Here is a 72,089-nt window from a genome sequence, read left to right as displayed (position 1 = left end):
TTATGATGGTGATTTTCTTTCTTATACTAACGGAGCTTACGAGTTTTCTGTTAAGTTTTGTGTTGTGAAGTTTTCAAGTTTTGGGTAAAGATTCGATGGACTATGGAATAAGGAGTGGAAAGAGCCTAAGCTTGGGGATTACCAAGGAACCCCAAGGTAATATTTAAGGACAACCAAGATCCTAAGCTTGGGGATGCCCCATTAGGCATCCCCTCTTTCGTCTTCGTTCATCGGTAACTTTACTTGGAGCTATATTTTTATTTACCACATGATATGTGTTTTGCTTGGAGCGTCATTTTATTTTCTTTTGTTTTGCTTGCTGTTTGAATAAAATTCCAAGATCTGAAATTATTAAATGTTAGAGAGTGTTCACATAGTTGCATAATTATTCGACTACTCATTGATCTTCACTTATATCTTTCGGAGTAGTTTGTCATTTGCTCTAGTGCTTCACTTATATCCTTTTAGAGCACGGTGGTGGTTTTATTTTATAGAAATTAATGAACTCTCATGCTTCACTTATATCATTTTGAGAGTCTTTAGAACAGCATGGTAGTTTGCTTTGGTTATGAAACTAGTCCTAATATGATGGGCATCCAAGAGGGATATAATAAAAACTTTCATATAGAGTGCATTGAATACTATGAGAAGTTTGATACTTGACGATTGTTTTGAGATATGGAGATGGTGATATTAGAGTCATGCTAGTTGAGTAGTTGTGAATTTGAGAGATACTTGTGTTGAAGTTTGTGATTCCCGTAGCATGCACGTATGGTGAACCGTTATGTGATGAAGTCGGAGCATGATTTATTTATTGATTGTCTTCCTTATGAGTGGCGGTCGGGGACGAGCGATGGTGTTTTCGTACCAATCTATCCCCCTAGGAGCATGCGCATAGTACTTTGTTTCTATAACTAATAGATTTTTGCAATAAGTATGTGAGTTCTTTATGACTAATGTTGAGTCCATGGATTATACGCACTCTCACCCTTCCACCATTGCTAGCCTCTCTAATACCGCGCACCTTTCGCCGGTATCATACACCCACCATATACCTTCCTCAAAACAGCCACCATACCTACCTATTATGGCATTTCCATAGCCATTCCGAGATATATTGCCATACAACTTTCCACGGTTCCGCTATTATGACATGCTTCATCATTGTCATATTGCTTTGCATGATCATGTAGTTGACCTCGTATTTGTGGCAAAGCCACCGTTCATAATTCTTCCATACATGTCACTCTTGAGTCATTGCACATCCCGATACACCGTCGGAGGCATTCTTATAGAGTCATATTTTGTTCTAAGAATCGAGTTGTAATTCTTGAGTTGTAAGTAAATAAAAGTGTGATGATCATCATTATTAGAGCATTGTCCCAGTGATGAGAGGATGATGGAGACTATGATTCCCCCACAAGTCGGGATGAGACTCCATACGAAAAAAAAGAGGCCAAAGAAGCCCAAATAAAAAAAAGAGGCCATAAAAAAAGAGAAGGCCCAAATAAAAAAATGAGAGAAAAATAGAGAAGGGGCAATGCTACTATCCTTTTACCACACTTGTGCTTCAAAGTAGCACCATGATCTTCATGATAGAGTCTCCTATGTTTACACTTTCTTATACTAATGGGAATCTTTCATTCTGGAACTTGGCTTGTATATTCCAATGATGGGCTTCCTCAAAATGCCCTAGGCCTTCGTGAGCAAGCGAGTTGGATGCACACCCACTTGTTTCTTTTGTTGAGCTTTCATACATTTATAGCTGTAGTGCATCCATTGCATGGAAATCCCTACTCACTCACATTGATATCTATTGATGGGCATCTCCATAGCCCGCTGATATGCCTAGTTGATGTGAGACTATCTTCTCCTTTTTGTCTTCTCCACAACCACCATTCTATTCCACCTATAGTGCTATGTCCATGGCTCACGCTCATGTATTGCGTCAAGATTGAAAAAGTTTGAGAACATCAAAAGTATGAAACAATTGCTTGGCTTGTCATCGGGGTTGTGCATGATTTAAATATTTTTTGTGGTGAAGATGGAGCATAGCCAGACTATATGATTTTGTAGGGATAGCTTTCTTTGGCCATGTTATTTTGAGAAGACATGATTGCTTAGTTAGTATGCTTGAAGTATTATTGTTTTTATGTCAATATTAAACTTTTGTCTTGAATCTTATGGATCTGAATATTCTTGCTACAATAAAAGAGAAATACATGGATAAATATGTTAGGTAGCATTCCACATAAAAAAATTTGTATTTATCATTTACCTGCTTGAGGACGAGCAGGAATTAAGCTTGGGGATGCTGATACGTCTCCAACGTATCTATAATTTTTCATTGTTCCATGCTATTATATTATCAACCTTGGATGTTTTATATGCATTTATGTGCTATTTTATATGATTTTTGGGACTAACCTATTAACCTAGAGCCGAGTGCCAGTTTCTATTTTTTCCTTGTTTTAGAGTATCGCAGAAAAGGAAAATCAAACGGAGTCCAATTGACCTGAAACTTCACGGAACTTATTTTTGGAAGGAAAGCAACCCGGGAGACTTGGAGTCCATGTCAAGGAAGCTTCAAGGAAGCCACGAGGTAGGGGGCGCGCCCTCCACCCTCGTGGGCCCCTCATGGCTCCCCTAACGTACTTCTTCCACATATATATCTCCATATACCCTAAAACGACCGGGGAGCACAATAGATCGGGAGTTCCGCCGCCAGAAGCCTTCGTAGCCACCGAAAACCAATCTAGACCCGTTCTGGCACCCTGTCGGAGGGGGAATCCCTCTCCGGTGGCCATCTTCATCATCCCGGTGCTCTTCATGACGAGGAGGGAGTAGTTCTCCCTCGGGGCTGAGGGTATGTAGCAGTAGCTATGTGTTTGATCTTTCTCTCTCTCTCTCTCGTGTTCTTGATTTGGCACGATCTTGATGTATCGCGAGCTTTGCTATTATAGTTGGATTTATGTTTCTTCCCCCCCCCCACTCTCTTGTAATGGATTGAGTTTCCCCTTTGAAGTTATCTTATCGGATTGAGTCTTTGAAGATTTGAGAACACTTGATGTATGTCTTGCCGTGCATATCTGTGGTGACAATGGGATATCACGTGATTCACTTGATGTATGTTTTGGTGATCAACTTGCGGGTTCCGCCCATGAACCTATGCATAGGGTTTGGCACACGTTTTCGTCGTGATTCTCCAGTAGAAACTTTGGGGCACTCTTTGAGGTTCTATGTGTTGGTTGAATAGATGAATCTGAGATTGTGTGATGCATATCGTATAATCATACTCGCGGATACTTGAGGTGACATTGGAGTATCTAGGTGACATTAGGGTTTTGGTTGATTTGTGTCTTAAGGTGTTATTCTAGTACGAACTCTAGGGCTGTTTGTGACACTTATAGGAATAGCCCAACGGATTGATTAGAAAGAATAACTTTGAGGTGGTTCTGTATCCTGCCATAATCTCTTCGTTTGTTCTCCGCTATTAGTGACTTTGGAGTGACTCTTTGTTGCGTGTTGAGGGATAGTTATGTGATCCAATTATGTTATTATTATTGAGAGGACTTGCGCTAGTGAAAGTATGAACCCTATGCCTTGTTTCAATGCATTGCAATACCGTTTACGCTCACATTTATCATTAGTTACCTTGCTGTTTTTATATTTTAAGATTACAAAAACTTTTATCTACCATCCATATACCACTTGTATCACCATCTCTTCGCCGAACTAGTGCACCTATACATTTTACCATTGTATTGCGTGTGTTGGGACACAAAGAGACTCTTTGTTATTTGGTTGCAGGGTTGCTTGAGAGAGACCATCTTCATCCTACGCCTCCTATGGATTGACAAATCTTAGGTCATCCACTTGAGGGAAATTTTCTACTGTCCTACAAACCTCTGCACTTGGAGGCCCAACAACGTCTACAAGAAGAAGGTTGTGTAGTAGACATCAGGTTCCACCCTCGGCACTCGATGGTAACTCTGCAGAGTCGAGCAACAAAAGGGGCGTGATGTGATGTGAGGTGTCGGGCTCTGGTCATCGACTATGTTGATCGAGACGTCGATGATGAAGCAGGGGCAACAAGGACAAGGTGGGGGTCACTAATGGATCACTAACCAACCTATACTAAGAAGTTTAGGATAAGCAGGTAGGTAACAATAAGCAGGTTACAAAAGCAGGCTATGCATCAGAATAGGAGCTATCAATTACAGTAGCAAAATCTAATGCAAGCATGAGAGAATGGAATGGGCGATATTGGGATGAGCAAAGGGGGGGGGCTTGCCTGGAAGCTCTGCTAAAAAGGAAGAAGTGTCGTCGGAGACGTAGTCGATCACAGGGGCAGCATCGGTCCCGGGGTCTACCGGAGAGAAGAGGGGGAAGAAACAATAAATATAAAGCAAACATAGCATCACAAAGCATAACATAGCAATATGACGTGCCGGGTTTAACCTAATGTATGGCTACACGATACAGATGAAGGGGGAATTCAACCGGGAATGTTTTCCCGGTTCCGGACCTGTGTCAGACACATGACCGGAGGGGGAATGTTCCATGATCAGATAGTTAGAGGCATCTGACAGGAAAACGGACCGCGTATTCGGATTCATTGGATTTTTCTGAGCAACTTCCATGTAGAAAACATTTTCATCCGAGTTACGGTTTAATTTCTATTCAATTTCAAAGTTTTATTAAAATTCTAAAATTAATACTAATTCAAAAATAAAGATTAAATTGCTACGTGCACACACAAAGTGTACACAGCAAAGCATCATAGAAGCTGACTGTGGGCCCCGTTGACTGCCCAGTCAGCAGTCAACGTTGACCCGTTGACTGGTCAACCAGTGAATAATTTTTATGGGTCCTGCGTGTCATTGTCTGTGGTTAACTAGACTTTAATTAAATTAGATTAGCTAATAGTGGGGGCCACTGTCATTTTCTAGTAGTTAAACTAATTAGTAATTAGCCCCTAAGATAAAAGGCACCGCCGGCCGGCGGTGGCTGTGCATACATACGCACACCACACGGGCTTGGACATTGCCACGGCCATGGCCACTAGTAGCAACTAGCATCGGCTGGAACAACAACTAGCAGCGGCAGTAGTGGGCGGCTTCAGCAAAAAGCAGCAGCCGATAGCGAGCAGCACACGCATGCGGGCAGCAGCGAGCGGGGACATGATACGTCTCCAATGTATCTATAATTTTTGATTGCTCCATGCTATATTATCTACTGTTTTGCACATTATTGGGCTTTATTATCCACTTTTATATTATTTTTGGGACTAACCTATTAACCGGAGGCCCAGCCCAGAATTGCTGTTTTTTTGCCTATTTTAGGGTTTCGAAGAAACGGAATATCAACCAAAGTCCAAACGGAATGAAACCTTCGGGAACGTGATTTTCTCAACGAACAAGACCCAGGAAACTTGGACCCTACGTCAAGACACAAAAGAGGAGGACACGAGGTAGGGGGCGCGCCTACCCCCCCCCCCCCCCGCCCCCCCCCCCCCCCCCCCCAGGCGCGCCCTCCACCCTCGTGGGCCCCTGTTGCTCCACCGACATACTCCTTCCTCCTATATATACCTACGTACCCCCAAACGATCAGATACGGAGCCAAAACCCTAATTCCACCGCCGTAACTTTCTGTATCCATGAGATCCCATCTTGGGGCCTGTTCCGGAGCTCTGCCGGAGGGGGCATCAATCACGAAGGGCTTCTACATCAACACCATAGCCCCTCCGATGAAGTGTGAGTAGTTCACCTCAGACCTACGGGTCCGTAGTTAGTAGATAGATGGCTTCTTCTCTCTTTTTGGATCTCAATACGATGTTCTCCTCCTCTCTTGTGGAGAACTATTCGATGTAATCTTCTTTTTTGCTGTGTGTTTGTTGAGACCGATGAATTGTGGGTTTATGATCAAGTCTATCTATGAACAATATTTGAATCTTCTCTGAATTCTTTTATGTATGATTGGTTATCTTTGCAAGTCTCTTTGAATTATCAGTTTGGTTTGGCCTACTAGATTGGTCTTTCTTGCAATGGAAGAAGTGCTTAGCTTTGGGTTCAATCTTGCGGTGTCCTTTCCCAGTGACAGTAGGGGCAGCAAGGCACGTATTGTATTGTTGCCATCGAGGATAACAAGATTGGGTTTTCATCATATTGCATGAGTTTATCCCTCTACATCATGTCATCTTGCTTAAGGCGTTGCTCTGTTTTCATTAACTTAATACTCTAGATGCATGCTGGATAGCGGTCAATGAGTGGAGTAATAGTAGTAGATGCAGGCAGGAGTCGGTCTACTTGTCTCGGACGTGATGCCTATATACATGATCATACCTAGATATTCTCATAACTATGCTCAATTCTGTCAATTGCTCAACAGTAATTTGTTCACCCACCATGGAATACTTATGCTCTCGAGAGAAGCCACTAGTGAAACCTATGGCCCCCGGGTCTATCTTCATCATATTAATCTCCCAATACTTAGTTATTTCCTTTTCTTTTACTTTGCTTTTATTTTACTTTGCATCTTTATCATAAAAATACCAAAAATATTATCTTATCTTATCTATCAGATCTCACTCTCGTAAGTGGCCGTGTAGGGATTGACAACCCCTTATCGCGTTGGTTGCGAGGATTTATTTATTTTGTGCAGGTACGAGGGACTGGCATGTAGCCTCCTACTGGATTGATACCTTGGTTCTCAAAAACTGAGGGAAATACTTACGCTACTTTGATGCATCATCCCTTCCTCTTCGGGGAAAACCAACGCAGTGCTCAAGAGGTAGCAAGAAGCATTTCTGGCGCCGTTGTCGGGGAAGTCTACGCAAAAGTCAATATACCAAGTATCCATCACATACCCTTATCTCCCGCATTACATTATTTGCCATTTGCCTCTCGTTTTCCTCTCCCCCACTTCACCCTTGCCATTTTATTCGCCCTCTCTCTATCCTCCCTCTCTTTATCTATTTGCCTCTTTTTGCCCGCTCGCTTTTTGTTTGCTTGTGTGTTAGTTCGTTTGCTTGTCATTATGGCTAGTCCCTTATCTTCTCCGTTGTCTCCCGAGAATGAAATTCTAAATTTTAAGCAAAGGGAGGGGGAAATCTAAAATACACTTGGTATAGAATTTGCAATGCTCAAAATAGATCTACCAGGAAGCAATCTACTTCTGTTCTTCTTCACAATTTTTATGTAGGCGTTACTCCTTGGCAAAGATATGTCCTTGATACTATTACTGGAGGGAACTTCTTGGGTAGCCATACTTTTGATTCTTATAATGCTATGATAGATTTGTTTGGCTCACCCCCTCTTTTGGTTAATGGAACTGTATTAACTTTGGAGCATGTAATGCAAAGACTTGAAATTATTGAAAACAAGGTTGCTACCGTAGAGATAATTGAAAATTTGGATAAAAAGATCCACAACTGAATCTCTCAATATGGATCTAAAGTAGGAGTCACTTTGAAAAATATTAAAGAGAAGGAACCCATAGTTAATGAGAAAATAAATCACGATTCCACTAGAATCAATAAACTTGAGGATATTATTACCAACTTGGGAACCGCTTTTTCTTCCGTATAGAATACTCCAAGTCCTCCCACTAAAATTGCCAAGTTTATGTATGTTCCTAAAAATAAGGGTGAATCCTCTAGTAAGGAAACTGCGGATCTCAAATCTATAAGTATTCATCCCGATCTTTTTGCTATCATTAAGGAACCATTTGTTACAAATGATTTTTTCGATCTTGTGCCTAAAAATTTGATAATCAATAAAAATAAAGAAATTCCTAAAGATGGTAGATGCCTCATTGAATAATTGCCAACCAAAGATGGCAATACCTAGATCTATCCTTGTTTGTTATGCCTAGCTAGGGGCGTTAAACGATAGCGCTTGTTGGGAGGCAACCCAATTTTATTTTTATTCCTTGCTCTTTGCTCCTGTTTAGTAATACATAATTTATCTAGCCTCTTTTTTGGTTGTGTTTTTTGTGTTCAATTAGTGTTTGTGCCAAGTAGAACCGTTGGGAAGACTTGGGGAAAGTCTTGTTACACTTGCTGTAAAAAACAGAAACTTTAGCGCTCACGAGAACTGCTGTCATTTTTATTTGGAAAGTGCTATTTAGTTAATTCTTTTGGAATATGATTAATAGATAAATTTCTCACGTCCAGAAATTTATTTTAGATTTTTTTGGGGTTCCAGATCTTGCGCTAGCTACAGATTACTACAGACTGTTCTGTTTTTGACAGATTCTATTTTTCGTGTGTTGTTTGCCTATTTTGATGAATCTATGGCTAGTAAAATAGTTTACAAACCATAGAGAAGTTGTAATACAGTAGGTTTAACACCAATATAAATAAATAATGAGTTCATTACAGTACCTTGAAGTGGTCTTTTGTTTTCATTCGCTAACGGAGCTCACGAGATTTTCTACTTTGAGTTTTGTGTTGTGAAGTTTTCAAGTTTTGGGTAAAGATTTGATGGATTATGGAACAAGGAGTGGCAAGAGCCTAAGCTTGGGGATGCCCATGGCACCCCCAAGATAATCTAAGGACACCTAAAAGCCAAAGCTTGGGGATGCCCCGGAAGGCATCCCCTCTTTCGTCTACTTCTATCGGTAACTTTACTTGGAGCTATATTTTTATTCGCCACATGATATGTGTTTTGCTTGGAGCGTCTTGTATGATTTGAGTCTTTAATTTTTAGTTTACCACACTCATCCTTGCTGTACACACCTTTTGAGAGAGCCATACATGATTTGGAATTTGCTAGAATACTCTATGTGCTTCGCTTATATCTTTTGAGTTATATAGTTTTGCTCTAGTACTTCACTTATATCTTTTAGATCACGGTGGTGGATTTGTTTTATAGAAACTATTGATCTCTCATTCTTCACTTACATTATTTTGAGATTCTTAAATAGCATGGTAATTTGCTTAAAATCCTAATATGCTAGGTATTCAAGATTAGTAAAATTTTCTTATGAGTGTTTTGAATACTAAGAGAAGTTTGATGCTTGATGATTGTTTTGAGATATGGAGGTAATAATATAAAAGTCGTGCTAGTTGAGTAGTTGTGAAATTGAGAAATGCTTGTGTTGAAGTTTGCAAGTCCCGTAGCATGCACGTATGGTAAACATTATGTAACAAATTTGAAACATGAGGTGTTACTTGATTGTCTTTCTTATGAGTGGCGGTCGGGGACGAGCGATGGTCTTTTCCTACCAATCTATCCCCCTAAGAGCATGCGCGTAGTGCCGAGGTTTTTGATGACTTGTAGATTTTTGCAATAAGTATGTGAGTTCTTTATGACTAGTGTTAAGCCCGTGGATTATACGCACTCTCACCCTTCCATCCTTGCTAGCCTCTTCGGTACCGTGCATTGCCCTTTCTCACATTCAGAGTTGGCACAAACTTCGCCGGTGCATCCAAACCCCGTGATATGATACACTCTTTCACACATAAACCTCCTTATATCTTACTCAAAACAGCCACCATACCTACCTATTAGGGCATTTCCATAGCCATTCCGAGATATATTGCCATGCAACTTTCCACCATTCCGTTTATCATGACACATTCATTATTGTCATATTGCTTAGCATGATCATGTAGTTGACATAGTATTTGTGGCAAAGCCACCGTTCATAATTCTTTCATACATGTCACTCTTGGTCCATTGCATATCCCGGTACACCGCCGGAGGCATTCATATAGAGTCGTCTTTTGTTCTAGTATCGAGTTGTAATCATTGAGTTGTAAATAAATAGAAGTGTGATGATCATCATTTTCTAGAGCATTGTCCCAAGTGACGAAATATAAAAAAAGGGCCATAAAAAAAGAGAAGGCCCAACAAAAGAAAGAGAAAGGCCATAAAAAAAGAGAAGGCTAAAAAAAGAATGAGAGAAAAAGAGAGAAGGGACAATGTTACTATCCTTTGCCACACTTGTGCTTCAAAGTAGCACCATAATCTTCATGATAGAGAGTCTCTTGTAAGAACCTGCACAATAAGGATGATCCTTAAATCAGTTCTGCTAACTGTTTCAAGTCTCAGGGGCTACTGATACATATAAATCGTCAGATTTACTTACCCGTACATCCTTTACATTCTGATCCGTGGCTCTGGCTAGACCATCTTGAGCAGCTCGGAGGTACGCCTCTCCAAAATTGAAGGCATCAAATGCCTATGGTGAGAAACAAGCATCACGGAGTATGGCCCGGCGGCGCCTATGATTCATGGCGCTTTCCACCTCTGAGTTTGTAGCGGATAATCTATCTGCGTCCTCTGTAGGGGGCGCCTGCCCCATATCGGCTTCCGCCTCTATGTCCGGTCCTGGTGCCCAGCTGGTGGAAGCGTGATCAGTAACATCGCCGGACATATTCCGACGGGCGTTTTTTCTCTTAAAGGAACACGGGCGTCATTATTTTTCGAGAAAGACGACAACCACAGAGCGGGGTTTGTTATACCTTTGCACCGGCGTCTCCGTCCTGACCACCTTCCTTTTTGGCCTACCCGGCCTCGGTGCCTCCTGTTTGCGCGTTGCTGCGGGTTCGGCAGGGCGTCCCGAATGCCTTCCCTATAAAAATGCCATGTGTATATGGTGGGTGAAGTGTCTAAAAGGGGATCCTAGTTTTGGATTTGGGATTTTTGGTTTTTCTTACGTGCGATGCAGGGAGCAGTCCGGGATAGTCGGCCGTAATGGCCACCATGGCATCGTCGCAGCTTAACTGATAGAACTGCCGGTCTATCAGCTCCACGAATATAACCGAATCTTCTTCAAGTCCGGAGTCGAGGGCCCGGTCAGGGTCCTCTGGTTGTGGAGAAGGGCTGCTGACCTCCTTTATGGCTTTTCGCAGTTCCTGCTGCAAAGTGGCAAGGTGAATACTTACGACAAAGAATGCGGGAAAAATGGGAGCAGGGAGATATAACTTACCTAGCTTGGAGGATTGTACATGGAGAATCCATCCCGTGGCTTGATGCGGGTGAACTCCTCTTCCTCACCCTTGAACAATTTGGACAGAATTTTCGCTAAAGCGGCAGCATTGTCCGGACCCTTATGCCCGCAGCGGGTGGCGTCATCCGCCCCGTTATAACACCACAAGGGTGCCCACGATATTGAAGTGGTTGCACTCCCTGCATTATGCAAATCGACATAACTTCGATTACTGTCAATCCTGATCGAGCCAGTGCTTTAATTCGGTTCATCAGATAGAGGACTTCTCCATTGTCTTCCACCTGGGGGCTCCGTGGGTGCCAACTTCGGTGTTTCTTCAGAGGAGCATTGTTGAACTCAGGAAGACCCCGCCGAACAGGGTCCGGAAGGGGAACATCCTCCATATAAAACCATACTAAAGGCCAGTCTTCGGGTGACTTCTTCGGAGTACCGGACAGGTATCCGGTATCGGCGATGCGCCATATTTCGGCTCCGCCCACTTGATAAAGTGACCCCCTCTGTGTGCGAGGGACGAGGCAAAATAGCCTTTTCCATAGCTCGAAGTGAGCCTCGCAGCCCAGGAACAACTCGCAGAGAGCTACATAGCCGGCGATGTGTAGGATGGAGGCGGGGGTGAAATTGTGTAATTGGAGGCCGTAGAACTCCAGGAACCCACGGAGGAACGGATGAGTTGGAAATCCGAGTCCGCTTAATAGATAGGGAACAAGGCAGACCCGTTCCCCCATAGAGGGACAGGGAAAGCTCTCCGCTTGCTCCCGCTATTATAGGTGGCAAGCCCGGCTCGAATGGGCACCATGTACGCCGGAGGAAGAAATCCCTTAGTCCGCAGTTCGACTAAACGACTGTGTGGGACTGAACACCTCTCCCAATCACCGGGCTTAGGGCTTAGGGGGCGGGAGGAGGAGCTGCGAAGGTTGGCCATGCTGGAATGGATCTTTCCGGAACGGGCTCTGATGGACTCTCACTGGGGGAGGATGGTATGGATCGGATCTAAGGATCCCCATCCATTTAATAGACAATTTACTTATTTGGCTAGGGGGGAAAATGTAAAAACGCATTGGCGCCTCGTATTCACTCGACGCGTGGGAGAAAGCCCTTATTGGGCACAGAAGCCAAGAGGTCCAAACATTTATGGGACCGGACACTGCTTTACAAACGTTCGAAATATGGAGAAGAACCCACCTTGCAATGCCGAAGACAATACTGCGCGCCGGACTCATCGTCATTGAAGCATGGTTCCGGGGCTACTAAGGGAGTCCTGGATTAGGGGGTATCCGAACAGCCGGATTATATCCTTTGGCCGGACTGTTGGACTATGAAGATACAAGATTGAAGACTTCATCTCGTGTCCGGATGGGACTCTACTTGGCGTGGAAGGCAAGCTAGACAATACGGATGTATATATCTCCTCCTTTGTAACCGACCTTGGGTAACCCTAGCCCCCTCTGGTGTCTATATAAACCAGAGGGTTTTAGTCCGTAGGACTACAACAATCATACCATAGGCTAGCTTCTAGGGTTTAGCCTCTCCGATCTCGTGGTAGATCAACTCTTGTAATACCTATATCATCAAGAATAAATCAAGCAGGACGTAGGGTTTTACCTCCATCAAGAGGGCCCGAACCTGGGTAAAACATCGTGTTCCCTGCCTCCTATTACCATCCGCCTTAGACGCACAGTTCGGGACCCCCTACCCGAGATTTGCCGGTTTTGACACCAAGGTCGGGGAGGTCGGAGACACAGTGAAGGAAATGAATTCGTCGATGGCGTCGCGGTGGCCGAAGGTTGAAGACGACATCGATGTCGACGACAAAGAGCTCCCAGGCTCGAGCCGAAGGGCGGGGCCGATGTGGACAACGACGGTCCCCTAGGTGTCTCACGGCGATGAGGGTTGGCCAGTGGTCTTGGCAACGACGAGCCAGCGGCGACGATAGCATTCGGTTGAGGCCGGACGCGGGCGGGGAGGAGAGCAACGGCACAGGGGGGAGGGGGAGAAGCGGGCGGCATTAGGGCGAGCGGGGAGGGCTCGGCGCAGCTATATAGGGCAGGGGAGCCGGGGATGCTCGACGCGTGTGGCGCCGGCCATGGAGATGGTGCCACGGCTGCCCTGGCTGCTCCTGTAGCTGGTAGGAGAGGATTGGGGGTGAGTTGGGACAAAACTATTACCTTAAGGCCCAGAGGCATAGTGATAGGTTTTCTTTTTTTTATTTACTTTACTGTTTGCCTTTGCTCCTATTTTGCATTATTTTGAGCTACTAAATGATTTTTGTAAAAGAAGAAACTTGACACATAATTACTTGGCAATATACTGAGTTGGCTCAAAAAGGCTGAGGCTGGTTGGAATCCATTTAAATTTAGTTTAAATAGAAAAGGGTTAAATGTTGTTGTTTTGACACTGTTTTAAAAAGGTTAGGGGCAATTTAATACTTCAAATAATACTGGTTTCTACATGGCAATTACTTAGTAATTATTTTCAACCTAACCAACAATTTTTTTAATGTTTAAAGAAACAATAAATTTGACTTCAGAATTTAATTGGAATTTGACTTCAGAGTTGATCAAGTCATAGCTAGCTCAGTAAAGCATGGTGACATGGCATCATTAACAGGGGATTAGTGTAGCATGACAATGGGCGTGTTACACTCCGGTTAATAGGTTAGTCCCAAAAATAATATAAAAGTGTATAAATAAGCCCATTAAACATCCAAAACAGAATATATGATAGCATGGAACAATCAAAAATTATAGATACGTTGGAGACGTATCAACCATCCCCAAGCTTAATTCCTGCTCGTCCTCGAGTAGGTAAATGATAAAAACAGAATTTTTTATGTGGAACGCTTCCTAAAATATTTCTCAATGTAATTTTCTTTATTGTGGCATGAATGTTCAGATCCGAAAGATTCAAGATAAAAGTTTAATATTGACATAAAAATAATAATACTTCAAGCATACTAACTAAGCAATCATGTCTTCTCAAAATAACATGGCCAAAGAAAGTTCATCCCTACAAAATCATATAGTTTGTTCTTGCTCCATTTTCATCACACAAGAATGCTCTCATCATGAACAACCCCGATGACAAGCCAAGCAATTGTTTCATACTTTAGTAATCTCAAACCTTTTTCAACTTTCACGCAATACATGAGCGTGAGCCATGGATATAGCACTATAGGTGGAATAGAATATAATGAAGGGGGTTATGTGAAGAAGACAAAAAAGGAGAAAGTCTCACAGCGACGCGACTAATCAATGGGCTAGGGATATGCACATCAATTGATGTCAATGCAAGGAGTAGGGATTGCCATGCAACGGATGCACTAGAGCTATAAATATATGAAAGCTCAACAAAAGATACTAAGTGGGTGTGCATCCAAATTGCTTGCTCATGAAGACCTAGGGCACTTGACACTACAAGAATTATGTTGATCCATGACAGTCTCATTCCGTCATGGACCAGCGTAAATCCGTCATGAAGGGGTGTCCTTGGCAGATTAGAAATCCATCATGTATATCAAATCATAATTGGACCATGTGCATTCCATGACGGTTCTTGGCCGTCATTGATGGCACTTAACTGACGTTGTCATAACGGTGTTAGCTTGACTACCACATCATCAGCTGACATGGATCTGACGTGGTGGCCCGGGGAATAAGAAGCCCAATTAGACTTTTGGCCCACTAAATTGTAGCTTGGCCCAAGATGGACAACCCATGTAGTAATCAGACCATTTGAAATTTCAGCCCATTAAATATCAAGTTGGTCCAAGGCCCACTAATTTCATTCATGGCTCATGATGTTATCGGCGCAATTAGGATTTTAACCTACTAAATTTAATAGAGACTAATTGCCCACTAATTTTGGTTCTTAACATTTTAGCTCATGAGGAGGCCCATTGTTGGAATATATAATCCAAGGTCTATAATGAAAAATTCCCATTAGTATATGAAAATGACAAAACAAGAGACTATCTATCATAAAGATCATGGTGCTACTTTGAAGCACAAGTGTGGAAAAAGGATAGTAGCATTGCCCCTTTTTTGGGCCTTCTCTTTTTTATTTATTTGGCCCTTTTTGGGACAATGCTCTATTAATGATGATCATCACGCTTCTATTTATTTACAACTCAATGATTACAACTCGATACTAGAACTAGATATGACTCTATATGAATGCCTTCGGCGGTGTACCGGGATGTGCAATGACTCATGAGTGACATGTATGAAAGAATTATGAACGGTGGCTTTGCCAAAAATACGATGTCCACTACATGATCATGCAAGGCAATATGACAATGATGATGCGTGTCATAATAAACGGAACGGTGGAAATTTGCATGGAAATATATCTCGGAATGGCTATGGAAATGCCATAAGAGGTAGGTATGGTGGCTATTTTGAGGAAGATATAAAGAGGTTTATGTGTGATAGAGTGTATCGTATCACGGGGTTTGGATGCACTGGTGAAGTTTGCACCAACTCTCAAGGTGAGAAAGGGCAATGCACGGTACCGAAGAGGCTAGCAATGATGGAAGGGTGAGAGTGCGTATAATCCCTGGACTCAACATTAGTCATAAAGAACTCACATACTTATTGCAAAATCTACAAGTCATCAAAAGCCAAGTATTACATGCATGCTCCTAGGGGATAGATTGGTAGGAAAAGACCATCGCTCGTTGATACGTCTCCGTCGTATCTAATTTTCCAAACACTTTTGCCCTTGTTTTGGACTCTAACTTGCATGATTTGAATGGAACTAACCCGGAGTGACGTTGTTTTCAGCAGAATTACCATGGTGTTATTTATGTGCAGAAACAAACGTTCTCGGAATGACCTGAAACTTCACGGAGTAACCTTTTGGAAAATATGAAAAATACCTGCAAAAATTGAAGGCCAGGGGGCCCACCACCTGTCCACGAGGGTGGGGGCGCGCCTGCCCCCCTAGGGCGCGCCCCCTACCTAGTGGGCCCCCTGATGCCTCTCCGACTCCAACTCCAACTCCATATATTGTGTTTCGGGGAGAAAAAAAATAGAGAGAAGAATTCATCGCGTTTTACGATACGGAGCCGCCGACAAGCCCTAAAACCTCTCGGGAGGGCTGATCTGGAGTTCGTTCGGGGCTCCAGAGAGGGGAATCCGTCACCATCGTCATCATCAACCATCCTCCATCACCAATTTCATGATGCTCACCGCCGTGCGTGAGTAATTCCATCGTAGGCTTTCTGGACGGTGATGGGTTGGATGGGATCTATCATGTAATCAAGTTAGTTTTGTTAGGGTTCGATCCCTAGTATCCACTATGTTCTGAGATTGATGTTGCTATGACTTTGCTATGCTTAATGCTTGTCACTAGGGCCCGAGTGCCATGATTTCAGATCTGAACCTATTATGTTTTCATCAATATATGAGAGTTCTTGATCCTATTTTGCAAGTCTATAGTCACCTATTATGTGTTATGATCCGTTAACCCCGAAGTGACAATAATCGGAATACTTACCGGTGATGACCGTAGTTTGAGGAGTTCATGTATTCACTATGTGTTAATGATTTGTTCCGATTCTCTATTAAAAGAAGGCCTTAATATCCCTTAGTTTCCGTAAGGACCCCGCTGCCACTGGAGGGTAGGACAAAAGATGTCATGCAAGTTCTTTTCCATAAGCACGTATGACTATGTTCGGAATACATGCCTACACTATATCAATGAACTGGAGCTAGTTCTGTGTCACCCTATGTTATGACTGTTACATGATGAACCGCATCCGGCATAATTCTCCATCACTAATCCATTTCCTACGAGCTTTCCATATATTGTTCTTCGCTTATTTACTTTTCCGTTGCTATTGCTATCATCACTACAAAATACCAAAAACATCACTTTTACTACTGTTACCTTTTGCTACCGTTACCACTACTATCATATTACTTTGCTACTAAATACTTTGCTACAGATACTAAGTTTCTAGGTGTGGTTGAATTGACAACTCAGCTGCTAATACTTGAGAATATTCTTTGGATCCCCTTGTGTCGAATCAATAAATTTGGGTTGAATACTCTAGCCTCGAAAACTGTTGCGATCCCCTATACTTGTGGGTTATCAAGACCATTTTCTGGCGCCGTTGTCGGGGAGCATAGCTCTATTCTTTGAGTCACTTGGGATTTATATCTGCTTATCATTATGAAGAACTTGAAAGATCCGAGAACCAAGATGTATCCCTCAACTACGAGGGGAGGTAAGGAACTGCCATCTAGCTCTGTACTTGATTCACCTTCTGTCTTGAGTAAGCTTGCGATGCCTAAAACTGATTCTGCTATTCGTTCTGATATGTCGCATGTTATTGATGATGCCACTTCTGTTATGCATGATACTTATGATGAAACTACTTCTATGCTTGATACTACTGTGCCACTTGGTGATTTTCTCGATGAACAACTTGCTAGGGCTAGAGAGATTGAAAATATTGAATCTGATAATACTGATGAAAGTGATGATGAAGAATCACTTGTTATTCTTAAGGGTTATGTTTTTGATCAAGAAGCTTCTTTAGCTATATTAGCTTGCAAAGATAGAAACGAACTTAAGAGGTTATTAGCTAAATGGAATAAGTAATCTCTAAATGCTAGAATGAAACTTGACCCTGCTTTTTCTACTTCACCTATTTGTGTTACCGATAAGGATTATGAATTCTCTGTTGATCCTGATATAATTACTTTGGTTGAATCTGATCCTTTCCATGGCTATGAATCTGAAACTGTTGTGGCACATCTTACTAAATTAAATGATATAGCCACCCTGTTCACTAAAGATGAGAGAACTCTTACTTTTATATCCTTAAAATATTTCCGTTCTCATTAAAGGGTGATGCTAAGATATGGTTTAATTCTCTTGATCCTGGTTGTGTGCGTAGTCCCCAGGATATGATTTATTACTTCTCTGCTAAATATTTCCCTGCTCATAAGAAACAAGTTGCTTTAAGGGATATATATAATTTTGTGCAAATTGAAGAAGAGAGTCTCCCACAAGCTTGGGGGAGGCTTCTCCAATTACTTAATACTTTGCCCGATCATCCTCTTAAGTAAAATGAAATATTTGATATATTTTATAATGGACTAACCGATGCTTCCAGAGATTACCTGGATAGTTGTGCTGGTTCTGTTTTCAGGGAAAGAACACCGGATGAAGCTAAAATTCTATTGAATAATATGTTGTCAAATGAAAATAATTGGACACCTCCGGAGCCAATTCCTGAGCCTATTCCTAAACCAACTCCGAAGAAGATGGGTATTCTATTTCTCAGTCCTGAAGATATGCAAGAGGCAAAGAAATCTATGAAAGAAAAAGGTATTAAAGCCGAAGATGTTAAGAATTTACCTCCTATTGAAGAAATACACAGTCTTAATTTACCGCCTGTTGAAGAAACATATGATCTTAATCCTTTACCTATTGAAGAAACTCATGGTCTTGATAACCCGACACAGGTAGTAAAGGTAAATTCTCTCTATAGATATGATAAAGCTGTAATCCCATTTACTAAGTTTGCTAGCCCATGCTTAGATGAGTTTGATAGATTTATGGCTAAGCAAGAAGACTTTAATGCTTAATTTGGTAGACAATTGAAATACAATTCAAATATGCTTGAACACTTGGGTGATTATATGGCTAATGTCAAAGGTGAACTTAAAATTATTAGTAAACATGCTTCTATGGTTACCACTCAAGTAGAACAAGTACTTAAAGCTCAAAATGATTTGCTCAATGAATTGAATAGTAAAGATAATGATCATGATGTTAGAGTTATGACTAGAGGTGGTAAAATGACTCAGGAACCTTTATATCCTAAAGGCCACCCTAAGAGAGTTGAGCAAGATTCTCAGAGAAATAATATAGATGCACCTAGTGCTTCTAAAAGGAAGAAAAAGAACAATGATAGGACTTTGCATGCTTCTAGTGAACTTGTTACTGAAACACCGGAGAATCCAAATGATATTTCTATTTCTGATGCTGAAACACAATCTGGTAATGAACCTGAAACTAGTGATAATGCTAATAATAATATTCATGATGATGCTCAACCTAGCAATGATAATGATATAGAAATTGAACCTGCTGTTGATCTTGATAACCCACAATCAAAGAATCAACGTTATGATAAGAAAGACTTTGTTGCTAGGAAACATGGTAAAGAAAGAGAACCATGGGTTCAGAAACCCATGCCTTTTCCTCCCAAACCATCCAAGAAAAAGGATGATGAGGATTTTGAGCGCTTTGCTGAAATGATTAGACCTATCTTTTTACGTATGCGATTAACTGATATGCTCAAAATGAATCCTTATGCTAAGTATATGAAAGATATTGTTACAAATAAAAGAAAGATACCAGAAGCTGAAATTTCCACCATGCTTGCTAATTATACTTTTAAGGGTGGAATACCAAAGAAACTTGGAGATCCAGGTGTACCCACTATACCATGCTCTATTAAAAGAAACTATGTTAAAACTGCTTTATGTGATCTAGGAGCCGGTGTTAGTGTTATGCCTCTCTCTTTATATCGTAGACTTGATTTGAATAAGTTGACACCTACTGAAATATCTTTGCAAATGGCCGATAAATCAACTGCTATACCTGTCGGTATTTGTGATGATGTGCCTGTTGTAGTTGCAAACGTTACTATTATAACGGACTTTGTTATTCTTGATATTCCCGAGGACGATAGTATGTCTATTATTCTAAGACCCTTTTTGCATACTGCAGGGGCTGTTATTGATTGCACTAAAGGCAATGTCACTTTTCATGTTAATGGTAATGAGCATACGGTACACTTTCCGAGGAAACAACCTCAAGTTCACAGTATCAATTCTATTGGAAAAATTCCATCGATTATATTTGGAGGTTTTGAATTTTCTCTTCCTACTGTCAAGAAGAAATATGATATTCTTATTATTGGGGATGTGCATATCCCCGTTGAGGTAACATAGTTTTATTCGAAATTTCCTCGGTTCCATGTTATTCGGAATGAGTTCGTTAACAAGACTTGATCAACCTTGTTAGTGGATTCCTTTTGATGATCATGAGATGGATGAAACTAGGCACAACCTGTTGTACCCCACTTTTACTTTCTGTTATTTATATTAAATAAAATAAAATAAATATTTTTCTCTCTGTTATCTGATTATCCGTGCAATATAAAAATACCCTGAAAATAAAAGTTCTCCAAATGACCTGAAATTTAAATATGATTTTTTCTAGAATATTTGAGAATATTTGGCACTGGAAACACAGCAGGGGAGTCAACCACCTGCCCACGAGGGTCCACGGTGGCTCTCCTCCACTTATTCATGCACCCACACACTTCTTCTTCCTCCCACAAACACAAATATCCAGCTCAAGCACGAGTTCTAGCTCATCTTGCTGCCATTTCCGATCTCCTTGCTCAAAGCACCTCTCACAAAACTGCTTGGGGAGATTGTTCCTTGGTTTGTGACTCCTCCATTGGCCCAATTAGTTTTTGTTCTAGTGCTTTATTCATTGCAAATTTTTGCTGCTTAGGTGACCCTGTTCTTGAGCTTGCATGTCAAATTTATATGGTCAAAAGTAGTTTTGATGCATGATATAGGCTCTAGGCACTTGTAGGAGTAGTTGCTATCAATATTATTGAGTTTGGTTTACTTTTATTTTGAAGTTACTAAAAATTTCAGAATTTTTCCGAAAATAATAAGGAGACTTTTGAGGGGCTCATCGAGCCAAAGCTCGAAGGAAAAGGCACCGAAGCCTAAGTATAATCTACCTCGCACCACGGAGGTTCGGGCGTGTGAATGGCCTTCCGATGATTTCTTGAGAGCAGCCGGGATTTATGAAGATTTTCATGAATTGGCTAAGAATGCAGGCCTCACCGCTTTCCTCCACGACCAATGCGATCAGTATCTCTTACTGACAAATATCTTTGTGCAAAACTTTCATTTCCATTCTAGGAGCTCACCACCTATGCTGGAGTTTTATTTATATGATGAGCATAAGGAGATGTCACTTTATGATTTTTGTCGGGTTTGTTTAGTCCCTTTTGAGGGCAAGACAGAAGAACCACATCGCGATGATGTGGAGGGGTTTATTGATACTATCACTGTAGGGGAAACAAGGAAGGTTTACGATGCACGAATCACTAGCATACATTTCCCTGTTTTACGCTACTTTGCATTATTTGCTAGTCGTTGTTTAATTGGTCGCGGGAACTGTGGAAACCTTAGTATCCCTAATATTATTATTTTGCTCCACGGTTTATACGGTGATAATTCTGTTAGTATGGGCGGCATTATTGCTAAACGGTTAAGTCTAAACCGTACCAAGGGCCCCATCTTTGGAGGCATCTATGCTTCATGCCTAGCTGCACATTTTAACATACCTATTAGGCATTATGAGAAGGAAGAAAAAGTGCTGCCTCGTGTTTATCTAGATTATAAAAGTATGGTGGCACATGATTTTATTGTTAAGAATAGGGAAGGAGAGCTTAAATACCAATTGTTCTTTAATAAATATCATCCTGAGACTATTACCCTGCCTGCTCCTTCTTTGTTTCATTTATCTGCAGGCCAGTACCTTGTTTGGTTAAAGGCTATTCACGCCTACTGGAACCCTGCACCAGCCATGGAGCCAGAGCCGGAACCACAAGTTGATCCTTCATGACAGTCTAATTACCAGTGGGATCCGGAGATGATTGTCAGCCAGTGGCAATCGGAGTCTTCCTCTTCTTCATCCCAGTATGACCCCAACTATTATTATGGGTATCCGCCAGGCTAGCCGTGGCCATAGACCAACTTAGGCCAAAAGGCTAAGCTTGGGGGAGTACGTATTTCCCACAGACATTACATTTATGCTCACACACTCATTGCTAGATGTCGGTGCTCATACTTTTTCATTGTATCATCCATGCTAGTTTAATTTTCCTTTTTATGCCTTCTTCTTGTGTGTTTAATAAACCTTAAGAAAAACCAAAAAAATCAGTTGTAGCTTTTAATTAGTTTACCTTCCATGCTTGTAGTAGTAATTAAAAAGAAAACCCAAAAAGATTTCCTGTTCTCCTTTTGCTTGTTGGGAGCTCTCCCGTGTAAATAGTTTTATTTCTTTTCTTTGGGGTGATAGGAGAAGACCATGATTAAATTGTTGAACTGGCTCTTGTATGCATACTTGTTGATCTGACAAAAGAGCCCATATTACCTTGTCTTCTCCTGTTTATTGAATGCTTGCAGATTCCAGCTTAGTCCAATGCATGTGCACTATTATTATTATTCACATCGTTCGGTCGTGCAAGTGAAAGGCAATTATGATGATATATGATGGACTGACTGAGATGAGAAAAGTTGGTATGAACTCGACCCCTTTTGTTTTTGTAAATATGATCAGTTCATCGTTCTTGATTCAGCCTATTATGAATAAACATGTTTGCAATGACAACTAGAGATCATAGTTTCTTGTGCCATGCTTGATTATCTAGGAACTTATAATGGTTTACCTTGCGTGCCAACCACCTGCCCACTAGGGTGGGGGTGCGCCTGCCCCCCTAGGGCACGCCCCCTACCTCGTGGGCCCCCTGATGCCTCTCCGACTCCAACTCCAACTCCATATATTGTGTTTTGGGGATAAAAAATTCAGAGAGAAGAATTCATCGCGTTTTACGATACGGAGCCGCCGCCAAGCCCTAAAATCTCTCGGGAGGGCTAATCTAGAGTCTGTTCGGGGCTCCGGAGAGGGGAATCCGTCGCCATCGTCATCATCAACCATCCTCCATCACCAATTTCATGATGCTCACCGTCGTGCGTGAGTAATTCCATCGTAGGCTTGCTGGACGGTGATGGGTTGGATGGGATCTATCATGTAATCGAGTTAGTTTTGTTAGGGTTTGATCCCTAGTATCCACTATGTTCTGAGATTGATGTTGCTATGACTTTGCTATGCTTAATGCTTGTCACTAGGGCCCGAGTGCCATGATTTCAGATCTGAACCTATTATGTTTTCATCAATATATGAGAGTTCTTGATCCTATCTTGCAAGTCTATAGTCACCTATTATGTGTTATGATCTGTTAACCCCGAAGTGACAATAATCGGGATACTTACCGGTGATGACTGTAGTTTGAGGAGTTCATGTATTCACTATGTGTTAATGATTTGTTCCGGTTCTCTATTAAAAGAAGGCCTTAATATTCCTTAGTTTCCGTAAGGACCCCGCTGCCACGGGAGGGTAGGACAAAAGATGTCATGCAAGTTCTTTTCCATAAGCATGTATGACTATGTTCGGAATACATGCCTACTTATATCAATGAACTGGAGCTAGTTCTGTGTCCCCCTACGTTATGACTGTTACATGATGAACTGCATCCGGCATAATTCTCCATCACCGATCCATTGCCTACGAGCTTTCCATATATTGTTCTTCGCTTATTTACTTTTCTTTTGCTATTGCTATCATCACTACAAAATACCAACATCACTTTTACTACTGTTACCTTTTGCTACCGTTACCACTACTATCATATTACTTTGCTACTAAATACTTTGTTGCAGATACTAAGTTTCCAGGTGTGGTTGAATTGACAACTCAGCTGCTAATACTTGAGAATATTCTTTGGCTCCCCTTGTGTCGAATCAATAAATTTGGGTTGTATACTCTACCCTCAAAAACGGTTGTGATCCCCTATACTTGTGGGTTATCACTCGTCCTCGACCGCCACTCATAAGGAAGACATCAAATAACACCTCATGTTTCAAATTTGTTACACAATGTTTACCATACGTGCATGCTACGGGACTTGCAAACTGCAACACAAGTATTTCTCAAATTCACAACTACTCAACCAGCACAACTTCGATATCACTATCTCCATATCTCAAAACAATCATTAAGTATCGAACTTCTCTTAGTATTCAATGCACTTATATGAAAGTTTTTATTATGCCTAAAAGCAAATTGCCATGTTGTTATAAGGGACTCTCAAAATAATATAAGTGAAGCATGAGAGATCAATTATTTCTATAAAAGATATAAGTGAAGCACTAGAGCAAAAACGATATGGCTCAAAAGATATAAGTGAAGCACTAGAGCAAAAACTATATAGCTCAAAAGATGTAAGTGAAGCACATAGAGTATTCTAATAAATTCCGATTCATGTGTGTCTCTCTCAAAAGGTGTGTACAGCAAGGATGATTTTGGTAAACTAAAAAAGCAAAGACTCAAATCATACAAGAGGCTCCAAGCAAAACACATATCATGTGGCGAATAAAAATATAGCTCCAAGTAAAGTTACCGATGAATGAAGACAAAAGAGGGGATGCCTTCCGGGGCATCCCCAAGCTTAGGCTTTTTGGTGTCCTTGGATTTTACCTTGGGGTTCCTTGGGCATCCCCAAGCTTAGGCTCTTGCCACTCCTTGTTCCATAATCCATCAAATATTTACCCAAAACATGAAAACTTCATAACACAAACCTTAACAGAAAATCTCGTGAGCTCCGTTAGCGAAAGAAAAAAAACACCACTTCAAGGTACTGTAATGAACTCATTCTTTATTTATATTGGTGTTAAACCTACTGTATTCCAACTTCTCTATGGTTTATAAACTCTATTACTAGCCATAGATTCATCAAAATAAGCAAACAACACACGAAAAACAGAATCTGTCAAAAACAGAACAGTCTGTAGTAATCTGTAACTAACGCAAACTTATGGAACCCCAAAAATTCTAAAATAAATTTCTGGACGTGAGGAATTTATCTATTAATCATCTGCAAAAATAATTAACTAAATATCACTCTCCAGTATAAAAAATGGCAGCAATTCTCGTGAGCGCTAAAGTTTCTGTTTTTTACAGCAAGATCAAAAAGACTTTCCCCAAGTCTTCCCAACGGTTCTACTTGGCACAAACACTAATTAAACACAAAAAACACAACCAAAACAGAGGCTAGATAAATTATTTATTACTAAACAGGAACAAAAAGCAAGGAATAAAAATAAAATTGGGTTGCCTCCCAACAAGCGCTATCGTTTAACGCCCCTAGCTAGGCATAGAGATTTCAATGATGCTCACATGAAAGACAAGAATTGAAGCACAAAGAGAGCATCATAAAACATGCAACAAGCACATCTAAGTCTAACATACTTCCTATGCATAGGCATCTTATAGGCAAATAATTTATCAAGGCAAGCAAAAACTAGCATATGCAAGGAAGCGGAAAGAAACAATAGCAATCTCAACATAACGAGAGGTAATTTAGTAACATGAAAATTTCTACAACCATATTTCCCTATCTCATAATAATTACATGTAGGATCATAAGCAAATTCAACAAAATAGCTACCACATAAAATATTTTCAACACGATCCACATGCATGCAAAGTTGACACTCTTCCAAAATAGTGGGATTAGCATTAACTAAAGTCATGACCTCTCCAAACCCACTTTTATCAAAAACTTCATAAGATTGAACATTCTCCAAATATGTGGGATCTAAAGTTGACACTCTTCCAAACCCACTTTCAATATTATTTCAAACATTATTATCAATCTCATATTCATCATGGGGCTTAAATAAATTTTCAAGATCAAAAGAAGAATCACCCCAATCATGATCGTTGCAACAAATAGTAGTCATAGCAAAACTAGCATCCCCAAGCTTGAGGTTTTGCATATCACTAACATAATTGACATTAAGAGAATTTATAATAACATCATTGCAATCATGCTTTTCATCAAAGGAACTATCAAGTATGGGTGCAATAGCAACGATCTCATGTTTAACATAAGGAACTATAGCAAATTCATCTTCATAAATATTGGCATCATGGCCACAAGAATAGCAAGCATCATGTTCATGAAGGGATATTTCAATCAAATCATCGGAATCATAATTATCTATAAATTCATGCATATCATTATTTTCTTCCGAAGCAACGGTCATTCTTTCGATAAATTCTTTGACATAGACATTATGAGCATAGTTTTCATAGCAATATTTAAGTATGTCAAAATTTTCAGATTCGTAGAGAGTAATACCATACTTTTTAATAAAAGAAGCAACTTCATAAGCACCCTTAAAAGCAACAAATTCTTCAATTTGTTTGATATCATAGTAACTATAAACACCCTTTGCATAAGAAGATAAGATTTCATTATCATTAAACTCACATAGGTAGGGCAGGTGTTTTTTAGGGTTCTTAGAGCAACAAGTAAAATCACAAATTTCACAAAGATTCCAAGCATAACACAGCAATTTGTTTATTTGATCCCATAAGAGTCTCCCCTTTTCAGACAAACGGTGACGCAAAAAATGAGCATGCTCATCTAAAGATTTCCCATCAACTAGGCTAGTTGGGGTTTCAGCACGAGCGCATAAGGATCGAAGATCATCCAAGTAGAACACTTGAAGTGGATCCATATCAATAGATTTTTAGCAAGCAAAGATGCAAGCAAATACATGGAAACACAAAGAAAGATACATACGGGAAGAAGGTGAACAGAAAAAGAGGGCGAATAAAATGGCAAGGGAGAAGTGGGGGAGAGGAAAACGAGAGGCAAATGGCAAATAATGTAATGCGAGGGATAAGAGTTTGTGATGGGTACTTGGTATGTCTTGACTTGGCGTAGATCTCCCCGGCAACGGCGCCAGAAATCCTTCTTGTAACCTCTTGAGCACTGCGTTGGTTTTCCCTTGAAGAGGAAAGGATGATGCAGCAAAGCAGCGTAAGTATTTCCATCAGTTTTTGAGAACCAAGGTATCAATCCAGTAGGAGACCACGCGCGAGTCACCGCGTACCTACATAAACAAATAAGAACCTCGCAGCCAACGCGATAAAGGGGTTGTCAATCCCTTCACGGCCACTTGCAAGAGTGAGATCTGATAGAGATAATGATAATAAGATAAATATTTTTGGTATTTTTATGATATAGATTGAAAGTAAAGATTGCAAAATAAAATAGATTAGAAACTTGTATGATGGAAAATAGATCCAGGGGCCATAGGTTTCACTAGTGGCTTCTCTCAAGATAGCATAAGTATTACGGTGGGTGAACAAATTACTGTCGAGCAACTGATAGAAAAGCGAGAATAATTATGAGAATATCTAGGTATGATCATGTATATAGGCATCATGTCCGTGACAAGTAGACCGACTCCTGCCTGCATCTACTACTATTACTTCACACATCGACCGCTATCCAGCATGCATCTAGAGTATTAAGTTCATAAGAACAGAGTAACGCCTTAAACAAGATGACATGATGTAGAGGGATAAACTCATGCAATATGATATAAACCCCATCTTTTTATCCTCGATGGCAACAATAAAATACGTGTCGTTTCCCTTTCTGTCACCGGGATCGAGCACCGCAAGATTGAACCCAAAGCTAAGCACTTCTCCCATTGCAAGAAAGATCAATCTAGTAGGCCAAACCAAACTGATAATTCGAAGAGACTTGCAAGATAACCAATTATACATAAAAGAATTCAGAGGAGATTCAAATATTGTTCATAGATAAACTTGATCATAAACCCACAATTCATCGGATCTCAACAAACACACCGCAAAAGAAGATTACATCGAATAGATCTCCAAGAGAATCGAGGAGAACTTTGTATTGAGACCCAAAGAGAGAGAAGAAGCCATCTAGCTACTAGCTATGGACCCGAAGGTCTGAGGTAAACTACTCACACATCATCGGAGGGGCCATGGAGTTGATGTAGAGGCCCTCCGTGATCAATGCCCCCTCCGGCGGAGCTCCGGAAAAGGCCCCAATATGGGATCTCCTGGGTACAGAAGGTTGCGGTGGTGGAAATAGGGTTTCATGGTGCTCCTGGATGTTTGTGGGGTATATGAATATATATATATATATATATATATATATATATATATATATATATATATATATATATGAGGAACAAGTACGTCGGTGGAGCAACGAGGGGCTCACGAGGGTGGAGGGCGCGCGGTTGAGGTTTTAGGAAGCCAAGCATTAACGAGAGCTTTGCTAAGCAACTTGGGCTTTGTGCGACCCAAGGAAGAAGATCACAAGCGGGAGTCCCCTCTAGGAAGAGATGCTTTCCAAAGGCCGTACGCTACTGTTGAATGGCCAAATAGGGATTGAAACAGAGCCAGGGGGTAGGCGCGCCCCCTGCCTCGTGGCCTCCTCGTTTATTGCTTGACGTCCACTCCAAGTCCTCTGGATCACGTTTGTTCCAAAAATCACGCTCCCGAAGGTTTCATTCCGTTTGGACTCCGTTTGATATTCTTTTTCTGCGAAACACTAAAATAGGCAAAAAAAACAGCAATTTATGTTGGGCCTCCAGTTAATAGGTTAGTCCAAAAAATTATATAAGTGTATAAATAAGCCCATTAAACATCCAAAACAGAATATATAATAGCATGAAACAATAAAAAATTATAGATACGTTGGAGACATATCAATCACCAACCTGAGGGCTACCTGGCGTAAAAAGCTTGCATTTCTCTTATTAATTTCCGTCACAAGATACAATGCTAGCTGTGTATTGATATCCCCTCTTCTTTTTATCAGTTGATTGATCAGACCAGCCTAATGTTTTGACGAGCAGCTTGTTTTGCTAGCATTTATATAGGGTCAAGGATGCTAATTGATCGAGAATTTTATGGTGGTAATTAAATACCATGCTAATTTTAGGATAGAGTTAGTGAATTGATTTACGCATATCCATGAATAGACATGCATACTTATCACCTCTCTGATTTTATAGCGTGAATTGATTCATTCCCCTTTTCTGGGTCCAGCCTATCTATTCAACTAGATGATTCCCCGCGCGTTGCGGTGGACACCTTTGCTTACCAATTGTTGTTAATAATGTATTTGTTTTACATCGAAACCTTGACTTAGTTTAAAGGACGGATTTAATTACTAAGGGTTAATTTAAGTAGCTGGCTAAATGATGAACTCAACTAAACCCACTAGATAGAAATATTCAAGCCATCCTAAGAGGATAATAAAGTTGTTTTACCTCGTTCTTCTATTTTTTTTCTTGGATTTTATTAGTCAAGGTGTATCTTGATCTTCACTTCTTCTAATGCCTGAAATAAACATAATTAAGGTTATATTAGACAAAAATTGCAGAAGATAACCGAGAGAGAATGATGAATTGTTAATGTGACTGAAAAAAGTCAATAGGATCATCGCTTCTGTAATCTGAATAAACATATTTAAGATTGCTAGCGCAGACCTTGGTTGTAACTTGCAAGAAGCAATGTGGCGTCTGCAACTGCGCACAGAATAGAAAGAAAGTAAGCAAGGTAGGAGCATATAAACATGAGAAAAATAAATACAGCACGATGTGTTTCTTGACGAAACAACGATGGTGATCGTGTACTGACTGGAACCTATCCCGTGAACATAGCGATGAAGTGCACACATCTGCAGGAATCAACCAAGAGTGAAACTAACCAATCCCAAAGCACATAGAGCAAACAACCAGGCAAGCAAGCAACAGCTTCATGTGCATAACATTTCCATTCAGAACTGGCTGGACGGATCTTGATACTCCTTCTTTCTGCTGATTGCTGTTGGTCGCCTCAGCCCTCACGGCCAAAAGCTCGCACCAACACTTGCATGGAGAAGAATGGCGGGCAGAAGAGGAGATGCGACCTGGATCATCTTCGGCTGAATCGAGCGAGAGAGAGGGTCGCAATTATGTACTCCCTTCGTCCAAAAATACTTGCCGCATAACTGGATAAAAATGGATTTATCTAGAACTAAAATACGTCTAGATACATTCATTTCACCGACAAATATTTTCGGATGGATGGAGTACTACGTTGTTTTTCTTTGGACTTTTGTAGGCTGTTTGTGTACGCTAGGGAGCCGGTGGTGGGTCTCTACAGCTGGTAATCGAAGGGTGACGTGTCCATAGTGTATGTTGGTCAATCTGTGGTGGGTCCCTTGTGTAAGCTAGTGATGAAATGCTGATGTGGCTGGTTTATGATGTGGATAGCCTGCATGCTAAAAGAAATATGATAGTGGGGATGAACTATTTAGGTATTATAGATATCCAATCAAGATATGAAGATCCTTCTGATAAAAAAGATCCGGATTTGTGATGTATTGTCAAAAGCTAAGAGTGGCAAAAGTGAGACGTCAAATTCTAGAGTGGCATAAGCAAAATTGGCAAAAACTAGAGTGGCCAAAACAAAAAAATTCCCTTGATTTTCGGATATCCTTGAACAGACATGGATACTTATCACATCACTATTTTATGGTGTGCATTGATTTGTTCCCCTTTTTGGCGTGCATGGTTTATCTATCCAATATCCAGTCAAGATCTGAAGATTTGTTGCATAAAAAAGATTTTGGCCACGTCCTGTCTATCTATCCAATACTTAGTCAAGATCTGATGATTCATGACCAAAAAAGGGAATGAATTAATTGATACAATAAAATCAATGAGGCGATAATTATGCACATTTATTCAAGGATATGCAGCCATCAATCCATTAATTCCAACCTAATATTCAGATGGTATTAATTACCACCATAACACTAAGGATCAATTGTCATGCTTGCTCATATATAAACGCCCGCAGAAGATCAAATCAATCAGTAAAGAGAAGAGAGGATATCAATACACAACTATCATTGTACCTTGTGATGGCGATTAGTAAGAGAAATGCAAGCCTTTTATGCTTCACAGCCCTCATGTTGGTGATGGCCACTTTGATGTTGCCTTGTTATGCTGACCGAAAAGGTTAACATCCTTTTTCTCCTATTGTTTATATACCTAAAACTTTCCCTGCATCTATGTTTGCAGTTGATAGCACGCATCGGTAGTGAACCTTTGAATGAACCCATATTGTATTTAAGATGCTAATTCATATAATATTTTTCTGTAGAATACTGTGGGTGGATTAAAGATGGATGCACCTATCACAAGTGCAAGGATTGGTGCGCTGGACAGGGTTACCCCAAGAGATTTAAGTGTGTGGACGCCGAGAATTGCTGCTGTTTGCTTACCGCCAAGCCCGGGGTGGATGTCGTCCATCGTTATGATTGACCGCCGCCGAATGTTGTTTTCCATTATTAGATATATAACAAAAGGCCCCATGCATTGAAACGGGTCCAAAATAAATAAATTTTAAACAGAAATATGTAGCATCTCCGATCATCATTGCATAACGTGAGTCATCAATGTGCAAATTCATAAATTTGTGAATTGGGCCCAAAAATGAAAGCTTGCAAATTACATTCATTCTCTTATAAACAGAGAAAGACAGAGAGAGATACTTCTCATAGTTCCTTATATTTATATTTATTGTACCCAATAGCGAACTATTTTGCCAATTAGAGAGAGGAGAGGGATGAAAGATGAGGTACCCAAATACGTCATTTTTGGTTTTCCATGTTCATATGACCTACCCTAACACAAACTTAACAAAGATAAATAGCCCAAGGTCTACCCCCTTTCAAAGCGGATCTCAAGGATGGAGCAAGCTAGACCCATGGGTCAAACTTTCATTCAACTAGATAATATCCCGCGCGTTGCTGCGGGATATTATTGTGCCAAATCCTAAAGATTCATAGGTGTATTATCAGAGGACATATTATCAGAAGGAAATGAATTCTGCCACTTCAGTGTGGTATTTGTGAACTCACACAAACCATATTTGTGCAATGTATAAGCAACTATCAGACTTGAATCATAGTTCTATGTTGTTTGAGCCTTGCAAATTACAATAAGCTATTCAAACAAACTAAACAATTGTAGTAAGGGATTCATTCTTCAAACTTTTACCAGCCTAAAAGTGGGGGGCCAAACAGAAATTGTCTCACTCAAACTGGAGGTTCCAACAATAATCAAATGTATGCCTCACAGTCACAGATAATAACATCATGGATCAAAACTGCTTGGCCATGCAATTGCACTTATACAACATGCAGACAATCTGGCTAACTTTAAATACATATATAAACAATGAAATCAAATTAACTAAACTTGATATATTTTACAAAGATAGATACATACCCAAGAGAAAAAAAATACTTCTCTTGCAATGATCTGAATTTAAATAAACTGATTGTGATAACAAAATTCCATACATACAAATCAATTTAATACACACAATTTGTTGCATGGTGGGATTTCACTCCAGATCTTAGGCTATAAGTATATCTACATCAAACAACTGGAACAACAAAAGTACTGTCTTGGCAGACTGTACGTACAAAAAAAGACGCCATGTTTGGCAAGTCTGCATGCAGGCTTCAACCTTTGTTTGAATCAGTTTGAGCTTCACCTATATGTGTTAAAGCGAAGGAGATATAGAGTGGGTGTCTAGGTGATACAAAAGAGAGATGACCGTAGAACATGAATGCAAGAAGAACATTACCATAGATTAGCACGAATAGGGCTGAAGCAAGATCACTGGCTTGCTTTGGTTTTCATCAAACAACTTGCAGAGACAATAGAAAAGAATCAGCACAAACGAAGGTTAGAAAAGTAATAAGTAAAGATCAAAGCTTCTCTCAACAAAATCAACTATTTTAGAGATCATGAATTGTGGTATTATTGTTCGTTCAATCTAAACCTCCGATGGATATTGGTTGAAGATCAACCCGAAATTCCATCAATAATCAAAATTACCATACGACTCGACAAAGTAAAATGGGTCAGGGATTATGGATTTAAGAGAAGCATCGAGGTAAAAGATAGAGGACTGCAGGGAGTAACTGATAGTCCATAAGATAACCAGGGACCATAAAATTATTGACTCATTTTGTTCCAAAATTGCAAATTATGAACTAATGAACGTGTTATCACTGAATGTGGCAAGGTTAAAAAACATATTGAGCAAACAATAGAGCATAAAGATTATCGAGATTTATTTTCAAACTACAATATGCTTCCATTTTCATCGGACCATGTCGATATAGATTCAAAAGTCTGCTTAAAAAACATCTAATGAACTTGTTATCATTGACATTAGCAAAGTTTCAAAAAAGATATTGAGTAAACAGTGGAGTACAAAGATTACCTAGATTTATTTTCAAACTGCAATCTCCTTCCATTTACATAGACCTTGCTGGCATAGATTAAAAATTCTGCATAAAGAAACATCAGAAGGAGAGAGTATCACCATCGGTGCAGTATGAGTGATGCGGCTGAACCCACCCGTGCTGGAGGACGATGGGAAGGCAATAAGGTGAGGCAAAGCACAAACTTCAAAAGGAGATCCATCAGTTTCTTATATGGAGAACGTGGGGGAGAGGAAGTGGAAGAGATTAGGAGATGGAGCGTCAAATGCCAATTATTTGAGGTACATGCAGCATATGTTTTCTTTTGTTTGGAGAAAATCAGATCGTTGGGTGGTTGTACACAACAACGGGGAAGATAATACAGTATGAGACGGTTGGAGCGGCTGGGTTGCATAAGGCGGAAGAAGTGGCGTACAGTTGCTGTGATATTTTTCTTAGAAAAAACAAACAAATACTGAAGAATAGAGCACATGACCTTCAACTTGGAGAAGTCATCGATGTAGTTTGAAATTGTACGTCCTTGTCTGCACGCCCATAACCAATAAAATGAAGCACCGAATAACCATGACAGCTTCCTCCCCAGTTGCAAAAGGTCAGCTTGCGGAGAAAGGCCACCATTACGACAGTAGAAGGTCGCGGCTGGAGGAAGACAAACAATGACTGAAAGTTCAATGGCCCCCTTGTTTGATTAAGCACTTCTCTGAGCATTGGTTGTCACCCTTTATGCGGCCGGCCGCGCGACGGAGGGACCAGAGGGGAGCCACGGCGTGCGCACAGGCGCTGCTCAGGGATGCCTGCTTCAGGACATGGCGGCAGCGAGGAGGCGAGGGGAAGGGGCGGTGGTAGACCGGTGAGCTGATCCTTCCCAATGTTGTTCGCACGTACTGGGGCAGCGAGGGGGATGGCATCACGGATTCATCCTGCTGGATCCCGCAGGAATCGGGGGGCGCGATAGGGATGGCCGCCGCGTCTGATGCCACCGCCGCCGCAAGGAGTAACCGGATAGCCGCCGCGAGGAGGATCTGGAGCTGAGGAACAGGATGACGAAGTGGCTCCTACCACCGGCGAGGGAGGCCGGCGGCGGGAAGAGGAGCAAGAGGGAGTTTCTTCGGGCATGGGCAGTGGGGAATCCTAAAGATTTCGTGTTTTCTTTCGGGGATTTTTTTCTGGCTCAGAGTTGAGGAGGTGGGCTTGAGTGGATTGCATGGTGTGACATGGCTGGATGTGATTGGTTGATGATGTGGCTATGCTGCATGTTGAGGTAAATCAAGTAGTGGGGATGAACTTCTTAAGTTATATAGGATACCACAAGATAGTAACCAAAGTAATAGTGGCAAAGTATCCACTAAAATCCACTATGCACACAAGTAAGAAAGTAACAAGCAATAGCCCAATCTTTGAGTGTTCTCAAAGACAAGCTAAATAAACTGACACGCAATAATGACATCAAAGCGTTCTCAAGGAAGACGGATTTATAAATAGTTGAATCTAATAACTGGTTATCGCTCATAACAAATTATGATAACGCACGTATGTGGGTGGCGCCAAATATTAGCATGCCCCAATACCATGGGAACATACTACACATGATTAAACTCACAACTGCCTACCAGCTGCATTGCAAATAATTAAGGACTAAGTCCTCACCACGGAACAAGATTAAAGGTCGGCATTTATTCCCTATAAGTAATATCCGAGAATCAGGGGACGGTTTCTGTCACTCCTACACCCCATCATCAATTTACACAAGATATAATATCGCCCTCTAAGCCCATATAGGTGAAGTAACCTAGGGTTAGCCTCCTAATTTACCATTAGAGAACTCAAACATAATATAAATAAATCATACAAAGGGATTTGAAGCAATAACTAATCGTTGTCATCAACTAGAAGTCACACGTGCCCTTAAGATCAAACGGATCTACTCACAACGCACCAAACAAGTCATGACCAGGGGCATATGACAGAGGTATGCCTCTGGAAATAATAGAAAAATCACATGAATAAGCAATACACCAACAGTTCATATAGAGAAATAACTTCCCAACATCAATTGAAAGGTAGTTTTACAATCCAAGAGGTGAAAATGGTGTGGATATGGTGATGGAGCAGTGGAGGTGGTGAAGATGGTTGGTGGAGAGGCCCCCCTTGATGCCTTGATGGAGTAGGTGCATAATTCCTTGAGTTTAAGTGGTGGATAAGAACCCTCCGAGGGCAATCGCGAGAGGAATGAACCCTAGAAAAAGTTCCGCCTCGCGGCGGCAACATGTCTGGGTGTTTTCGGCGAATGACACCCCAAGTTTTGGCAGATAAATACATGAAGATAACCCCCGAAGATGGGCTGGAGCGGAGCAACATGGGCTCCGCGCCCCCAAGCAGGAGCACGCCTAGGGTTGGGCGTGCCTTGTGGGCACCGGCCCATGGTGGCTCCGCCGGCCTTCGTCTTCTGGATGGTCGCCCCCTACTTGTCGTCATTAATGCTCCGCCTTTGGATTCTTGTTTCCCGAAACTTTATTTTTGGGTATAATTGGGCTGGATTTCACCGATTTCCGCACTTTCTGGTGTTTTCCATAAAAAACTGTGAAAACCTGCAAATTTACATAAACAGAACTCCAAAAGTAGTCTTCACAGCATAATTGGCATATTTATCCTCAAAATAAGTGATGCAAAATACAAGCATCAACCACTTGTTCAATTTGTTAGCAAACAAGCATAGAGTCGAAAATAAGGGACACTAAAAAAGTTGAAGGTTTAACCTAAGTGGTTAGAAGTTGGATGTTTTAGTTGGATTATGATTAAATATCAAGGTTTTAAATCAACATTTTTCATTCATGGAATACATTAGTTTGGTAGCTCAAGAGAGAGACTGGGACATGATTTTACTCTGAGAATAAACTGCACTCTAGTTACAAGGTAGGAAGCGGGCAGTGGACGTACATGACAAAGGAGTGCGGGTTAATTCGACGAGAGAAAGTATCCTTGTTTGGTCTACTTTTTTTACTGCTAAGACGAGTGTATGTAAACACATCCACGTACGGCTCTACCCTATCCTTGGTATAATCTTCCGATTTTCATTTTTCGTGATTGTTCAGTCCCACATAGAGTCCTGTGAGTGGTTGGTGTATAAATTTGGGCGTCCTAGACTGGGTGATGTATACTAGTAGCTTGCAATGGCTTCTCCCTTGTTCTTGTGCATCCTCCTGGTCGTATTTGGCAGCTACGTTTCCATTTCTGCCGCAGGCGACGGTAAGCAAAGCTTCGTTGTGGTGTCAACCAGATCATTTCAGACACAAGATGTCTGCTCCACATCGACAGGTACGTACCTACAATACAGCGGTACAAGAAATGGCATGGCATAATTTTTTGACGTTAACCGATCTGCATGTTAGGAATGCCGCGGCCAAACGGCGGTGCCGTGCCGGTAGTGCACAGGCACGGACCCTGCGCCAAGTCGCAGTCCACCGACAAGCCATCTTTCACCGAGGCGCTTCACCGAAGCCGCGTCCGCACAGACTACATCATGAGCAGAGCACTGACCATGCAGGAGCAGGAGCAGGAGCAGGACGAGGACAAGGTGAGCATCCCGGCGCACCTGGGAACCTCCATAGACTCGCAGGAGTACGTGGTCACGTTGGGCCTGGGCACGCCGGCCGTGGAGCAGGTCGTCCTCCTGGACACCGGCAGCGACCTGTCGTGGGTGCAGTGCGCGCCATGCAACTCCATCGGGTGCTACCGGCAGAAGGATCCCTTGTTTGACCCGCGCAAGTCGTCCACGTACGCTCCCATCCCCTGCGGCTCCGACGTGTGCAACAGACTCCAGTCCGACCACTTCGACGATGGCTGCACCAACGACGGCACCCAATGCGGGTTTCGAGTCGAGTACGGAGACGGATCAAAGATGAAAGGCGTGTACAGCAACGAGGCGCTGACGCTGGCGCCCGGCGTCGTCATCAATGACTTCCATTTCGGCTGCGGATACAAGCAGGGTGGCCCGAACGACAAGTACGATGGCCTGCTCGGCCTCGGCGGCGCGCCCGAGTCGCTCCCGGTTCAGACCTCCGCGGTCTACGGCGGCGCCTTCTCGTACTGCCTCCCGCCTGTGAGCAGCGGCACCGGGTTCCTCGCCCTCGGCGCGCCCACCAACACCTCGGCCTTCTCATTCACGCCCATAACCCCCTTGATGAACTACGATACCTTCTACACGGTGAAGCTCACCGGTATCAACGTCGGTGGGAAGCAGCTCCGCATCCCACAGAAGGTGTTCGAGGGGGGCATGATCGTAGACTGTGGCAATATCATCACACACGCCCTACGCCAAACTGGAGTCCGCGTTCCGGGCAGCCATGGCAGCTTACCCGCTCCTCCCAAGCGACGAGGGCGATATATGCTACAACTTCACCGGATACACCAACGTCACCGTGTCCAAGGTCGCTCTCACCTTCAGCGGCGGCGTCACCGTCGACCTCGATGTCCCCAACGGGGTTTTGCTGGCTACGTGCCAGTCGACTGATTCGTTTTTAGGGTCAGTCACTTTTTTTTATACGCAGGATTCATTTTGGGTGGCAACGTTTGGCCTGGGACGAGATTTGCCTGCTCCGTCGGCGTATGTGGCTTGATTTTTGGAACAAAATAAGATCCGGCCTCACCTTCTTAAAATCAGGGGAGGAGATGATTAGATTAGGAAAAAAAGAGGAAAAAGACAACCGTAAGATGAAATGGGAGCACCGATGGAAGCATGAAGAGGGAGTAGGCAAGCCGGATCCCTTGGCCTGGCTGAGGTACATGCATGCAAGCGTTGAAGCAATTGTTCGCATGTCATGCATGGATGATGGTGGGTCTCACTAACATGCATGCATTCGAACTTTTCGATGGAGACGAGTACATGCATTACACATAAGTGCGCACAACATGTTTTTATAAGTTTTCAGAAATTATATATGATATAAAAAATAACAAAATAAATATAATTAATTTTTCTAAGCAATAATATATTAGTAGCACTGGTATTGCCCATTAAGAATAAAGATAGTGAAAAAAAAACTTGCACACAACATTATATTCGAATCACACTTTTGGTAATACACAAAGAATAAACATATAATAGTGCAATTTTCACAATCTAGTACTCACTTCGTTCCTAAATATAAGTCTTTTAAGAGATTTCAATATGGAGTATATACGGAACAAAATGAGTGGATCTACACTCCAAAATATGTCTATATACATCGGTATGTACTTCATATTGAAATCTCTAAGAAGACTTATATTTAGGAGCAGAGGATAATTTACACACATATTGTATAGTGCTTGCATTTATACTTACACACGGAAAAATAAAAAAAGAAGTTGTTTAAGAAACAATGATTTAGTGGCATTAGTATTTCCTTTTAAGAAGAAGAAAATTAAAAAGGACAAAATTCGCACACAGTTTATAAATAAATTGCATTTTTTTATAATATGCAAGAATAAACATGTAATAGTGGAATGATATCGGTATTGCACTTAAAGAAAGAAGATGGAATAAAAAATAAAATAATGAAGTTTTCTATGGAAGAATGAAACCCTTCAAGAAGAAAGAAAATGAAAAAAACAAAAAAAAATCAAAACAATGAAGTTTTCTAGGGAATAACGAGCCTCTTTAAGAAAAAAAAAGAGAAAAAAATTGCACACAAGTTTGCACTGAAATTGCACTTTTAGTAATATACAAAAAGGAACATATAATATTGCAATTTCACACTCTACTATAATTTCCACACATGTTGTATAGTACTTGCGTGTCTACTTACTTAAAACACAAAAGTAAAAAATAACATTTTCTAAAAAAGAATGAGGTAGAGGCATTGGTATCAACCTCTAAGAAGAAAAGGAATGAAAAATAAATCATGCTCAAATTTGCACATAGTTTACACATAAATTGCACGTTTTATATATATGCAGGAACAAACATATAATAGTAGAATTCACATTAAAAAGTAAGTTTCAAAGCATGAATCAATTAGTGTTATTGGTATTACCCTTAAATAAGAAATAAAGTGACATAAAACTTAAAGCAAAAATTTCCTTACAATTAGTACAAAAATTGCACTTTTTATAATATGTAAGAAGAAACATATAGCAGTGAAATTTGCATACTCTACAAAAACAAAAAACAAAAGCAAACACGTAAAAAAAGAAGAAGCAAGAACAAGCAAAAAAGGCATGCACGCACAAAAAAATTGGCATGCATTTCATCCATCCATGTAGGTGCAACAGTCACGAAGTGGAGACATGCATGAATGCGGGCTGCAGCATGCACCGAGCAAGGAAAGGCAGGAAATCGACTGAATAAACAACAGCGTCAGTCAAATCCATGAAGACCTCTTACACACGTATCATAAAGCACATTAAATCAACGGCAACAAATTCAATTGACGCAAAATAAAAAACTCAGTCGCCTAACGTATAGCTAAAGTGGTCTGGCCTTCACCGAGTCCGGCCCAGATGATTCTGTCGGGATCATCGGCAATGTTCAAATGAGAACGTTGGAGATGTTGTACGACGTTAGCGGTGGTAGACTCGGATTCCGGCCAGTTGCCTGTTGACTCCTCATCAAGCTAGACGCACCTCAACCAGGAGCTAGCTAGCTACTCCTTTCGTCCCGTAATATAAAAAGCATTTGACGCTCTCTATTATCAAAAAATATTTTATATTACGGAACGAGGGGAGTAGCTTAAAAAAATAAGTTTGATCGGTTTGCTGTTAACTGCTCGACTGCTCCACGGTGCATGGCCCGTCCCATCATCCCATCACTGTTATTTTTCAGTTTTTGTTCGATTCTACACCGTCATAGTTATTTATATTAAGAGGATACGCTTTTTAATTCTGCAACTAAGCAAGTATATCATATGCAATACTTTGAATCAACCTTAGTGATACATCTAAACAATGGTACAATCCTATAATAACTATGTTAATGCAAGTACTGTCTCATATCCAAATTACCTTAATGGTATAACTAATTGTGCAATCCTATACTATGTTAATGCAAGTATATATATCATATGCAAATTACCTCGAAACAGGCTTTCGCCCCGCTATATATAAAGAAACAACCGAACAAAGTTCGTAGCTGAACGATACACAATGATGAGGAGTTCCTCTTACAAAACTAAACCCAGAATGTACGGATCACGCAGAACGCAAAGGGAATGTGCTACCAAAACATAACACAGGAATCTCCGAGAACAACACTACGCCCCTAGTAGGGACAACAGCGCAAGATACAATGTGTGTATGTTCAGCCTTCAGCCCGAAGCTCCCCTCCCGGCTTATATAGAGTGCGCTAGGAGGGGGTACATAATGGACCGATGTTAATGTTGTTTCCGATGGCCAAGACAGGCTAGTCCACTGGCGGGGATGGATAAGAAACCCGGGGGAAGGGAGAACCCCGCCCGCTAGGCGGCGAGCGTGCCTCCGATCTGGGTGGCAAACTCAACAATGCGGTCTTGCTCGCTCACTACTCCGTGTCCCGGACGCTCCACCACGGAGCAGCACAAGGGCAAACTCAACAACCGGGTCGCCGCCTAAGTTCTCGAGCGCACGCGCTATACATGTCTATGTGTTTGCCAGGAACAACCACAAAAACAAAAAAGAAAAAGGAAATGGGGATGCAGGCGGCACAGAAGTCGTAAGTCCATGATGCGGCTAAGTTCGACTATAAACAAATGTACACGTACTACATTATGAAACGGAGGGAGCATAGAGAAACAACTTCATACCATCAATTGAGTTATACTTCTACTCCCTCCGTTTCTAAAAATAAGGATTTTTAGATATTTCAGTGTGGACTACATACGGATGTAGTCTGTATTGGATTTATTGAAAATGCTTATCTTCTGTATCTAAATAGGGACATCCCACTAGCTGATTTTCCTGCATCCACATCAAGCCACGTCATCTGAATTGTTTTAGCCGTTTATGCAGTATAGCTCAGTAGTTTGCAGCCATTTGATTAGAAGTTGACGAAATTACAGAGTGCTGCCACCACTAAGTGGAAAATACTGCTTCGTTCCTTTTGTTCCATCCACTGGCGCCGCGTATCCCGTCGTCCTACTCGATTTGTTTAGGTTGGGCCACGCGTCCACATTTTTCTAAACTGGGCTATCGGAGCAATCTTTCGTATTTGGGTTGTACATTGTTGCAGCACCCTCCCCATTTGCGTGTCCAGCTACCCGTGGCTTCGCGGGGGGGGGGGGGGGGGGGGGGGGGGGGGGGGGGGGGGGGGGGGGCTCGCTCAGGAGGCTGTCGGCTGATAACACAACAGCTAACCTCTTCGGAATGGCTACAGGATCAGGAGGAGGAGTTGCGTCAAGCATGTCTACATCATTGGTGGCGAGGGAGAAACCGATGGGAGTGCCTCCTTTGCCTCCGGTGTATGTGTCTCCGAGGAAAGAAGTGAAGAGGCGGAAGAAAGGGGATGGCCAGGGGAGGAAGTTGGACAGTACTGCCGCGGTAGGTTATGAAGCAGAAGAGAATAACATGGTGGAGGGTAACAAGGCAGTCAACGATTATCGGCGGGCTCCCGTGAGGAGTTCCGCCGGAAGCAATGAGTATTATATGTTGGAATTGTCGGAGTGCGGGCAAAGCCTTGACAATTCGCGACCTTCGCGAGATCGTGAAGAGTTTTGCCCTTATTGTTCTATGTATAGTAGAAACTGTTGGGGAACGTAGTAATTTCAAAAAAATTCCTACTCACACGCAAGATCATGGTGATGCATAGCAACGAGAGGGGAGAGTGTTGTCCACGTACTCTCGTAGACCGAAAGCGGAAGCGTTAGCACAACGCGGTTGATGTACTCGTACGTCTTCACGATCCGACCGATCAAGTACCGAACGCACGGCACCTCCGAGTTCAGCACACGTTCAGCCCAATGACGTCCCTCGAACTCTGATCCAGCCGAGTGCTGAGGGAGAGTTTCGTCAGCACGACGGTGTTGTGACGATGATGATGTTCTACCGACGCAGGGCTTCGCCCAAGCACCGCTACAGTATTATCGAGGTGGACTATGGTGGAGGGGGGCGCCGCACACGGCTAAAAGATCAACTGATCAATTGTTGTGTCTCTAGGGTGCCCCCTGCCCCTGTATATAAAGGAGCAAGGGGGTGCGGCCGGCCAGGAGAGAGGGCGCGCCAGAAGGAGTCCTACTCCCACCGGGAGTAGGACTCCCCCCTTTTCTAGTTGGATTAGGACTTGGGAGGGGGAAAGAGAAGGGAGAGAGGAAGGAAGGGGGGCGCCACCCCCCTCTCCTTGTCCTATTCGGACTAGGGGGAGGGGAGCGCGGCCCAGCCCTGGCCGCCTCTCCTCTTCTCCGTAAAGGCCCACTAAGGCCCATTAACCTCCCTGGGGGGTTCCGGTAACCTCCCGATACTCCGGTAAAATCCCGATTTCACCCGGAACACTTCCGATATCCAAACATAGGCTTCCAATATATCGATCTTTACGTCTCGACCATTTCGAGACTCCTCGTCATGTCCGTGATCACATCCGGGACTCCGAACAACCTTCGGTACATCAAAACATATAAACTCATAATATAAGTGTCATCGAAACGTTAAGCGTGCGGACCCTACGGGTTCGAGAACTATGTAGACATGACCGAGACACGTCTCCGGTCAATAACCAATAGCGGAACCTAGACGCTCATATTGGCTCCTACATATTCTACGAAGATCTTTATCGGTCAAACCGCATAACAACATACATTGTTCCCTTTGTCATCGGTATGTTACTTGCCCAAGATTCGATCGTCGGTATCTCAATACCTAGTTCAATCTCGTTACCGGCAAGTCTCTTTACTCGTTCCGTAATACATCATCCCGCAACTAACTCATTAGTTGCAATGCTTGCAAGGCTTATAGTGATGTGCATTACCGAGTGGGCCCAGAGATACCTCTTCGACAATCGGAGTGACAAATCCTAATCTCGAAATACGCCAACCCAACAAGTATCTTCGGAGACACCTGTAGAGCACCTTTATAATCACCCAGTTACGTTGTGACGTTTGGTGGCACACAAAGTGTTCCTCCGGTAAACGGGAGTTGCATAATCTCATAGTCATAGGAATATGTATAAGTCATGAAGAAAGCAATAGCAACAAACTAAACGATCAAGTGCTAAGCTAACGGAATGGGTCAAGTCAATCACATCATTCTCCTAATGATGTGATCTCGTTAATCAAATGAAAAATCATGTCTATGGTTAGGAAACATAACCATCTTTGATCAACAAGCTAGTCAAGTAGAGGCATACTAGTGACACTCTGTTTGTCTATGTATTCACACATGTATTATGTTTCCGGTTAATACAATTATAGCATGAATAATAAACATTTATCATGATATAAGGAAATAAATAATAACTTTATTATTGCCTCTAGGGCATATTTCCTTCAGTCTCCCACTTGCACTAGAGTCAATAATCTAGTTCACATCGTCATATGATTTAATACCAATAGTTCACATCACCATGTGATTAACACCCATAGTTCACATCGACATGTGACCAACACCCAAAGGGTTTACTAGAGTCAATAATCTAGTTCACATCGCTATGTGATTAACACCCAAAGAGTACTAAGGTGTGATCATGTTTTGCTTGTGAGAGAAGTTTAGTCAACGGGTCTGCCACATTCAGATCCGTAAGTATTTTGCAAATTTCTATGTCAACAATGCTCTGCACGGAGCTACTCTATCTAATTGCTCCCACTTTCAATGTGTATCTAGATTGAGATTTAGAGTCATCTGGATCAGTATCAAAATTTGCATCGACGTAACCCTTTACGACGAACCTTTTTGTCACCTCCATAATCGAGAAACATATCCTTATTCCACTAAGGATAATTTTGACCGCTGTCCAGTGATCTACTCCTAGATCACTATTGTACTCCCTTGCCTAAAATAGTGTAGGGTATACAATAGATCCGGTACACAGCATGGCATATTTTATAGAACCTATGGCCAAGGCATAGGGAATGACTTTCATTCTCTTTCTATCTTCTACTGTGGTCGAGCTTTGAGTCTTACTCAGTTTCACACCTTGTAACACAGGCAAGAACTCTTTCTTTGACTGTTCCATTTTTAACTACTTCAAAATCTTGTCAAGGTATGTACTCGTTGAAAAACTTATCAAGCGTCTTGATCTATCTCTATAGATCTTGATGCTCAATATGTAAGCAACTTCACTGAGGTCTTTCTTTGAAAAACTCCTTTCAAACACTCCTTTATGCTTTGCAGAATAATTCTACATTATCTTCGACCAACAATATGTCATTCACATATACTTATCAGAAATATTGTAGTGCTCCCACTCACTTTCTTGTAAATACAGGCTTCACCGCAAGTCTGTATAAAACTATATACTTTGATCAACTTATCAAAGCATATATTTCAACTCCGAGATGCTTGCACCAGTCCATAGATGGATCGCTGGAGCTTGCATATTTTATTAGCACCTTTAAGATTGACAAAACTTTCTTGTTGCATCATATACAACTCTTCTTTAATAAATCCATTAAGGAATGTAGTTTTGTTTATCCATTTGCCAGATTTCATAAAATGTGGCAATTGCTAACATGATTCGGACAGACTTAAGCATAGATACAAGTGAGAAACTCTCATCGTAGTCAACACCTTGAACTTGTCGAAAACCTTTTGCGACAATTCTAGCTTTGTAGATAGTAACACTACTATCAGCGTCCGTCTTCCTCTTGAAGATCCATTTAATCTCAATGGCTCGTCGATCTTTGGGCAAGTCAATCAAAGTCCATACTTTGTTCTTATAAATGGATCTCATCTCAGATTTCATGGCCTCAGGCCATTTCGCAGAATCTGGGATCATCATCGCTTCCCCATAGTTCGTAAGTTCGTCATGGTCAAGTAACATGACCTTCAGAACAGGATTACCGTACAACTCTGGTGCGGATCTCACTCTGGTTGACCTACGAGGTTCGGTAGTAACTTGATCTGAAGTTACATGATCATCATCATTAGCTTCCTCACTAATTGGTGTAGTAGTCACAGGAACAGATTTTTGTGATGAACTACTTTGCAATAAGGGAGCAGGTACAGTTACCTCATCAAGTTCTACTTTCCTCCCACTCACTTCTTTCGAGAGAAACTCTTTCTCTAGAAATACTCCGAATTTAGCAACAAAAGTCTTTCCTTCGGATCTGTGATAGAAGGTGTACCCAACAGTCTCCTTTGGGTATCCTATGAAGACACATTTCTCCGATTTGGGTTTGAGCTTATCAGGTTGAAACTTTTTCACATAAGCATTGCAACCTCAAACTTTAAGAAATGACAGCTTAGGTTTCTTGCCAAACCACAGTTCATACGGTGTCGTCTCAATGGATTTAGATGATGCCCTTTTTAATGTGAATGCAACTATCTCTAATGCATAACCCCAAAACGATAGTGGTAAATTGGTAAGAGACATCATAGATCGCACCATATCTAATAAAGTACGGTTACGACGTTCGGACACACCATTACACTGTGGTGTTCCAGGTGGCGTGAGTAGTGAAACTATTTCACATTGTTTTAACTGAATGCCAAACTTGTAACTCAAATATTTTACTTCTGCGATCATATCGTAGAAACTTTTATTTTTGTTACGATGATTCTCCACTTCACTCTGAAATTCTTTGAACTTTTCAAATGTTTCAGACTTGTGTTTTATCAAGTAGATATACTCATATCTACTCAGATCATCTGTGAAGATCAGAAAATAATGATACCAGCCACGAGCCTCAATATTCATCGGACTACATACATTAGTATGTATGATTTCCAACAAATCTGTTGCTCGCTCCATTGTTCCGGAGAACGGAGTCTTAGTCATCTTGCCCATGAGGCATGGTTCGCAAGCATCAACTGATTCATAATCAAGTGATTCCAAAAGCCCATCAGCATGGATTTTCTTCATGCACTTTAAACCAATATGACCTAAACGGCAGTGCCACAAATAAGTTGCATTATCATTATTAACTTTGCATCTTTTGGCTTCAATATTATGAAAATGTGTATCACCATGATCGAGATCCAATAAACCATTTTCATTGGGTGTATGACCATAGAAGGTTTTATTCATGTAAACAGAACAACAATTATTCTCTAACTTACATGAATAATCGTATTACAATAAACATGATCCAATCATATTCACGCTCAACGCAAACACTAAATAACATTTATTTTAGGTTTAACACTAATCCCGAAAGTATAGGGAGTGTGCGATTATGATCATATCAATCTTGGGACCATTTCCAATACACATCGTCACTTCATCCTTAACTAGTCTCTGTTTATTCTGCAACTCCCGTTTCGAGTTACTATTCTTAGCAACTGAACTAGTATCAAATACTGAGGGGTTGCTATAAACACTAGTAAAGTACACATCAATAACATGTATATCAAATATACCTATGTTCACTTTGCCATCCTTCTTATCCGCCAATTACTTGGGGTGGATCCGCTTCCAGTGACCAGTCCTTTGCAGTAGAAGCACTCAGTTTCAGGCTTAGTTCCAGACTTTTGGGTTTTTTTCGCTTGAGCAGCAACTTGCTTGCCGTTCTTCTTGAAGTTCCCCTTTCTTCCCTTTGTCCCTTTACTTGAAACTAGTGGTTTTGTTTACCATCAACACTTGATGCTTTTCTTGATTTCTACCTTCGTCGATTTCAGCATCACGAAGAGCTTGGGAATTGTTTCCGTTATCCCTTGCATATTATAGTTCATCACAAAGTTCTACTAACTTGGTGATGGTGACTGGAGAATTCTGTCAATCACTATTTTATCTGGAAGATTAACTCCCACTTGATTCAAGCGATTGTAGTACTCAGACAATCTGAGCACATACTCACTGCTTGAGCTATTCTCCTCCATCTTTTAGCTATAGAACTTGTTGGAGACTTCATATCTCTCAACTCGGGTATTTGCTTGAAATATTAACTTCAACTCCTGGAACATCTCATATGGTCCATGACGTTCAAAATGTCTTTGAAGTCCCGATTCTAAGCCGTTTAAGCATGGTGCACTAAACTATCAAGTAGTCATCATATTGAGCTAGCCAAACGTTCATAACATCCGCATCTGCTCCTGCAATAGGTTTGTCACCTAGCGGTGCATCAAGGACATAATTCTTCTGTGCAGCAATGAGGATAAACCTCAGATCACGGATCCAATCCGCATCATTGCTACTAAAATCTTTCAACTTAGTTTTCTCTAGGAACATATCAAAAATAAAACAAGGGAGCTAAACGCGAGCTATTGATCTAAAACATAGATATGCTAATACTACCAGGACTAAGTTCATGATAAATTTAAGTTCAATTAATCATATTACTTAAGAACTCCCACTTAGATAGACATCCCTCTAATCCTCTAAGTGATCACGTGATCCATATCAACTAAACCATGTCCGATCATCACGTGAGATGGAGTAGTTTCAATGGTGAACATCACTATGTTGATCATATCTACTGTATGATTCACACTCGACCTTTCGGTCTCAGTGTTCCGAGGCCATATCTGTTATATGCTAGGCTCGTCAAGTTTAACCTGAGTATTCCGCGTGTGCAACTGTTTTGCACCCGTTGTATTTGAACGTAGAGCCTATCACACCCGATCATCACGTGGTGTCTCAGCACGAAGAACTTTCGCAACGGTGCATACTCAGGGAGAACACTTATACCTTGAAATTTAGTGAGAGATCATCTTATAAAGCTACCACCGAACTAAGCAAAATAAGATGTATAAAAGATAAACATCACATGCAATCATAATATGTGACATGATATGGCCATCATCATCTTGTGCCTTTGATCTCCATCTCCAAAGCATCGTCATGATCTCTATCGTCATCGGCATGACACCATGATCTCCATCATCTTGATCTATATCAATGTGTCGTCACATGGTCGTCTCGCCAACTATTGCTCTTGCAACTATTGCTATCGCATAGGGATAAAGTAAAGCAATTATTTGGCGCTTGCATCTTATGCAATAGAAAGACAACCATAAGGCTTTTGCCAGTTGCCGATAACTTCAATAAAACATGATCATCTCATACAACAACTTACATCTCATCACGTCTTGACCATATCACATCAGAACATGCCCTGCAAAAACAAGTTAGATGTCCTCTACTTTGTTGTTGCAAGTTTTACATGGCTGCTACGGGCTGAGCAAGAACCGTTCTTACCTACGCATCAAAACCACAACGATAGTTCGTCAAGTTAGTGTTGTTTTAACCTTCTCAAGGACCGGGCGTAGCCACACTCGGTTCAACTAAAGTTGGAGAAACCGACACCGGCCAGCCACCTGTGTGCAAAGCACGTCAGTAGAACCAGTCTCGCGTAAGCTTACGTGTAATGTCGGTTCGGGCCGCTTCATCCAACAATACCGCCAAACCAAAGTATGACATGCTGATAAGCAGTATGACTTGTATCTCCCACAACTCAATTGTGTTCTACTCGTGCATATAACATCTACGCATAGAACATGGCTCGGATGCCACTATTGGGGAACGTAGTAATTTCAAAAAAAATCATACGCACACGCAAGATCATGGTGATGCATAGCAACGAGAGGGGAGAGTGTTGTCCACGTACCCTCGTAGACCGAAAGCGGAAGCGTTAATTAGCACAACGCGGTTGATGTAGTCGTACGTCTTCACGATCCGACCGATCAAGTACCGAACGCACGGCACCTCCGAGTTCAGCACACGTTTAGCCCAATGACGTCCCTCGAACTCCGATCCAGCCGAGTGTTGAGGGAGAGTTTTGTCAGCACGACGGCGTGGTGACGATGATGATGTTCTACCGACGCAGGGCTTCACCTAAGCACCGCTACAGTATTATCAAGGTGGACTATGGTGGAGGGGGGCACCGCACACGGTTAAAAGATCAACTGATCAATTGTTGTGTCTCTAGGGTGCCCCCCTGCCCCTGTATATAAAGGAGCAAGGGGGGTGCGGCCGGCCAGGAGAGAGGGCGCGCCAGGAGGAGTCCTACTCCCACCGGGAGTAGGACTCCCCCCTTTCCTAGTTGGATTAGGACTTGGGAGGGGGAAAGAGGAGGGAGAGAGGAAGGAAGGGGGGCGCCGCCCCCCTCTCCTTGTCCTATTCGGACTAGGGGGAGGGGCGCACGGCCCAGCCCTGGCCGCCTCTCCTCTTCTCCGTAAAGGCCCACTAAGGCCCATTAACCTCCCCGGGGGGTTCCGGTAACCTCCCGATACTCTGGTAAAATCCCGATTTCACCCGGAACACTTCCGATATCCAAACATAGGCTTCCAATATATCGATCTTTACGTCTCGACCATTTCAAGAATCCTCGTCATGTCTGTGATCACATTCAGGACTCGGAACAACCTTCGGTACATCAAAACATATAAACTCATAATATAAATGTCATCAAAACGTTAAGTGTGCGGACCCTACGGGTTCAAGAACTATGTAGACATGACCGAGACACGTCTCCAGTCAATAACCAATAACGGAACCTGGATGCTCATATTGGCTCCTACATATTCTACGAAGATCTTTATCGGTCAAATCGCATAACATTATACATTGTTCCCTTTGTCATCGGTATGTTACTTGCCCGAGATTCGATCGTCGGTATCTCAATACCTAGTTCAATCTCGTTACCGGCAAGTATCTTTACTCGTTCCGTAATACATCATCCCGCAACTAACTCATTAGTTGCAATTGCGAGGCTTATAGTGATGTGCATTACCGAGTGGGCCCAGAGATACCTCTTCGACAATCGGAGTGACAAATCCTAATCTCGAAATACGCCAACCCAACAAGTACCTTCGGAGACACCTGTAGAGCACCTTTATAATCACCCAGTTACGTTGTGACGTTTGGTGGCACACAAAGTGTTCCTCCAGTAAACGGGAGTTGCATAATCTCATAGTCATAGGAACATGTATAAGTCATGATGAAAGCAATAGCAACAAACTAAATGATCAAGTGCTAAGCTAACGGAATGGGTCAAGTCAATCACATCATTCTCCTAATGATGTAATCCCGTTAATCAAATGACAACTCATGTCTATAGTTAGGAAACATAACCATCTTTGATCAACGAGCTAGTCAAGTAGAGGCATACTAGTGACACTCTGTTGTCTATGTATTCACACATGTATTATGTTTCTGGTTAATACAATTCTAGCATGAATAATAAACATTTATCATGATATAAGGAAATAAATAATAACTTTATTATTGCCTCTAGGGCATATTTCCTTCAGAAACTCAAATCGATAAAGTTAGAGTAGAAAGTTTAGCTACTTCAGTTGGTTATGATAATGGTTATGCTATCAGCAGTGTAGGTAGAAGTGGAGGAACCGGTTTGTTCTAGAATAATTCAATAAACATTGGCATTTCTGGTTACTCGGATTATCATGTGGATTGTGAGGTGAGGAACCCGGGTTTTGACCCATGGAGACTGAGAGTGGTGTACGGTGAAGCTCAAACAAACCTAAGACACCAGACCTGGGAAACTTTGAAAAAAATATCAAGTTTGAGACCCCTCCCATGGTTGTGCATAGGGGATTTCAATGAAGTCCTACGTCCAGAAGAACATAAGGGGGTTGGAGAGAGAAGCAGTGCTCAGATCCAAGGCTTCAGAGACATGGTCGATACTTGCATGTTTATGGACATGCACTAGTAGAAAAAGGGCCATTTGTCCCGGTTTGTAAGGCCCATTTGTCTCGGTTGGGGAACCGGGACTAAAGGGTCGGTACTAAAGGCCAACACCTTTATTCCCGATGCTTACACCAACCGGGACAGATGGGCCTCCATGTGGCCGTTGCGGCTTGCCCAGACATGGAGCCTTTTGTCCCGGTTGGTAGCACCAATCGGGACCAATAAGCTTTCACGTGTCAGCAGTTCAGGGGCTAGGGCTTTTGTTTTTTTTTCTGAAGGGGGGGGGGGGGGGGGGGGGGGTTGGGGGTTTTGTAGGGTTAGTTTAGGGGTTTCAGATGTTGTGTTAGCTAGCTAATAGAGAGAAGTGTCATCTCTTATCTCCGTGCTTGGTCGACGCTACGTACTATACGTATAGAGAGGACTCGACACGCTATCTAGTAAGCAAATGAAGGGAACCATTAAGTACAGAAGATCGTCATGAACATATATATACTTCACCCGAGGTAATCTTACGATCATTTCATAATTAAATTACATTTCGAATTCAAATAGTTACATTCCTATTGATTCACTACGTAAAATTTGACATAAGAAAATAAAAATATAGATCATAAGACAAGAAAATTTGCAGTTTATGTGTATTTTAGACTATATTTTTATGTTTGTAATTTTACATAACATAAAATATTTTTTACGGCGATTATATATTTTCTTACGGTCTATTTTTGTGTCGGAAATAAGACAAAACTTACGGAACGTAAATTTACGGTGCATTGATGGTAAAATAGAGGGGGGTGAAGAATAACTATGCCTCACCCAGGGTGACGAATAGCGCGACCCTATATATATATATATATATATATATATATATAGGGAAAATCCATCCTACCACCCGGTGGTAGTTACCCCATATGTCTCATATACTACCATCGGGTACTATATATATTACTTTATCATTTTAAATATATTCGTATATTATATCTAAGATATTTCAAAGCAAGTTACATGAAAAAATTGCATATGAGCCCATAGTTTTTGTTATATTTATGAAATACGTACATATTTATACGTAAAAAAGAGTATACTCAAAAGATGGTATATACTACCTAAAAATTAGTATATATACTACCTAATCATTATTATATACTACATACTACACGTACAAGTCTTGGTTTCGACAGATACTACATACAATATACAAAACACTAGTGGTGGTAACTACCACTGCTTGTAGAAAACATTTGTCATATATATATATATATATATATATATATATATATATATATAAAGTCTATTTAAGACCTAGGGTGAAGAATTACTTAATCTTCACCCCGGTCGATCCACCGAACCGCACGTGCACGGCTCAACCAAGCCTCCACCGGTCGCCTCCGTGCGAATGTAAAAAATTATCCCATGCAATGTAATTTTACGTTTAGTTAGCCCGCTCTCCTTTTCACAAAAGAAAAGGCCCACTCCCAGCTTCCCCCGTGACCATTCTAGTGGACGATGGTTGCGCACCGGGCGAGCGACGGTTGACCGTGGTCCGTGGTGTCCTGGTGGACGACGGGTGAGATCGGCGTCGTGATGCTCGACGGCATGGGGAGCGACGCGTGAGCTCGGCATCTCTATGGGGGTGGCCTCGGTTTCCTGCAACGCGGCGAGCCGAGTCGTCGTGCAGCGACGCCAGTAATGCTTGGCGTTAGGGTTTCTTCATGATACAGGGGCATCCCCACCCATCACGAGGGCCCCCTGCGCCTCCCACCTTGTGCTGCCGACGCCACTGCAGGTTCCCCCTCCACCCTTCGCGAGCACGCAGTTGCGTTGCCCCCGTCAACTGCGTCCTCCTTTGAGTGCCCCCTACAATTCTTCCCTGCCCCCAATGTCGATTCCAGTCTGGTGCTTGACTGGAAGCTACTTGGGCTGCAGAGTCGTCTAATCTAATATAGGTTAGTATGCATACAAAGTAGTACTTTTATCTCTAGTTTTGTATTTTTGTTGGTTGTTCCATTTATTGATTGAAATGCCCCTAGCTGCCTGCATAAATTTTCCACTAAGCACGTCTCGTGATGCTCGAATAATGGAAATTTCTCCCAATCCGTGACTTTGTGCCCAATAGATGTCTTTGTGAATTCCAAAATCAAAATTATTTATGTGATTTACATTTTAGTTAGAGATGAATCATGCTTCCAAACCACACGGGTTAGGAACAGTTATAGAATGACATGATATAAACTGCAGATATTGATTTCTTTGTCATTCCCCAATAAGAAAAACAAAGTTATGCTACACCGTTCCATGAGTAATATTCTCTGAGGACAAGACTGCAATCAGTCTAATATATAACATTTGAGAGTATGCATAAAAAATGGCAAATATAACCATCTCAAGCTTTTGAATTCAGCAAATGCACACCAGGATGAGGAGCTTTTACCTGGTCTTGACATGCCAATTTTCCTCAGTTATGATGTAATAAGGCAGCATCTACCAATCAGTTTAATGAAATGAAAGCTTCTGAATTGATATGAAAATGGCTCCCTCTTTAGTGAGATTATACGAGCAAATGCATGAACCAAAATACATCATTGCTATGGGAGCCTATACTATTACAGGGGGAATGTTCAGTACGGATTCCTATAGTACTGTTCGGGGAGTTGATAAGTTAATTCCTGTGGATGTCTACTTGCCGGGCTGCCCACCTAAACCGGAAGCAGTTATAGATGCCCTAACAAAACTTCGTAAGAAGATATCGCGACAAATAGTTGAGAATCAGAGACTTTTAGGATCTTCTTTACATCAGGTAAATCTGTCGGCCCTGTCCGTTTTTTTCTTTAAGTTACGACTCTTTGCTGCTTACTTCTATCAAGCCATAGGGAAAGTCTATGATGAATTTGGAAAACTCATCTAGAATGCTAGATGCCCGGGACCACGTTACTATTGTTTCTTTCTCCTCCTTCATATTGACCTTTTCTATCTTTGCCAATAAATGATGAGCTACAAAAGGATTCGTTTTTTTTCGTGTCACAGCTGATTACTCCTTTTTTCCTTTTTAAAGAGTGGCATTCTATGTCCAATATCTCGATGAAGTACGGAGGTCAGAATAAATAGAATAATGATCAATGGAAAAAAGAAAAAAATCCTTTAGCTGGATAAGGGGCGGATGTAGCCAAGTGGATCAAGGCAGTGGATTGTGAATCCACCATGTGCGGGTTCAATTCCCGTCGTTCGCCCATCACATTATTGCAAATTCCAAAAATGCAATTTTCCATATTCGGAATAGTAGGTTGTGCCAATCACACATAAAAGAGAGTCGTGGTGCAAGGCACATTACATAATTTAAGTAAGGGATAATAATTACTTTTTACAACATCAGTCCAATTGATCATCTAATAATATAACCATCCTGTAATTTACGTGTTTCCCATTGATCATACTTCAGGTGCTTCCCTTTTTAATCGAGCTCTATATCACAGCTCAGATTTCAAAGTAGATTTTCACAGGGTTAAAAATAATGGTACTCTCCCAAAACTAAAAGATGCATTTTATAAGCTTGTACAACCATCAACTTGAGCTCTTCTGAATTTATGATTTGTAACAGATATGCAATCTTTTTGTAACTTCAGGTTGTGTTAAAAAATTTAAAGTCCAGCTTTATGTATTCAATTTTGATTTTGCCTGCAAATTTAGACAAAGCTCTACATTATAATGACGATTCTTGGAAACAAAAATTGGAATTTATATACTGCTCCTGCGTAGTTTTTATTTAGGTAAGTAAAAATTTTGGTATCTAACTGATGCCATCGTTGGTTCATTGTTATTTCCACCTCTGTTTCTTCGAATTGGCTACCTATCCGGCAGTCACAGCTCCTTAATTGTGTGACGGATAGATTTTGACAATTATCTATTAATTAAAGATGACTTTAATATTAGGGTCCAGGTCCAACTCATCCTTTTTGCTAACTTATTTTCCTGTTTGCTGTGCAGAATGTCGAGAGCATCAGATATTTGGAAAGTGTAATTGTAAAATACAGGTGAAATATAGAGTGGTTGTAGAATATTTATTGCATCTTTTATCACTGTTCCACTCTTTATATCTGTTTTATTGCTTCCACAAGTTACTAGAGATAATGGGAAAAATGAATTGTCTGTTGTACAACATATATCATGCACTGAACTTTCTCCAGCAGGAGATCCTCGATAACCTGAAGGTCACCGCCATTCCGGCATGCTATTCCCTTCTTCTTATTTATGGTTGGCAATTCCAAATTTTAATCTTCAGTTCTTCCAGTAGACGAGAGGAGGCTTGTTCTCTGGTTTTCTGCATTTTGTACATATGAACTTACTACTAGTTATTGTAGAATGTCCTCAGTTTGTTTTTGATGATACAAAATGATTTCACTTTCCTGGAACAACCTTTGCAGCCCTATACTCTGCAAAGTATACTCCTCTGACTTGGAAATATATTTTTCTTTGTGTAAAAAAGGATACAATTACATAGTAGCAACTTATTGTGGCACTTCTATTCTTTGGGAGCTCAACTACCATTTTACCTCACCGCAGTTACATCTCTACACCTGTCTTGTTTGAAATCACTCGAACTATTTTTATGTTGGAAATCGATATACTTTCCTTTTACCTGCCATGCTCACCAGAATCAAAGGTTCATGGAGACTTGTTGTTACTCTAGTTCTTCTTTGGTGACCGTCTCCATTCTCCCTTGCAGATGGAGATGGCCACATGAATGGCACCGATGGCCCCAGTTCTTCGCCAGCTCCAGCTTGTCCCGCACTGACATCACAGACGTGAGCCACCAGAACATTGTGTTCTTACTGGTTAACACGATCAAATCCTCTTTTTTTGCCAATTTAAATTAGTTAGCTCGATTTTGTCGATAACGAATTTCATTGGTAGTATATAGTGCAGTGGTTTTGCCATTCTGTCTTATAATTAATTTTCAGGATGTCTGCTATATTTTTGGTGTGTAGATTTTAGGGACATCACTGTAGTTCTAATGTCTTCCATGTAGGTTATCCTGCCACATATGTTCTGTCATTCGGCATATGTGTGTTTCCTCATGCTCGTGCTCATGTTGTAATTGTGACATGTAATCAGTCCATGATCACCGCAAAGGTTGGGCATAACTGCATTATTACGGAGAACATGAAGAATATTAATGTGGGGATCGGAGCTAAAGCTTTCGCGGATAACAAAAATATGAAGTACCTACTCTGTCTATGTTATATTGGTGTAACCTCACATCTTGCCTGAATGTTGGGTAGATACTAATCAACTAAATGTATGTTAGCATTGAGAATGGAGTCAGTCTTATGTCTATTGCCACTGTACCAGCACAACATGCATGTCCCCCTTTTTCTGATCTACTAGAATTCTTCCAAGAAACTTGTTGGGATTAACTGCGGTTTTACCCTATTACCTGCTGTAAAATTACTAGTATATATTCCCATCACATGAAGTTATTGCCCCTATCATGGACAAATGGAAGAAGAAGATCCTTCCAGGTCTGACTGGGAAGCTACGCGTTGAAGAACACTTGTTCAACCAACCAAAACGAGCGAACCTTTTAGATCGCAAGAGGCATTGTGTGTTCAGTAAGAGACATGGCGTAAAATAACAAAAATATCAGGCACATTATGTATTGGGCAGACTTGAAATACAAATTTCAAATATAAGTGGATCCAATTTTTCTTAGGATTCGCCTGCTGACCCATGGACGAAAACTATGTTTCGAGCTTTGCAAATCAAAGCCAGCCATCATTGTAGAAAAGGTTTCCATCGATTTGTAACCAATGCAAGTCTGTAAGTGCATACACGTAACCTAACTTCGTACCTGCATCAACGGCTAGAGGCACGTTATGGAGTCAAAGCAAGCATGGTGACCGATGGACATAAATGGGCAAGGTAAATTTACCTCCACGCCCCTTGTGTTCACTGTGGTGGGCGCTGGTTTGATCTGTCACCTCCACACCATAAATTTACCTTGCAGTGGTTTACTTTCTTACGTACCTTGTGGAGAAGTGCGTGCGCCTGCTTCGCTGCCTGGCATCCGTAATTTTACATTTGAAGCATTGGGTTTCTATGGTCCGTGTAGGATGGGTGGGGTGAGGAATAAGAATTCCTCACCCAGGGTGACAAATAGCGCGACCCTATATATATACAGAGAGAAGTGATCGACCTCTCCTTCTCCGAGAGATTGGTCGAACAACAAGTTTTCGTATATCTATCCGACGCTACTGGCTACATATATACAATATTAATATATCTTACAATATAATTCCCTAATTATATATGAACTCAGCTTTCACATGGTATTCTCCGGCTTTATTGATGACGTGGTCAAGAAAGAATCCTGCTAATTCCTCTTGAATTGCTTTCATGCGATCTTCTGGTAAGAGTTCATCCCGCATCTGCCACGTCCAGCCCAGTTAAAAACCAAAGAAGCAGCCCATGCAGAGTTCTTCTCTCTTGTTTGCCGGTTGATTTTATGGGAGCTCCTAACCGGCGCCTTTAGCGCTGGTTGAGGCAGCTGGCGCTCACACGCCGTAGCTGGTGGGCCGGCCCATGGCAAGCTGTACCACGGGAAAAAGAAATATAGCGCGAAAAAAGCCCGTAAATATTACGCTCCCGTGAGGAATCAACCTCGCGCTGTCAAGTTTTTCTAACACTGTTGGCCAACCACTAAAACAACCATACGTTAGTGAATAAATTCATTGCGAAAGATTCAAGAGTAAGTGCGTTTACGCGATTTATTGCATATATTTTTTGAAAAAAATGAGATTTTTTGAACAAAAATGTGAAAGTTCACAGACTTCAAAAAGTTCATCAATTTTGAAAAATAGTACATCAAAAATGTGAAAGTTCACAGACTTCAAAATGTGAAAGTTCACAGACTTCAATTTTGAAAGTTCACAGACTTCAGACCAAATCACGAGTTAACAAAAAAAGTTCACGGATTAGAAAAAAAATCACCGATTTCAAAAAAGTTCACAAACTTAAAAAAAGTACATCAATTTTGAAAAATAGTTCATCAAAAAATTTAAAAAACGTTCATCAAAATTCAAAAAGTTCATGGATTTTCAAGAAAAATCATCGACTTGAAAAATAGTTAATCGAGTTTGAAAAAAAGTTCATCAAATTTGAAAAACATTCATCAAATTTGAAAATTTTCGTCAAATTTGAGAAAAAGTTCATCGATTTTCAAAAAAGTTCATCGACTTGAAAAAAGTTCATCGAATTTGAAAAAAGTTCATCGACTTGAAAAAAGTTCATCGAGTTTGAAAAAATGTTCATCGATTTTCAAAAAAAGTTCAACAATTCAGAAAAAAGTTCGTCCATTTGAAAAAAAAATCACCGGTTTTCCAAAAAGAGTTCACAAATTCAATTTTTTATTGATTTTCAAAAAAGTTCATTGGTATTCAGAAAAAGTTAAGAAATTCTAAAAAAAAGTTCTCAAATTGCTAGCAAACAATCATCGATTTGAATAGAAGGCATGTATTTTGAAACTTAACGACATTAAGAAAAAGAATAGGAAAAAAAGAAAAGAAAGAAGAAACTGATAGAAAGGGAGAACTTATCGCAAGTGGCGAGGCGAGCCTGGTCGTTACGCCAGTTTATTTGCAGTAGGAGATCGAAGGTTAAGAACAGGCCGGCCCAGTTCGGCAGGGGGGGTGCGCCCGTTTGCATTTAACCCATTAACCGGCGCAGCGGGCGCCGTTTAGGAATTGCCTGATTTTATGTTACAGGGAAAAGAATTCCATCGACCAACGAAAAAAAGAATAGAAAAAAAGTGGAGATGCGAGGAATCGAACCCCGTGCCTCTATTCCGCAATGATTAGCGCTCTACCAATTGAGCTACATCCCCTTTTGATTGAACTGTGTTAATTAGGATAATTAGTTTTAATTGGCCGTGGTTAAGAACTAGTCATATCTGAGCCCGTTCGACGGCCCAAGAGTATCTCTGTGGCATCAAGGACGCTGTTCTGAGCCCTGAAGAAACGAGCCGCAGAAAGTGTTTCATGTTCGCCTTGGAAAGTTTAAAATTACGCACGTCCATTTGACCCGAAACCTCGACCGATCGATCTTCGCCCAATCGATCCAGCACGTACGCAAAAGTGAGTACGTGCACCCCACAGAAACAACATGCATGCATGGACATATATGTATCCTCTTCCCAAGGTTCGTGTTGTAACAACCACACACGCGCCAACCTATCGATCAGTTTTTTTTTTTTTGCGTCCAAACATACTTTTATTATTGCTCAATAATGTTCATAGGCATACATCTCAGATTTGGTGGATTCAGTAGCCATACATGGCGTCCAAAACCCAACCCAAAAATATGTTTGGCAAGGCTATGTGCCTCTAAATTTGTCCCTCTACCTTCGAAAATAAAGGTACACTGATAGAACTGATTCAGGGTGGCGTTTATTTCCTTCACCACCGCAGCATAATTTCCTCCTATTTTTTGGTTGATGTCTCCTACCACACCCTTGTTATCACATGCTATTTCCACATGCGTGAGTCCAAGATCCAGGGCCAGCGCCAGCGCCTCCCGACATGCCAAAGCTTCGAGCATCGCTGGGTCGTTCATCCCCGAGATCTTCATTGCTGAGGAGCCTAAGTAGTGTCCCTGCGAATCCCTGCAGACCGCACTGACGGATCCTTCGACAGTCGCCCTTGACACAGCTCCATCCACTCTAATCTTTGCCACCCCCTGGGGAGGAGGAATCCAAGTTGGGCTTGACCTGCTTGGGGCTGCATGTAGCGGAGCAGCAGTCTGTTTTGGCTTGCACGCCTCCAACTCATGCAAGTATTTCATGATGAAAGCATGTGTGCCTTGGGCACTCTGAAAAATATTCTCGTGCAAAGCTTGCCTTCTTGCATACCAGATGGCCCAAAGAGTGACCAGAACTTGAGTAAATTCATAGGGAGGGATTGTATCCATGGCCGCAAAGACCCAGCGTTTAGCGTCAGGCTCCCTGATGCTGTTAATTGCCTCGACCAAGTCGGGGTTCTGAAGTGCCCACACACATCGAGCGGCATGGCAATGGAGAAGGGAATGTTGCTAGGAGTCCTCGCTGCCGCACAGTCTGCATGTCGTCACCGTAGACATATTACGGTGATGGAGAAGGTCTGAAGTTGGGATTGACTGCTGGGCTAGTCTCCATAGGAAGATTTTTATCTTTGAAGGAACATCTATCTTCCACAACTTCGACCAAGCTTTCTGCTCGCCTTCAGTATTAGATGGATCTGCTCTGCCTTCTAGCCAGGCTTCTCGTCTCAGTTTTGTGGTGACCAACATCCGGTATGCAGAACGCATCGAGAACACACCGTTTTTCTCGTGTACCCAGGACCAAAAGTCTTGTATATTTCTCGTACAAACAGGAATAGTCAGAATAGCTGCTGCATCAGTGTGCACGAAGACGCTCGATATCATGTCACGGTTCCATTCTGCGCTGGGCAAGAGCAGTTCCCCAACAAGCTGCGGCAGATTGTGTATTCTGCTCACTATAGGCCGCATGTTATGTGGGCGGGGTAACCAGTTGTGCTCCCAGATTCGTGTAGTATTTCCGTCTCCAATTCTCCTTATAAGTCCTTGGGAGAGTGCGTCTCGTCCATTCAGTATGGACCTCCATACTTGGGACGATGCTCCTCCCAGTTCAGCCTAAGAAAATCAGATGTAGGGAAGTACTTTGCTTTTAGTATTCTGGCACTTAGAGAAATAGGATCAGTTAGGATACGCCATGCCTGTCTAGCTAGCAGAGCCAAGTTGAACAGTTCAATGTCTCTGAACCCCAAACCTCCACACTGTTTTGGTCTCGTCATCACACTCCAAGAGACCCAACTGGCTTTCCTTTTTCCTTCCTTGCTCCCCCACCAAAATTTAAAAGCGCCATTTTTGCTGTTACCAACATCAGAAGGCATACCCAGATACCTTTCTGACAGTGACTCATTTGTGATTTGCAAAGCTTGCATCACATTAGTTCTGAGAGAGTTGGGGCAGCCTTTGCTAAAATAAACTGAAGACTTTGACATGTTGACTCTTTGGCCCGCCGCATTACAATAGCGATCCAACAGAGAGGACAACTCATTTGCTCCTTCAACACTGGCTTTAACAAACAGCAGGCTATCATCAGCAAAAAGTAAGTGGCTTACCGGCGGGGCCGTTGGAGCCACTTTAATACCGCTGAGGTGCGATGATTCATTTGTAGATTTTAAGAGGCACGAAAGGCCCTCCGCTGCTAGCAAAAACAGGTAAGGAGAAATAGAGTCCCCCTGACAGATCCCTCTGGAAGGTGCAAATTGTTCTAGTTTACCACCATTAAACAACACCGAGAACTTAACTGAGCTCACCATCCTCATTATCAGAGATACCCAACCTGGTTCGAAACCGAGCTTGAGCATAATAGCTTCAAGATACTCCCACTCGACCCTATCGTAGGCCTTCATCATATCCAATTTGATTGCACAAAATCGGTTTCTCTGCGCCTTGTTCCTTTTCATAAAGTGCAAACACTCATCGGCCGTAATTATATTATCAGTAATCATCCTCCCCGGTACAAACGCAGATTGCTCCTCAGATATAATCTCAGGTAAAATCTGTTTTAGCCTATTTGAGAGAACCTTCGAGGCTATTTTGTAAAGCACATTGCAAAGACTTATCGGTCTGAACTGAGTTAGCTGGGTGGGATCTTTTACCTTGGGAATCAGAACCAGAATTGTTTCATTAATTACCTATGGGCTCTCCTCTCCCCTTAGGATTCGTAGCACTACTTCTGTTACCTCGTGACCGCACACATCCCAGTGGCGCTGGAAGAAGTGTGCCGGATATCCATCAGGGCCCGGAGCTTTGGTCGGGTACATTTGAAACAGTGCGGTTTTCACCTCTTCAGCCTTATAAGGAGTCGTGAGCATACTATTCATTGGAGGAGTTACCTTAGAAGGGACCGCATCCAGCACCGCATCTATTCCTGAGGTGCCACCTGACAGGAAGAGATTCTGATAAAAAGAGTTTGCCAGGGCTGCCATCTCAGCCGGGTCTTGTGTTAATGAACCATCGGTCCTCTCTAGTGACTTAACGGTGTTCTTCCGTCGACGCATGCTCGCTCGTCGTTGAAAGAACTTGGTGTTCTTGTCGCCATCCGTGAGCCAATCTACTCTTGATCTCTGACGGAGGAGGGTTTCTTCCATATGGTACATCTCAGTTAACTGATCTGATATTTTTATCTCTGCATGCGAAGGATCAACTCTGCGAGGGTCATTTTGCAAATTGGCCAGCTCTCTCTTGAGTTGTTTAATCCGGCGGGAGACTTGACCTATGGTCGCTCCGCTCCATTGGGTAAGAGAGACAGAAAGGTCTGATAGTTTTTTATTTAACTGATGGACTGTTTGTGCCCCAAGTGCACCACTCCACATGCCATTGAGTGAATCTTTAAACTCTTCATGGCGTTCCCAGTATACCTCATACCGGAAAGGTCTCTTGCCAGTTGTGCCTGGACTCGGGGCTTCAAGCTGCAGCCATAGTGGTTGATGATCAGAGGTCGCCCCCGTTTCATGATAAAGCACCGCCTGGGGAAACATTGATGTCCATTCAGTAGTTGTCATCGCTCGGTCAAGCCTAACTCTACAATAACCTCCACCTGCTGTTTTCTTTTCAAAAGCCCACGGCTTCCCTTGGTAACCCAAGTTCACGAGAGCACAGACGTCTGTTGCATCACGGAATCTTGCCATTTGAGCATGCCTTCTCTGCCCCGCGCCCACATGCTCTGAGGGGTACAAAACCTCGTTGAAGTCGCCGATGCAGAGCCACGGCAGGGGGCTCGCAGTCAGCAAAGATTTTAGAAGATCCCATGTCCTATATCTCTCGCTAACTTGTGCTTCCCCGTAAACACATGTAAGTCGCCAATCCCCCTGAGATGGGTGTGATATCTTTGCATCTATATGATACTCAGAGTAACCAAAAACATCAATCTTTATTGCATCATTCCAAAACATCCCTAGTCCGCCACTACGGCCGGAACTATTAACAGCATAAGAATTTGTAAAACCTAAAGTACTAGCCAGGTTCTCGACACGTGTTTTTGAGATCTAGGTTTCTACTATGCATAACACGGCTGGGGCAAACTGCTTCGTAAGATCATGAAGCTCTCGAATTGTCGCAGCTTTGCCCGCGCCACGACAATTCCAGCATAGGATATTCATTGCGCCCGGCGATCCTCCCCATGGGAGGTCGCCGATTTTGCTTCATTGGGTTTTTCCGGTGCCGCTTCCTTCTTTCCAGTGTTCTTGTCTGCGTTAGTACGTATACGCTTGGTTTCTTGCTTTGGGGGCGGGCTCACAGGTACTGTAGTAGCCGGTGGAAGAGCTAGCAAGGTTTTTTGTGCCTGCGGATGTCCAAAGTCGGACACATTCCCTTGCTGTATGGCGGTTCTCTTTCTGTTTTCCTCTGCATCATCCATTATAGCATCCTGGTCAGGTTCCTCATCGGCATGGCTGCTTCCTCCTTGGGCACGCTCGGCCGTGTGGCCACCTCTGCGCCCTCCTCTTCTACCACGACCACGGCCTCCCCCTGATCCAGAGCCTGTTCTCATCTGCCAAGTAGCTCTCAGGTCTTTGAAGAACAAAGCCGATGGGGGGTGAATACCATCGCCGTGCTCCTTATACATGTGCCCTAGGTGCCGCAAACTGCACACCAATCAGGGAGACGTTCATACTTCACCCTATAGATTTGCCTCTTCGAGTAACGGATCATTGATACCGCATTCTTGAGAGGTTTGTTCACGTTGATCCTTACCCAGACACGGTAGAAATTCCCAGCGAAATCTTGTGTCATTGTTTTTGTAAACAGGACCTCCCAAACCTTTGATGCCAATGGCGTCACCAGATGCGCATAGAGATCTGGTACATCGTGGATCTGGATCCAGATGTTGATGTGGTCCAGGTTTACCAGTGTTGGTTTTGTCACCCCATCATAGGGTTCTAGGATTACAGCATTTCCTCTGAAGTTCCAAGGCCCCTCGTTCATGACTCGCTCCCAATCGCCAAGACAAAAGAATTGCAGGGTATACAGGTTTTCCTCCAAGGGTCTAAATTTCACATCATGTGCTAGATCCCAAGCTGACCTCATATTTTTGAAGAACCAGTATTGACTATAGGCTTTGTCAATGTGAACCCGCCAGACCGCCATCCACCTGGTAGCCGCTGCTGGAGCTTCTTTCTCATCAAAGACTACATCATCTAGGTCTTCCTCTCGAAGCCCTAGTTCTGCCATCATCTGTTCTACCTCGGACGCAGCTTTTGACCCTGACGCGCCCGCCGGCGTCTTCCCCTGCAACGACATCTTGAACCCTTGCCCGACGAGAAACAGATCGGGCTTTTGAAGCTGACCCTATCTCTCCTGTCGCCTCTCTAGGGTAGATCAAGGCCGGGGTGGTGAGGCACACCCCTGCAGCCCCTAGTTGAGCGGATCGGAGGAGGGAAGGCAAAGGTCTCGACGGCGGCGACCAGATCGCCCCGGGAGAAAAAACCCTAACGAGAGGGAAGACTCGGGAGGTATTAACTCGAGACACCTATCAATCAGTTGAAATCTGGTAATGTATCGTCGAAGACTGACTGCTCTTCTATCTCCAGGTGAGATGAGAAACGGTCATACCTTCGACGCCGGCCCGGGACAACAATGTTTTTCATTTTCAATGAGATTTCGATGAAATTCACCGAATTTCATTAATTTCGGTAGTCACTAAAATGTTTATCTTCCAGCCAGTACATACGAATTCAAATATTTGTCAAAAATAATTTTAAAACATTGAAATATTTAATTGAATTCAAGTGAATACTTTTGCCTTTTGGCCTAAACGCAAACCGAAATCCCTGAAATTCACTGGATTTTGGTGATTTTGGTTGGTGCTAAAAAAATCTGACACTGAAAGTGAAAACACAAACTCACCCCACAAAAAAAACACAAACTACTATAGCAGCTAGTACAGCACGTACCGATTAGCTGGCAAAATGGAAAGAAAAACACATGCTCAACTGATCCACATCGACAACCGCGACGGCATGCATGCCTAGCTTGAAGCTTTCTCAACACTACTGCACTACATAGAGTACCCTGGCGAGCAATGAATATATTCAGCTAGCTGGCAAGGTAAGTACATGCACGTCTAGCGAGTTGCGACTGCGCAGCAGCTTAGCTAATTACTCACTCATAGTCAGTGGCAGTGGCGGAGACAGGCCCCAAGCGGACTGAGATCCAGTGCCTTGGCACACACAAGGCACACGTAAACAGTGCAATGCCTTGAGATTTCAGCCGTTAGATCGGAAATCAAAGTATCAGATTTTAGTGAACAGCATCCCGCGCTACAGTATGTTTGGTCCTGTAGCGATTGTCCTGTAGCAGACTTCCTGTAGCGATGTACTGTAGCGGTGACTCTTGGTGTTCATCGGACCGTCGCTTGTAGATTCAATGGCCAGGAGATGCCCTCAATGCACGATACTGTTCATCAGTGCCCTGTTTGTGCCAAAGCACCGGATCTCAGTCCGCCCCAGGCAGCTTGGGCCGCTGCCTGGGGCGTGAGATGTAGTTCCTTTGGACACTGCAGCATCACTGTAGCTATAGTGCTATAGTGCTCTGAAGGCTGCCTGGGGCGTTGATTTTTCCTGCCGCCGCTACTGCTTGTAGTGATCCAAACGCTCATATGTTTATTTACAGAGGGAGTACCATTCATCTACAAATTAAACGGTGCGTTTGACTGACTCATTAACTAATTATGTGTAGAAGTTTGGTCTGGTTCTATCGCCGGGGTGGTTGCCTATGTGTTGTCGGAGAAAATAAAAATAAGGAGAGAGAAGCAACGAAATTTCACTTTTTTTTAATAAAGACACCCAAAGGGCATCTTAAATCTGATTATCATCGAGAAAAACAAAGGCCAGTATAATGGATAGACAACTGGACGTAGAACAACCAGTAAAAGTAAAATTACAATAAAAAGCATACTAGTCTTCTTCTTCCTCTGATTGTACGCTGCCCGCCGGTGATTGAAACTTGCACTGAACCAATAGCAAAGAAAAGCAACACCTGCAAATGCCCTCGCCATACAAGGCTTTGAAGACCGCAATAGCCACTCGCCCCTTGAGACGAGATCTAAAAGTCGTTGAAGCAGGATCGGCTGGAGCATCACCCCAAGCAGAACAAGCTTGCAATCCACCACCACCAGATCAGAGGGTTGGAGAAACCGGGTTAAGCCACAGAACAACACAGAAGAAGATGCCGTGGTCGCCGCACCAAACGCCAGCCATAAGTACTCCTTGAAAGACACCCAAACTGCCAAGATCTGAAGGAAACCAACCGATCTGGGGACACAAACTCTCACAGGCCCTTCGCCGGCGCCAGATCGGGCGTCGTCGAGGTAGGGAGAGACCGGAGAGACTTTATTCCAACACGCCATCGTCGCCACCACCTCGTCGATGCCGCCGGAGAAACAAAAACCTAAGAGAAATAAAACAAGACGGACGGGTCCCCACTCCTCTTGCCGCCGCCGAGGCCACTGGACGGGAAAGAGGAGGGGGACCAAGGCAGCGGCAGTAGTTGTGGCGGCGGCGGCGGCTTAGGGTTAGGAGAGACGCACGCTAGACACGTCGGCTCCTAGCATCGACTGAGACTTAGCAAGACTGTAACGAAATTTCACTTTAAGAAGGGTAAGAGCATCTATAACCAGACCTAGCTAATCCAGGCCCCTAAACTTCTGATAGCATAATTAAGCGTGAAATAAAGTTGCAGAGAGGAAGAATAAACTTCTAATTATGCTGCTGTTTGCCACCTGGTTTTAGGTTCTACGTGGCATGGCAAGCCATGAGTCAACCAACATTACAATGGGTACCCGAAACTCGCAAACTCGGTGAGTAAAAATCCTATCAATGTATGGGTTTGAGAAAATAATTACCCATGTATAAATAAAAAAATGTACCCATCGGGGAAGCGGTGTACGGTTATGAAAAGGCAATACCCATACATGCGTACCCGTGTTCCCATATACAAGTTCCATCTAACTGTTGGGAAACGTTGCATGAAAAACAAAAAAAATTATACACGCATGCAATATCTATCAAGGAGACGCATAGCAACGAGAGGGGAGAGTGTGTCTATGTACCCTCGTAGACCGTAAGCGGAAGCGTTTGACAATGCGAACTTCTTTGCGTTCCAACCGATCGAGCACCGGACGTACGGCACCTCCACATTCAGCACACGTTCAACTCGATTATGTCCTCCGCCTTCTTGATCCAGCAAGACGGCGAGGTAGTGGATGAGTTCCGGCAGCACGATGGCGTGGTGACGGTGATGGTGAAGTGATCTACGCAGGGCTTCGCCTAAGCACTACGAAAATATGATTAGGGTATAAACGGTGAAGGAGGGTGCCGCACACGGCTATGACAATGTTGTGTTCTATTAGGCGCCCCCCTCCCTCATATATATAGATGGGAGGAAGAGGGAAGAGGCCAAGAGACGCCCCAAGTAGGACCGAATCCTACTTGGGCTCCTGCCCAAGTAGGCCAAGAGGCGCCCCAAGTAGGACCGAATCCTACTTGGGCTCCTGCCCTCCCCCCCCCCTCCTTATTTGTCGGAGGGGGAAAGGAAAGGGGGGAGAGGGAAGGAAGGGGGAGGCCGAATCCCCCCCCCCCTTTCCTTTCTCCCATGGGTCGGCTGCCTTAGGGGGGGGCACCCCAGCCTCCTGTGGGCTGGTGTGCTCCCCTCTAATGGCCCAATAGGCCCATCACCCTTCCGGGGGTGCCCGGTACCCCCTCCGATACTCCGATGATCACCCGGTACACTACGAAACACTTCCGGTGTCTGAATATCATCGTCCTATATATCAATATTTACCTCTCGACCATTTCGAGACTCCTCGTCATGTCCGTGATCTTCTCCGAGACTCCAAACAACATTCGGTCAGCAAATCATATAACTCATATAACACTATCGTCAATGAATGTTAAGCGTGCTGACCCTACGGGTTCGAGAACTATGTAGACATGATCGAGACACCTCTGCGGTCAATAACCAAAAGCGGAATCTGGATGCCCATATTGGTTCCTACATATTCTACGAAGATCTTTATCGGTCGAACCGTTATGACAACATACGTAATTCCCTTTGACCATCGGTATGTTACTTGCCCGAGATTCGATCGTCGCTATATTCATACCTAGTTCAATCTCATTACCGACAAGTCTCTTTATTCGTTCTGTAATACATCATCCTGTAACTAACTCATTAGTCACTTTGCTTGCAAGGCTACTTATGATGTGTATTACCGAGAGGGCCCAGAGATACCTCTCCGATACTCGGAGTGACAAATCCTAATCTTGATGTATGTCAACTCAACAAACACCTTCGGAGATACCTGTAGAGCATCTTTATGATCACCCAGTTACGTTGTGACATTTGATAACACACAAGGTATTCCTCCGGTATCCGGGAGTTGCATAATCTCATAGCCGAAGGAATATGTATTTGACATTAAGAAAGCGATAGCAATAAACTGAATGATTAATATGCTAAGCTAACGGATGGGTCTTGTCCATCACATCATTCTCCTAATGATGTGATCACGTTATCAAATGACAACACATGTCTATGCTTAGGAAACCCTAACCATCGCTGATCGATGAGCTAGTCTAGTAGAGGCTTACTAGGGACACGATATTTCATTTATGTATTCACACATGTATTTAAGTTTCCGATCAATACAATTCTAGCATAAATAATAAACCTTTATCATGAATAAAGAAATATAAAATAACAACTTTATTATTGTCTCTAGGGCATATTTCCTTCAGTAACTCCCCACAAAAAAAATTAATTCCATATAACAGGTAGGCCCCTTCCGTCATTGACTAAAGGAAAAAAAGATGAGCCGTTTTACGCTCGGCTAACGCATCCGTCAGCCTCGACCCAAAATCATCTCCCCTTATCCATGTGCATGATCTTGTTTTGTGAACTCATGATTTTTTTGACAAAGTCTCCTTCATTTGATCATTTAGAAGTAGGGGTTGCAGAAGTATCTTTGATAAAAAAAATTGTGTCCCTCTTGTTTGTTTTGTAATTGAAAAAAAAATAAAAAAAATATAAATATTTTCCTAAAAAGTCCACTTACAGGCTACTCATCCATGAATGTAATTGCACATTGTTTAGTGTCATCTAGTTCATGCTTATTGGTTATTGCTATTCACTTCTAAAAATTAATATCATTCTTTTTATTTCATCGCACAATGAATCATCAAATATATGTGCTAAAATGCTAAAATGTGGTATCTATGTGCTGAAATGTTGAGGTATACATGTTGAAACGTTGTGTATATATGTGAAAATGCTGAAATCACAGACTGTGAAGTGTGAATTGAGTAAGGTGGCCAAGATGTGTATTTTCACCCACGGGTATTACCGGCAACCGGTCGGGTGGGTGGCCCACTACTAGTCGATCACTGTAGTGGCGGGCACGTGAACTTGCACACCACTGGTTATCTTCCTTTCAGTGGCGGGCAGTGCACCACTTCTTATTCATGTTACAATGGTGGGCGTGTTGGGGAACGCAGCAAAAATTAAAAAATTTCTACGCATCACCAAGATCAATCTATGGAGTATTCTAGCAACGAGGGGAATAGGAGTGCATCTACATACCCTTGTAGATCGCGAGCGGAAGCGTTCAAGTGAACGGGGATGATGGAGTCGTACTCGCCGTGATCCAAATCACCGATGACCAAGTGCCGAACGGACAGCACCTCCGCGTTCAACACACGTACGGTTGGGAAGACGTCTCCTCCTTCTTGATCCAGCAAGGGGGGAGGAGAGGTTGATGAAGATCCAGCAGCACGACGGCATGGTGGTGGATGCAGCAGGATCCCGGCAGGGCTTCCCTAGCACAAGCGGGGAGGAGAGGTGTTACGGAGGGAGAGGGAGGCGCCAAGAGCAAGGTGCGGCTGCCCTCCCTCCCTTCCACTATATATAGGGGCTAGGGGGCGCATGCCGCCTTGGAGATCCCATCTAAAAGGGGGCGGCGGCGGCCCCTGGGGGCAACGGCCCCCTTAGGGTTTCCAACCAGAGGGCGCATGCCCCCTCGGGGGGCAACGGCCCCCTAGGGTTTCCAACCCTAGGCGCCTTGGGCCCTTGGGTGGGGCGCACCAGCCCATCAGGGGCTGGTTCCCACACCACTTCAGCCCATGGGGCCCTCCGGGATAGGTGGCCCCATCCGGTGGACCCCCGGGACCCTTCCGGTGGTCCCGGTACAATACCGGTAACCCCCGAAACCTTCCCGCTGGCCGAAACTGGACTTCCTATATATAAATCTTTACCTCCGGGCCATTTCGGGAACTCCTCGTGACGTCCGGGATCTCATCCGGGACTCCGAACAACTTTCAGGTTACTGCATACTAATATCTCTACAACCCTAGCGTCACCGAACCTTAAGTGTGTAGACCCTACGGGTTCGGGAGACACGCAGACATGACCGAGACACCTCTCCGGTCAATAACCAACAGCGGGATCTGGATACCCATGTTGGCTCCCACATGCTCCTCGATGATCTCATCGGATGAACCACGATGTCGAGGACTTAATCAATCCCGTATTCAATTCCCTGTCAATCGGTACGTTACTTGCCCGAGACTCGATCGTCGGTATCCCAATACCTTGTTCAATCTCGTTACCGGCAAGTCACTTTACTCGTACCGTAATGCATGATCCCGTGACCAACCCCTTGGTCACATTGATCTCATTATGATGATGCATTACCGAGTGGGCCCAGAGATACCTCTCCGTCATACGGAGTGACAAATCCCAGTCTCGATTCGTGCCAACCCAACAGACACTTTCAGAGATACCCGTAATGCACCTTTATAGCCACCCAGTTACATTGTGACGTTTGATACACCCAAAGCACTCCTACGGTATCCGGGAGTTGCACAATCTCATGGTCTAAGGAAATGATACTTGACATTAGAAAGCTCTCACAAAACGAACTTACACGATCTTTGTGCTATGCTTAGGTTTGGGTCTTGTCCATCACATCATTCTCCTAATGATGTGATCCCGTTATCAATGACATCCCCATGTCCATAGCCAGGAAACCATGACTATCTGTTGATCAACGAGCTAGTCAACTAGAGGCTCACTAGGGACACATTGTGGTCTATGTATTCACACATGTATTACGATTTCCGGATAATAAAATTATAGCATGAATAATAGACAATTATCATGAACAAGGAAATATAATAATCATTTTATTATTGCCTCTAGGGCATATTTCCAACAGTCTCCCACTTGCACTAGAGTCAATCATCTAGTTACATTGTGATGAATCGAACACCCATGGAATTCTGGTATTGATCATGTTTTGCTCTAGGGAGAGGTTTAGTCAACGGATCTGCTACATTCAGGTCCGTATGTACTTTACAAATTTCTATGTCTCCATTTTGAACACTTTCAGGAATGGAGTTGAAGCGACGCTTGATATGCCTGGTCTTCCTGTGAAACCTGGGCTCCTTGGCAAGGGCAATAGCTCCAGTGTTGTCACAGAAGAGAGTCATCGGCCCCGACGCATTGGGTATGACTCCTAGGTCGGTGATGAACTCCTTCACCCAGATTGCTTCTTGTGCTGCCTCCGAGGCTGCCATGTATTCTGCTTCACATGTAGATCCCGCCACGACGCTTTGCTTGCAACTGCACCAGCTTACTGCCCCACCATTCAAAATATACACGTATCCGGTTTGTGACTTAGATTCATCTAGATCTGTGTCGAAGCTAGCGTCGACATAACCCTTTACAACGAGCTCTTCGCCACCTCCATAAACGAGAAACATATCCTTGGTCCTTTTCAGGTACTTCAGGATGTTTTTGACCACTGTCCAGTGTTCCTTGTCGGGATTACTTTGGTACCTACCTACCAAACTTACGGCAAGGTTTACATCAGGTCTGGTACACAGCATGGCATACATAATAGACCCTATGGCTGAGGCATAGGGGATGACACTCATCTCTTCTATATCTTCTGCCGTTGTCGGGCATTGAGCCGTGCTCAATCGCACACCTTGCAATACAGGCAAGAACCCCTTCTTGGACTGATCCATATTGAACTTCTTCAATATCTTGTCAAGGTACGTACTTTGTGAAAGACCGAGCGTTGGAGCTTGCACACCTTGTTAGCATTCTTAGGATCGACAAAACCTTCCGGCTGCATCATATACAATTCTTCCTTAAGAAAGCCGTTAAGGAATGCCGTTTTGACGTCCATTTGCCATATCTCATAATCATAGAATGCGGCAATTGCTAACATGATTCGGACGGACTTCAGCTTCGCTACGGGTGAGAAAGTCTCATCGTAGTCAACCCCTTGAACTTGTCGATAAC

General features: G+C 42.5%; 1 pseudogene; it reads left to right on the top strand.

Annotated features, from left to right (window-relative positions):
- Positions 1 to 36,156: 36,156 nt before the first annotated feature.
- Positions 36,157 to 39,567, top strand: LOC125534509 (annotated as a pseudogene).
- The last annotated feature ends 32,522 nt before the right edge of the window (positions 39,568 to 72,089 follow it).

This window comes from Triticum urartu, chromosome 2 (genome assembly GCF_003073215.2).
Source record: "Triticum urartu cultivar G1812 chromosome 2, Tu2.1, whole genome shotgun sequence".
NCBI classification, from domain to species: Eukaryota; Viridiplantae; Streptophyta; class Magnoliopsida; order Poales; family Poaceae; genus Triticum; species Triticum urartu.
The sequence above is the reverse complement of the archived record's forward strand: the minus strand, read 5'-3'. Positions and strand labels throughout refer to the sequence as shown.